Here is a 71,933-nt window from a genome sequence, read left to right on the forward strand (position 1 = left end):
GTCTAATTCATGCATTTTAAATTAAAATGTTTTTTTTTTTAAATCTTTTTAGCCACTTAAACATTATGGAACAATCAGTAGGACCTTTTATTTTTTATCGGAGCCTACTTCCCATATCATAGATTGATTCAGTGGGTCAGTGTTTTATACATTGTGTCTTATGTTGCCCCCTTAATAAAAAAAAGGGGGGGGGCTTTGATTAAAAGTGCAGGTGGCAAAGCTTTACTATGATATTGTATTTATACATTATTGTTTCAGACTGTTACATGAGTAGACTGTATAATTATCCAACTGTTGTCTTTGGATTGAGTGCGTTTTAACATGCTCCCGGTTGATTGTTGCCGCTTTTGCAAGGCAATGTCATTCTGAATCCTCGTGTTGAGTTTTTACAAGGCGCACACTTTAAGCCTAAACTGATAATGAATGTAAAAGGTTATGCATTGCAACAACAGCAACAAAAAATAACAAACTGTTTTTTGAAGATTTTTATAGCATGATGCTTGACTGAAAGCCTTTTTTAAAAAAAAACAAAAACAAACAAAAACCAAAAACAGTGTCCAGCATTGCAGCATGGCAATCCAGTCTGTAGGCTTGGGCTTTTTGAGAAGTCACTTTGAAAAGAAGTGCCCATTATAATGCCCGTTTGTGTTGAGTGATACCTGTTAAATATCAAAGGTGTAAATGTATGAAGTGAGCATCTAAAGTCACAGAACAGACTCTCCTTTTTCTTTCTTGTTTTTAGTATCGCTGTGACTAAACGTGTCGTCACTTCTCAGAGTCGGACTGCTTTTCTCTGAATGCCTCCTGGTTGATGATTTGTTGAAATCCAGTGTATGATTCTAAAGAGCAGAATACTCTTGATTGAAGCTCTGTACATCCAAGGATTAAATTAGCCTGCCACGGTCACCTGGCAGGAATAGCACACACGTTCTCTGTTGTAAATGTGCTCAAGAAGGAACAGAGAATGTCTAAAAACACAAGTTCCACATGTTTGTCTTGCTTGTAGTTGTTATTATGAGACAAGTGTCTCTATAGTTCACTGACTGGAGGCCACTTTGCCGTGTCCCTAGTTGTCTAATGCCTAAAGGCAAAGATTTTAATTGATTTATAGTTGTGTGGACAGAGATCTTTAGCACAGTTCACTCTTTAAAAAAACTCTTTGTACCTTCAGATGTGAGTTTGAGTTGCAGTTGGTTTTCTAGTGATCTTTTGGAGATCATCTTTAAAGCTCCTGTGCAGTGAATCACTGATGTCCCACAGGGGGACCGATGGTCTGACAAAGATCATTCATCCTCTGGACATATCAGCGGAAAAGCTTTTTTGCAGCCTTGCATTTCTTTTTTGTTTTCATTAGTTCTAGGTGATGTGTACTGTTGATCAATAGTGCCTAGATGAAAAAGGATTTTCTCTTAGGGATCCATAGTTTCCCAGTAATATCTGAGCGTGCGCGTGTTCTATTTAAATTGTGAATAGCTGTAAATCAAATAGGGAAAATGTTTTCTAACAGTACTTAGCAGTCTCTTTTTAAAATACTGACGGTACATGTGAGACTTGCAAAAATAGTATTTAGCAATAGTATCCACACGTTCTTTTTCCTTATTCTAGTTTACGCTGGTTGACAGGAAATGAAATGAACTGGAATGACATTTACCTCTTTATGACTCATCCGTGAGCTGTGCTGGGCAGAGGCCCTCGATTGTACAAACACAGCAGTTTGAAATGCCTTTGGTTTAAGTGCAAACTTAAATCATCTGGTTGTATTTTATAGCCCCAGTGTGTGTCTCGCATGTTACTGAACTAAACATCAGCGTTTTATATTGATTTTTATCTCATCTGGACAGAGGACCGGTGAGCTTACGCCCCGGCGAGGCATCTGTCGTCCATTTGTCGGTCCACAGTTCACAAGAATCACTACTCCTCCTAGGGTATTGGTCAGACTGGAGCCTGTCCCAGCTGTCATAGGACAAGAGGCAGAGCACACTCTGAACAGGCTGTCAGTCTCACATTCACACCTACGGCCAATGATTTTTGGACTGTGGGAGCAAGCTGGAGAGAACCCACACAAGCACAGGGAGAACATGCAAACTCCACAGAGAACGACCCTCAGCCTGGATTTGAACCCAGGACTTTCTTGCTGTGAGGCGCTGCCAGTTAAGAAAATATTAATAAAAACACAAAGTTAATGTGTGGGTTATTCTGACAATATTCTGTCTAATCAAAAATTTTTAACATAGATGTTTAGTTTAGTCATTTGGGAGGGGCTCAGAGTGGAGCCGCTTCTCCTCCACATTGAAAGGAGCCAGTTGAGGTGGTTCAGGCATCTAATTAGGATGGCTCCTGGGCAGGGTGTTTTGGGCATGTCCCACTGGATTGAGTCTTTGGGGTAGGACCAGCCCACGCTGGAGAGATTATATCTCTTGACTGGCCTGGGAATACCTCAGTGTTCCCTCAGGTGAGCTGGAGGAGGTGGCTGTGGGAGAGGGAGATCAGGGTTTCGCTGCTTAGGCTGCTGCCCCCGCGACCCAGACACATGGTAGAAAATGGATGTTTAATTCTGACTGCAATTGATCAAAATGGTAAAACATAAGAGGCACACACTAGGGCTTATTGTATCTCGACTCCTCCTTTCATGTGGCTTCAGTGTAAATAGAACCAGTTTGATTTGTTTCACCTTGTAAGCAGCCAATATGTATGGAGGAAAAAGGCCCAGATTTTACCTTCAGTACTACTTTTTGGCCAAGGCCTGATATAAGACTGTTACCTCGCTCGAGTTTTGACTGTAAAGGACTGTTCACTTCTCCTTTTGAAGATAGTTTCAACTCTATATTTGTACTGATTTTATTTTATAATGCCAAAAGTTAAAGAATTGAATTAAAAAAAAATCTTACATTGGTACAGCTGTTGGACCACTTTGCCAGGAAAAAAAAAACAAATGAACCATCTGATCCTTTTGATTCAGGATAATTCAAGACTGTCTCCTTTTACTCCTGCAGCTATGAGACAGCAGAATATATAGCAGTATGTATATGTGACTGTACATGGATTAGTTAAGATTAATATTACTACAACACGTGGTGTACTTTGAAGGTATCTTTGTGCAAGTCTACCTGCAGCTTTTCAGCGTGTCGTACATATGTGTGAGAGAGTAATCGTGACGTTTTCTTGTTAAAAATCATTGTCGCTTATTGTGAGGATAATGTTGAGTATAATGTTAACATGATAATTGTTGATATAAATGCCAAAACTTTTTTGTGTCATGAATATGGAGCTGATTTTGTATCTTAGTGTATAACGGATTCTGAGATTTCTGATGCATACTCAACGAGATGCTCTCAAGTTTGTTGTCTGTTTGGTTGCACACATTTGTTTTCTTTTTTGTTGCACAAGGTGGGGTTGTGTTTAGGTTTCTTCCATTTCACTGGTCGTCATTGGGATTCTTCATATTGGACACAGACATCTGCTTAACTCCTATTCAACAGAAAACTGTGGATTTTGTGTCAAAATAAATGTGCTACCAAATACATCTGTGTACTTTTGCTCACATTACACGCGCCTGTAGTTCTCAGATATTCTGCTATGAAATACACCCAGTGCCTAACTTGTCTCCTACTCGTGAGTATCTGTCACGGCCAATGACTAAGAATGAATCATGCCGCTGGCACCGACTCTGAGAGCTTCATCTTTCAGAAGTTTGATGAGTTTGAAATGAGTGTCCTTGCTTTGCTAACAGCACGACAGTGACAATCACAACACAAAATATGAGAACACTGACGTTTGAAGTGTATTCATGTTTGTTTGCCAACTTCTGCCACATACATGCACTGGACACTTTATTAGGTACACCTTTCTAGTACTTCATTAGACATCCTTTTTCCTACGGATCAGCCTCAATTCTTCCTGGCACAGATTCAACAAGTTGCTGGAAACATTCCTCACAGATACTGGCAGTTGCTGCGGATTTGTCGGCTGCACATCCATGATGTGAATGTCCAGTTCCACCACATCCCAAAGGTGTTGATTTGAGATCTGGTGACTGTGGAGGCCATTTGCGTGCGCTGAATTCATCGTCATGATCAAGAAGCAAGTTTGAGATGATTTGAGTTTTGTGGATGGACATGATCAGGGTGTGGTGTTTAAAAGTATTCCACATACCACCACCAGCTTAAACTTTTGATACAAGGAAGGATGGATTTGTATTTTCATGTTGTTTATGGCAAATTCTGACCTTACCATCTGAATTTCGCAGTAGAAATCAAAATTCTCTAGACCAGGCAACGTCTTTCCAATCTTATATTGTCAAGTTTTGGTGAGTCTGAATATTGTAACCTCAGTTTCCTGTTCTTAAGTGACAGGAGTTGCTACTGCAGTCCAAACAAGGTCCATACAAGGTTTGACATGTTGTGCATTCAGAGATGCTATCCCGCATACATTGGTTATAATGAGTAGTTATTTGAGTTATTTTCTTTACTATCAGCTCGAAGCAGTCTGGCCATCCTCCTCTGGCATTGGAAAGGCATTTTTACCCAGAGAACTGCTGCTCACTGGATATTTTCTCTTTCTCAGACCATTCTCTATAAACCCTAGAGATGGTTGTGTGGGGAAAATCCCAGTAGATTCTGAAATATTCAGACCAGCCCATCTTGCACCAAGAACCATGCCATTTTCAAAGTCACTTAAATCACCTTTCTTACCCATTCTGATGGTCTTATTTGGAATTCAGCAGGTCATCTTGACCATGTTATTGGCATCCATCTATTTTCTTTGGCTTATCCAATACAGGGATTCTACTAACAGTTCTACTATTAACAAGTAGTTGAATATTTGTACCTAATCAAGTGGCCAGTGTGTGTACTTTCAACATTATTTCAGTTTTTAGCTTACATGTTACCTTTAAAAGGGGGACACGTCTCCAGTGCTGAGCTTCAGTTCACTACCCTGACTCAAAACAAAGTAATTTTCCTATTTCACAAACCCACACAGACACTCCTGAGAGCTTCAGCAGTAACCAAATTATTCAAATCCGCTGTCACAAACAGTAGGGTTACACATCATACATTTCTAAGTTAACATGATGTTATTCAAAAGCAAATGAAAGATGAGCCACAGAAAGAAAGTGTAGAAAATGTGCACAGTGAGCCAGCATTTGGGTGAGTAAGCAAACATGCAGGCATTACAGTGAAAGAATAGCAAGACAGCGACAAATACCAAGAGCTCATTATATCAAACAGAGGCTTTAGTACCATCTGGCGGCAAGAATTCAGATGACATATATAAAGTACTTAAACCCTCTTAAAATAATGGCCAGTCATTTTTTTAACAAAAGTTTTATTTTTGCCTAAATTGTATTTTCAATTTTTGGTTCAGTTTTTTTTTTTTTTTTTTTTTTTGCCAGTTTTTCTGAAAAATCTGAAAACAATGACTTAGGCCATTATTTTAAGAGGGTGACGATCTGGATTATCAGGTTTTTCCTATTTATAGCAAGTTAGTCAGTGTAGAATAAGGAGACACAGAGCAACTTACATCCAGGGACACATAAGAAACATATTTATTATGAAACCACCAATGATGCCCGCTGCTTTTGCAGTAATGTACTTTTAAAGTAACGCTTTAGGCACTCACATCAGGGATAGAGACAGACACTCTGTCTAGCTATATAAATCTTTATTGGTCTTGAATAATTAAATAAGTGTGCAACAACAAGAGAGTTATAACTTGGAACAAAATAGATATGAGGGCCTAAATATAAAAGGATCATTTATAGTACATCAAAGTTACAGAACACAAACAAAATACCCCCCCCCCCCCCAAAAAAAAAGAGCTGAATAATTAATACACGGAAGAAAATGACAGAAATAACCCATTCCTCTCCTCCCAGTATGACGAAGCTCAGCTCGGTAGGTAATCCTGAGTCTTTAAAACTCAAACATTGAGGTATTTTCCGCCCAAGACGTGCAGACTGCTCTGTGATTGGCCAGAGCGGATCAGCACCCGCCCCCTGCGCTGACCACTCCCCATCCGCGCTTTATCGCACGTGACTCCGCTCGCGTCGTTCCTGCAAAGTTAAAAACAGACTTTGTTTATCTTGCAGGCCGTTTGGTGAAATGCTCTCAAACTAGTTCACCCGCTTCCCTTTCCACCTCCCCCCGCTTCTGTCGCCTTCGTCGTTTTTTTTTTTAACTTGACACCCCAGCCGTGCACGCGGAGAAGAGGGATAAACTCCTCCATCTCGCGCCTTCACACATTTTTCTAGCTCCTTTGACATTTTCATCATTTCCCCCCCGCTTTAAGCTAAAGCACGAAAAAGAGGCACAGAGACTGCAGCGTTTTGCCCTCCATCTCGTCGTAAAGCTTGCAATAATTTGTCCTGTAGGATTTTATTTTATGTTTTTATTTTAGGAAGAGGGGAGGATCTTTTGCAGCTAAAGGCAGCTCGACGGGACGAGTGCACCGAGAGGGCTTTTTAATCGAGCAGTTGGAAAGAGGGAGGGCGCCATGGCGACCGACATGGAAACCGCTCCTCAGGCCGACGGTGAGTGCATGAATCCGTCCTCGTTGCTGCGCAGCGAGCGTCGGTGTGAAGCCCCGGAGAGGTAGCTACATAGAAGGGCCTATGTTAGGAGTGCTTTGCCCGATCTATTGTCCCCCTACTTTTGCATGGGGTGGGCTGCAGCGCCAGCCATGCTCTACACACCACCATGTGCTCCGTTTAAAAACCAGACACGCACTCAGAGGTGGTGGGTGTAAAAAAAAAAACAAACAAAACTTAATAAAAATCTCTGCACACGGGCGCAGATTTGCGCTTTCGACGCTGCCGCTTGCACCAACCTCCATTTGTATTTGTATTGGGGTTTTTCCTTTCTTAAAGAAGCTTGTTGGTCTGCTTTTACTTTAACCCTTTAACGATTTTGATTGGACGGGATCACGGCGCTTACTTCCGCTTTTGCAAGTCGTTGTTGAGACTTTTCTTTGCAGTCCATTTTTCGATGCAAAGGAAGCCGGAAAAAGAGAGAGAGAGAAGACTTTGTGTTTGAGCTTACCTTTAAAAGAATAGATTCCGCAGTCCTTGCGTGCGAATATGGCACAGTTTCTGTCACCTTGGGTGTTTAAGCCGTCCGGGACGCTGTACAGATGGCATTAAACCTCAATATCCTGCACCAAATCGCATATTAAGGCTTAGAAGGTATCACCCTTTTTCATCACCAAAACAAACAAAACCGGGATGATATATTTATTCTTTTGCGTTCTTAGGTTATGTGAGCGATTATTTTGATCACTGCGCCTGTATTTGTTGTTTTTGAATGACACCGTGGCCCACATGGCTTCCACGGTGATGTGGAAATGTGCAGCCCACTACAAAATAAGAGCCAACGGGGAAGCCTTACATAAGCTCTGCGTTGCAGTGCATTTAAATGTTACATAAGAAATGTATTGTTAGCTCCACAGTTTATGGATCACACACATAACATATCATAATCTCCCTCGATTTGTTTGCCTGAAAACGCCCCACAGCTGACTGTCCTAAGGGTGGGTGGTTTTTTGTGTGTGTGTGTGTGTGTGTGTGTGTGTGTGTGTGTGTGTGTGTGTGTGTGTGTGTGTGTGTGTGTATGACACATGATGTTATTGGTATTAAGTCATAGCAATGTAAGTGGGTATTCACAGATGGACTTTTATGCGCAAGTTTCCTGGAGGTCAAGCCATGCTTGATGGACCATCCAGGGTTGATGAGGTGGTGACGGACACCGTCACAGGTTCTATTGTCTGGGCTGGAAAACAAGGAGCTGTCTCCTTGTCAGATTGTGGGTCAGTCTGGACTCTGAGCTCACACAGCAGTGGGTGTAAAGTCTTATTAATCCGCCCAAATGATCAGACTTCTAAGCCATTTCTGTTGTCTCTCAGTTCAGCAACAAGTCACTGCTGTTAAATGTTAATTAAGATGTTTTAAGATGAGCTATTAGAGGCTAAAGTGACAGCTTTGCATTGCCAGCCTGATGGGCTGCCAAAACGCTCCATAAAACCAAGGCCGACCTCTTCTTGCTCTGAGTCAGCATCAAGTGTAAAAGTGTTTGACCTTGGAAATCATTTATTGGAGCTTCTTTATGCCACATCTTGTGTTTTCTTTTTAGCTTTTGTTTTTATTACATCAACACAGTCAACTAATACAGCATGACATTCATATTTATTCTCCTTTTTAATCTCATGGATTAAAAGATGTGGATTAAAAGATGATTCTGCTTTTACTTAGTTGACTACTGTAAGAATCTACTTCTGAAAATCAGACACACTTTAACATGCTGCTCCCTTGTGAGCAGGATGTTTCACCACAGTGTGGTCTGTGTGGGTTTTTAGGGAGCAGGTCTGTGCTCTCTTAAACTGTCCCTCTTAAAAGGGGGCAGCTTTAGGCCTGGTTAGAGCCCCCACATGTGGGAACATTTGCATAACTCCTTGTGTTGAGGGCATCATAGAAGAAACCCGCTGCCATAAACGTCAAGCTGGATCATTTCGTGGCCTGCCAAGTACACGCTGTTATGGTCTTAGCCACTCTTCTTTTGTTAAGCCTCAACTCCCATTCGTGAAAACATGTTTGCGCACACAGTCCACTGGCATTAAGGCCCTTTGGTTTGTACACTGAACAAACTGCCCGTCCACAGATGTGCTTTACAATGCACGGGTGGAGGCGATTGGCTGCTGATTGCAAAACGAGCCATCAGCCTCTCAACTGTTTATCAGAGTAGCTCTAATCTTTTGTGCTTTATCTGCAGTGGTGTTATTCTGCAGTCAGCAAAGGGGAAAAAAAAAAAGAGAGACAAAACAGTGTTTCCCATTTGGTAAACCATGCACCTTTTATATTGTGGTGCATGTGTGGCCAGTTTGTGAGCCTGTTACAGTTGTATATTTAAGCACAAATCACCATGTAAGTTTAGGCTAAGTGCCTGGAACATGTTTTTAAGGAAAATTTAGCCGGAGTCTCCTTTCATTAAACCAGATGACAGTTAAACCTCAAAGACTTCCACGCCCTTTACTTGTGTCAAAAGATAATCACCACAGGACCAAATATGGAAAGGCTGTTTTCCCATTTTCCCCCTTTATCATGGTGCAGATGCTTATTTGGCCTCAGAGGACATCCCACACATTTTTTGCTTGGGTTAACCGAGAAAGATGTCTTTTCATATTTACTCAGTGATGCTTGATTTTAAACCTGTTGAAACTGAGAGCAGTATTTTGTGCAGTATTTACCTTTTGTGCAGCCCTCATATGATGTATTACCCACCACCTTTATTTAACTTTAAACTGGTTACAGAGGAGTGTCATTAAAAGTCTCCCTGCACCCTTGGGGTTTTATAGTATTTGTTTAAGGTAGGGTGTGTCAGCTGAAGCTTTTGAGGGTAGACATGTTAAATATATCTCTCATCTGCTTTATCGGTACATAACTGGCTTTGAATGCATCATAAGATGTGCAGATGTTGTGCTTTGAATTAAAAGAAAAATACTTAAAAGAACTTAATATACATGCATGTGTCTAACTTAATACTTACGCAGTGCTTATGCTATATTTACAGCTTTGAAAAGCTGTAAATATAGCACAAGCTAAAGGTGCATCCCTTTGGAGTAATGTGAAAGCTCTGCTCCACTGACCTCCTTCTCATTCATGAGCACTGCAGCCGTATGGAGACCTAAAACCGAGCCCCGCTGATCAGGTTCTCTGGCTGTTAATAGCTCCCACACGGCATGCAGGGCAGAGGTCCTGTGCTGGCCTGCATCTGCCTGTATCTGTATGTGTGCTAACTGCTTAACCGGGGGGGGGGGGGCATTTCCATTGAGCACTCTAGTAGGCATGCTGTGTTAAAGACCAGAGTGCAAGTTTGTCACTGCAACTGTATGGGACTGTGACAGTGACACGCAGACCTGCTGTTTTGTAGAGTAAAAACCTTAAGAGGAGAGTCACGTGGTCTGCATAGAGTTAAAAGTTAGTAGGCTTGGTTGGATTTTCTCACACTTGCTTATGCAACTCTTGGCAAACAACTTTTTATTTTTTATTTTTTTGTCCTTGTGCCTTCTCATTTTTCTGCTCTTTTCTAGTTGGTCAGTTGTGTGTTTGGCACACTGCCATTGGGTAGTTCCTAATTTACTGCCCTAACAGGCCCTGAATCCTTCACTGGGGGAAGGAGGAGGAACCAAAGGAGGAGGTGACACATGGTCGGTTGTTTACTGATTTCTGAAGGCCAGGGTGTGGTGCTGTTTTTATTTCAACAGGTTAAATCAGGGAGGTATCCTCCTTTTTTGCTTCCTTATTAACTTTACTCTGCTGGATGAATTCTGCAGATGTTTGAGATCTTTTGAGGTTATTAGAAAGTTATTGTTTTGTAGTAATTAACTGTGTGCTGGGACTCTGTGTGTGTTCTACTTGTCCCATAATCTATAGGGCTGTTACTCCACAAACTTCCTTTTAGAACCATGCATGGGGGTTCTGGGTATTAATTTCACCCTCAGGCATTCCTCCTGCTGCTTTCCCCCACTCCTGTCATGTGATCACCCATGGACCCAGCCACGCCATATGTAGTCAGGTCCACTCTAGCTGTGGCCCACAGATCGCGAGAAGACAGGAGTTTAAAAAAAAAAAAAAAAACTAGCGTCAGCATTTCTGCAACATGAGTTCTCCTTTGCTCCCTCCTCCCTCCCATGCCTGCATCAGAACTCCAGTCCCACTTGTTGTTTCTTTCTCCACATTTGCAAGACGCTAACTTGAGTTTAGTTTACTGAAACACAGCATTTTTTATTTTTTTTAATATACTCAGAGAAGAGAAACGTATTAAATACTGATTTGGTCCACCTTATGTCTGCTGATAGAGCTGGTGAGTTTCACAAACCCGTGCGTGTGCGTGTTTGCACTGCAGACTTCCTGAGTAATGATTTGGCTGTTATGTGACCTTTGGCTTGCTATGAAAAACTTTGCCCCGACACATGCAGGTGGTCAGAAAGTAAGTGTTTTCATGCTCTGAGCTGGTGTGTTAGCTGAAGTTTGCTTGTGCTGTTTGCTGAGTGCACACTGAATGTTTGCAAATGCAGGGAGAATTGGACTGTAAGCTGGCACGTAAACCTTAAAATATGTAATGTTTCACTATAGTCTTGAGCTGTTTTGATGCCTAAAAAGTCATGGGGCTTAGCTATCTTGCACAACACCGATGGGTTAAATGTTACCATGTCTTCTTGCCAGAATGAGTCTTGGCATTGTATCCCCAGGAAATACAGTCACCATTAACTGCTCAGGCTTGCAGCCCAGCCTCAGCTTTAGTAGCAGAGCTGCTACCTTTTTAAACTTTTTTTTTTTTTTTTTAAATGCCATTTTATTCACATTGTAAAATCCTTGTGAAAGTTGCCTACCTCTGAAATCAATTCCTTAGTGTAAATTATTTGAGTCGTCTCTGTTATTGTTCAGATTACTAGTGTTGGATTCTTTTTGGACTTGTGTGTTGTAACTAAATATTTGTTTAGCATTTACTTACTGTGACTTCTGTTCTTGTTTTTAGCAGTCATCTCACAGAGGAACAGTTAATCACACACACCACATGGCTAGAGTTATGAACACTAGAAGCATGTTGATGTGTATGAAAGGCTGGGCAGTTTGGTCAACAAGAAGAGTTTTAGCTTAATTAAACATCATTTAAGTGATTTTTTTTTTTTTAAGTTCACAGAAGTACACTGAAAAAGTATTTCTAAAGTTTAGGAATAATCTTGTTAATTTAGGTATTGACCAGAATAAAGGTGATTGTGAGTTTTGCCTTAACAGTTTGTGATGGCAAAACATAATCTTAGTGCCTTCTCTACAACAAAGAGACAAAACCATTTTTTTTATGGATCTGCACTGAAACATTAATATTTTGAAAATGGAAAGACCTTTCTCCATCCTGATGCTGTGGTCGAGTGAATCAGCTACAAGTCAGAAGGTCGGTGGATTGATCCCCTGACTCCACTCCACTTGCCGAAGTATCCTTGGGCAAGATAATGAACCCCGATCCATCCATCAAAGCAATGTGTGAATATTAGAAAGCACTTTAGGCATAGATATAAGTGCTGTATGAATGTGTGTGTGTGTGTGTGTGTGAAGGGGTGAATGAGACTTGCAGTAGAAAGTGCTTTTAGTGTTTAACTGAGAAGAAAGGTGCTATACAAGTAGCAGTCTACTTGCCTTTTTACCAAATGTAAAACTATATATTTATTGTCCATATACTTATGGCCACGTTGTAACAAAAGTGTTAATCACAGTGCAAACCAGTTCATTAACAGACAACTCCTCTCTTCTCTGATCACAGGGATGTTTGCTCCCAATGAAACTCTGGCAGAGGCTAACCATCCGTACAGCGACGACGAAGACTTGCTGAACGGGGCCGAGGTGAACGGCAACTGGACGCCCCAGGAAAAGGCACTCCACGAGGCTCGGCTGAAAGCTAAAGCCAAGCGTCGCCTGCGCAAATCCTCGTCCCGCAACTCCGCCAGCGAGTCTTTGTCCGAATCGGGAGATTTGGCGGGAAGTGACCCGCACAGCCCGAAGGGCAAAGTCAACACTAATGACCGCAAATCCAGGACGGGCAAAGGCAGAGGCCTGCCAAAAAAAGGTATCATTGGCAGTCATGTGGTGTAATATCAGACAGTTTATCAGCAGTGAGAAATAGGCCCTGGTCATACAATTTTGAGAATTTCTGGCATCTGTGATTTGTATGGACACAGTGCATGCTAACTGTTGACAGTGGAAACTGATTTGATTGGCCTGTTTCATGTTCATTAGCTGCAAAGACTAGACTGGCTCCGTCAGCTAGGGCACTTATCGGTCCCATGGATGACGGTTTATGGAATCATTCATTGTAAAGGAAAAGATCTGCTGTTTTTATGAATCTGTTTAAAGTGGCATTGCTGCTCAGTATCAAATTTACTTTGTATGGTTGAGATGTGGTGCTTTCACCGTCCTAATTGAACAGCGACTGACACACCTTTTGAATAGAGTGTAGTCACCACCCACTCAGTGCAAAGCAAGCATAGGCCATCATAGTAACAGTGGAGCCATGTTTGGAGCAGTGCATCCTCCATGAGTTAAACTGCTAACCCTGGACTATTCTTGCTGACTCTTTGTGTTCAGGTGGGGCAGGTGGTAAAGGAGTTTGGGGAGCTGCTGGGATGGTTTACGAAGATGAGGAGCCTGACATACACGACCCCAACTATGATGAATCTGCCCAGGTGAGTCTGGTTTTTTTTGTGGGGGGAGGCATAACATGTTAGACAATCTGTTATGTCTAATAATATTGGCATCACATGAGTGTCAGTGGTCAGTTTTTCCTAGTGGCAAATGAGCATCAATGCTAGGGGTTCGAGATTCATAGTGGCCCGCAGAATTGCAGTGAATTTGATGGCACCCTTTATCTCTGTCCATGTGCTGATATTGAACTGCTGATGAAATGCACTGTAATCTATGTCCATGCTGAGGAAAAACACTGAAAATTTTACAATACGATTTCCTGGCAAATGCAAGACTGTTTTCATATCAAAATGCTAACAAGGTTTGGTTGAACCTTGTTAAAAAATCTGTCTACTAGCATGATTCTTAAATCCAGATGGCTCCGTCCCATTGCAGTCAACACTGTTTGCAATCTTTAACCCTGTTATCATGCAAATGCTCAGTGTGACGCCGAAGGCCAAGTTTGTTTGTGTCCTGCTGCGCCTGTAACTGAATGCAGACTGGGAACGGCGCTTCTGTCGGTAAAATGCTGATAACAGTTTGAAAATTGCTCCAAAAATCCGGTGTGATTTTGGCCTTGACTGGAACACAGGTGGTGGAAAGATGTCAAATATTAAAAGGGAATTGGGACAGAGGAGTACAGAAAAATAGATATGTGCAGACTGTGGCCTTTGGATCAGAATGCACAGATCACCTGATCAAGGAGTTGCCCAGAAATGGGAACTGTAACACACACGAATGCCTCCCTTTGCTCTTTTTTGACTAATTCTTTGTTTTAAAATATGATCTCCCATGAAAGTAACACAAAGAACACTCCCAAATTTATAATATGGGTGTCTTATTTATTTTAACCAGTGCTTCAGATAGTCTCCGGGTTGCACAAAACTACAATTGAAAGTTACTTTTTAAAATTTTTACTGATATGCTTGAAATTCATAAATGCAACTGCTGAAGCAGAAGTAGTTTAGGTTTCATTAAAGTTCACCAGCAGCCTGTTTTTGGTCAGGGTTAGGTTTACACCCCTTTTCTGGAATTTTTGCCATACCCAAAAAGGGAAAGCTTGTAATAGAACTGAAAGGTCAAAATGGATATGGGACTTAATTTCAAAAGTAACAGCTTCCAGTTTCATTGGGTAAAACACACTCACGACAAAGCCTACACAATTCTCTGGGAATCTGGTGGATGTTCAGGGGTTTAATAAAAGAAAAACACATTGAAAATTACCCTGTATACTTTTAAATATCGGATACATGATGCAGTGATACTAAGTTGGCACATACGGTACTGTGCAAAAGCCTTGAATCACCCCTCATTTCTTCATATTTTGCTTCCAAGGAGCCAGACTTTCTTTTTTAAGTGGTCTTGAGCAATAATTCTTCAGGCTTTCTGAAGGTCTTTTTTTGCCATTGACTGCTTTTTCACCCTTTTTTAGTCCAGTTCTTCTACCTGACCATTTTCAAAGTAATGTTTGGTTTGTATAGCCACTTAACACTGACATGGGGTGGGGGGGACCGATACAGCATAATATCGCAATATTGTATCGTTACAGGGACACCAAATATCGATATTTGGTATCTTATTAAATAAATTAAAATACTCTAAGAATACTGTGAACAGGAAGGTTCATCTTATGCACCACCATCCTGAGAGAAAGTTAGCTAAGCAAACTCACATTAAATCTGCTTAACCGAAAATCCATCCAACACAGGATACATTTAGTTTGACAAAGCTGTCTCCTACTTCACAGTAAGCTAATGGCTCAGTCACACGAGTAAAAATAGCACAGCAACCTCCTCGTATGTACAAAAAACATCGGTAGCTGCCTGGTGGTTGTATTGAATTTTTTTTTATTTATTTATTTTTTTTCCTTCCATATTCTGTGACCAATTGCAACTTGTGATTAAATGGTTGCTCAAAGCTTGAGGATATTCCACTTTTGACCCCAAGGTAATTGCACAGGTCGCCTGATAGGAGGCAGTCTGACTTGGACTGACTGCAATCACTCTTGTTGATCTAGAGAGATTGTTGATCTAATTTGCAAATGCAGACACACTGCCAGCATGTTGCCATCAGTCTGAATGAGTCTTTGTCAATGAACACAACTTGACTCAACTGGCTACCAGCTGGTTGTATTCTGGTCATATTCCTGTGGAACAGGAAGGTTGCTGAGCACAAATGTAATAGTCAAAGGAGTTGCATGTGAATTTCAGTTAAATGTGAATTTAGTTAAATGTGAATTTCTGTCTATGTAGACAGCAGCAAATTTGATTTTTCAAAGATTTATCAGTTACTTGCTGTGTTATCAGAAACAGATTACATATAACTGACCCCATCCAATTGCAGACTGATAGTAGACTGATCCTGTATTATGGCAAGATTTATGGCAGGTTTTAGTGACGGTGTTGTATTCTTGACAATCTCATTTTACAGCAAAAATATAACTGAAATAAGATAAAGCTCTCTTATTGGATAAAATAGATATTGACAAAGGTTAACTTTGATGGCATAATTTGCAGTTAGTGATAAATGTTGCAGTACTCAGCATACTCAGCAAAATATATCCTATGGGTATGAGATGTCTGGTGATTCTCACCTGTATTGATCTATGAATCATAAACATTAAAAAAGGTACCTCAAGGGATGAACCAGAGTTGTGTCTATACATAATGGACAACTTAGGAATCATTCACAATTATCAACATTTCCCAAAGCATACAAATCATACACCGGGCAGAGGGGGTTAACACCCAACATACGCTTTTCGAATAGTTAGAAAATGACGGTCAGAACTATGTAAATTGAGCACTGCCGCCTGACCGCTAATGCCCGAGGCATCTACTCTCATTCACTTGTACACCACTGCACTATTGCAGGGTCTGCAGCAATATGGCCTCCGATCTGGTGGATCAATTCAAAGACCTCGTTGAATTCTCTAAAATAGGCCATCATCGATTCACGAAATGACTCTGTTGTGGCAGACTTAAGACGTAATTTCAAAGCCACTCACCGGTATTAGCAGCAGGCAAGAATGATGGGCTTGACTCGTTTGCACCGTTCTTACTTCTTACTCCAGTCAAAAAAGAATCAGGTCGTAGTTTTGAGCGTTTATTTCCACCATCTTGTTCATCCAGGTCACATTTCCATCCACATACATCCGAGCTTCTCTCAGATCAGACACACATGAAAATATCCCTACAATGATCCACGTTTTAGATGGTAGCTAAATAATAACAGCATCAATCTTTACCTACAGTTGCAGCACGGTCAAAAAACCTTTTTACACCGTACTTGGCTCTGCCGCTGATCCACACTTCTATTCTAACCTCTGTGTCCTAGTGAGCATGCGCAGAGCTTAGTTCAATAGCTAACTAAAAGAACAGAACAAATGGGTTTTACAGTTAAATCTAATGCCATTTAAGGCCTTACATGAGCAGTAACAGCAACAACCAACAATAACAAATGAAGAACACACTATACACCTACAAACTAAAATTGCACCATCTTAAGTTCACATTGGCTCCTACATTTCCCGGCCCCTAATTGGGAGACAATATGGATGCCAATTACCAAAATAATAAACAAAGGAGCCCATAGTATACACATATGTACATTTTTACACCTTTGCACATATCAGTAGGTCTCATGAGAGTCCTTTAACGGTCCATTTCGCAGATAAGGCAGAGCTTTTCAACAGGTCTTTCCAGAGTGTTTGATTTTGTTTTGACTAACACTCTGCGAACAAGTCCTTTTGCATCTGGAATGGTCTGAATGACTCTACCTAGGACCCAAGAGTTTCTTGGAGCAGAGTCATCAATAATCATTACTACATCTCCTGAAGAGAGATTTTGCTTCACTTGAGTCCATTTCTGACGTTCCTGTAGAGCTGACAAGTATTCACGTACCCACCGCTTCCAGAATAGGTCGGCTAAGTACTGCACCTGCTTCCATCTTCTGTGCGAGTACAGATCCTCTTTTTTGAACAGTCCAGGTGGCAGCAAAGGCTGCCTTTTCAGTAACAGTAGGTGATTAGGGGTTAAAGCTTCAAGGTCATTCAGGTCCTCAGAAGATGTTGTTATTGGTCTGTCATTTATTATCGCTTCCACTTCACATAGAAGTGTTTGCAGGGATTCATCATCCATAGTCTGTTCTTTGAGTACAGCTTTCAGAATTTTTCTCACTGACCGTATTTGTCTTTCCCAACTCCCGCCAAAATGAGAACCTGTTGGAGGATTGAAAATCCATTCTACTTCCCTTTGCCGAAGTGTGTCTTGTATTTTGTTTTGATTCCAGTGTCGCATGGCGTCACGAAGTTCCCGTTCTGCAGCAACAAAATTTGTGCCGTTATCTGAACGAATGGTAGCAACTTGACCTCTCCTGCACATAAACCGCCTGATTGCATTTAGGCAGGAGTCTGTGTCCATTGTGTGAGCAATCTCTATATGCACAGCTCTTGTGGTCAGGCATGTGAAAAGTACTCCATACCTCTTCACTGTTGAGCGTCCTCTTTTAACCAAAAATGGCCCAAAGTAGTCTGTGCCAACATGTGTGAATGGTGGCTCATCTGGCTGAAGTCTATCTTTGGGCAGGTCGGCCATTTTTTGTTCTTGTCCTTTGGCTCTGACCTTTCTGCAGATGGTACATTTTGAGAGAAATTTCCTTGTGATAGAATTTGCAGTGGGGATCCAAAACTTTTGGCGTAGCTGAGACAACATATAGTTTCTTCCACAGTGTCCAATCCTTTCATGAATGTCTCTCAGTATCAGGGTGGCGATATGGGAGTCCTTTGGTATAATAACTGGGTGCATGGCCTCTGCTGGCATACAAGACCTACTGAGGCGACCTCCTACACGCAACAACCCATCTTGAAGCACTGGATCCAACTTATACAGGGGACTGCTTTTCTTTAGGTTATGGTTTCCCCTTTTCAAACTTGAGACTTCATCTTGAAAATGTTGGTTTTGACAGAACTTGATTATTTCGTGCTCAGCTCCTTTTACATCTTTGACGGTTAGACCTCCTTTACCTGTTGTTGTTATACAGCTTTGCATTTGGTCTACAGTCTGCTGTCTCTCTTGGTCAGTTTGAATGCAACCGTCTTTTGCAAGTAGTTCCTTTCTCCTTTTCCTGATTTGCATAAACATTTCCTTGAACCTTAACATCCATGCCACGGCCTTTTTTAGTTTATACCAGCTAGAGTAGTGGTGAATGAGTTTGTTCACAGAATCTGTGCTTTCAGTTGCATCGATGAGGTTTGTGATGACTGGCCTTTTCATCTCGATGTCATCCCCAGTGATCTCCAGATGTTGTGGTTTCTGTGGCCACAGACACTTTGGTTCTTGAAGAAACAATGGACCTTGAATCCAACAAAGGTTGCTCATTAATTTGGCTGCTGTTTGGCCTCTTGATGCATAGTCGGCTGGATTTTGTGTTGTGCTGACATAACTCCATTGTTTTGGCTTAGTCAGTTCCCGAATAGTGATAATCCTGTTGGCAACAAACGTCTTGAATCGGCGAGTGTTGTTTTCAATGTACTTCAAGACGGTTGTACTGTCTGTCCAGTATGCCGACTCCTGTAGTTCCATTTGAACCTCTTTCTTCAGCACTTTGTCAATGGTCACAGCTACCACTGCCGCTGTCAACTCCATTCGTGGGATTGTCATTTGTTTTAAGGGAGCAACCCTCGACTTTCCCAACATGAATGCGCAGTGCACTCTTCCTTCGTTATTTGTCAATCTGAGGTATGAGACAGTCCCATATCCGCTTTCACTTGCATCTGCAAAATGATGGAGTTGGGCTGTTGCAACATCCCCGAATCCTGCTGGTTTTAAACATCTGTTTACAGTGAAAGTAGACAGCTGTTTCAGGTCATTTAACCACGCAAACCACTTCTGGGCGAACATGTCTGGAACAGGCTCATCCCAGTTGAGTTTTTCTTTGATCAACTGTTGCAGCAATGTTTTTGCGGGAAGCGTGAAGGGAGACAGGAATCCTAAAGGGTCATAAATGGAACTTATGGTAGACAGAATCCCTCGTCTAGTACTTGGTTTACTTTGTACCATGATCCTGAACCTGAATGAGTCGGATTCTATGCACCACAGAACTCCAAGCGCTCTTTCAATTGGAAGCTCATCTTTACTCAAGTCGACAGCTCTTACTTCCTTAGCTCGCTCGTCTTCTGGTAGAGAAGCCAAAAACTCTCTACTGTTGCTCATCCATTTGGTTAGGTTGAATCCTCCTGAGGCACACAACGCTTTGAGGTCTTTGTACAAGGAAATGGCTTGAGCTGCATGCTTAACAGATGTCAAACAATCATCAATGTAGAAATTGTTGAGAATTGTATCCACAGCCTCAGACGATGCCTTGATACTGTTGTCCTGGGCCGTCTTCCTTAGAGCATAATTTGCACAAGTCGGGGAGGATTTAGCACCGAATAAGTGCACAGTCATTTTATATTCCACCATGTCCTGCTCGATATCTCCCTCAGGCCACCAAAGGAAGCGCATGAGGTTGGTGTCACTTTCAGGGACCTTTACTTGGTAGTACATTGCTTCAATGTCGGCTATGATCGCAATTTCCTCTTTCCTGAAGCGTGTTAGCACTCCAACCAGGGAGTTTGCAAGATCTGGACCCTGCAAGAGTTCACCATTTAGTGACGTACCTTGAAAGCTCGCGCTGCAATCAAAGACCACTCGTAACTTTCCTTTTTGCGGATGGTAGACACCATGATGTGGGACGTACCAAACTTTACCATCCTGGCAGTTTAGCTGGGTTTCTGGGATTTTGACAGCATAACCTTTTGCGATCATATCCTTCATGAAGTCACTGTATTCCCGACGGAAGACAGAATTCTTTTTGAATTTCCTTTTCAGTGTTAGAGCTCTTTGCACTGTGACACTGTGGTTATTGGGCATTGTGACAGCAGCTTTCCTTGTTGGTAGCCCAATGACATAACGACCATCGGCATGATATGTAGAGCTTCTCACGCAGTTCATGAACTGCTGATCCTCCTGAGACATTTCCGCCTTATCACACAGACGCTCTGGAAAATCCAGATTATATTGCTTTAGCAAAAGTTGCTCTAAATTCTCCACTGAAATACGATTTACTGTAGCTTGTGAATGTCCACAGTGTTCTGAGTCCGTGTATGTGTGATCTCTAAGTGGACCATTGACTGTCCATCCAAGAGCAGTTTTGACTGCATATGGCCCATCACTTCTACTGTTAATCACTTGCCATGGTTCTAATGCTTTGTGCACATTGCTTCCAATGAGAAGCCCAACATCTGCATTAATGCTGGGTATTCTGACTTCGCTGAGGTACGGCCATTTTTCTATATCCTCTTGTGATGGAATGTTTCCTGGTGACACAGGGATGCTTTTCTGTGTGTATACTTTAGGCAAATCGATGAAGTCATTGCTATTAATCCCACTTACTTCCAAGTCTGTGAGCAAATAGCTTTCCACATGATGCTTGGGACCCATGGTTTTCAACTCCAGCATCGTCCGTCTGCCCTGCAGGTTCAACTGTAGGGCAAGTGCATCGGTGCAAAATGTTGCAGAGCTACCTGGGTCCATAAAGGCATAAGTCTCCACTACCTTGTTGCCTTTCTTTGATTTCACCTGCACTGGTACGATAGAGAGGATGCAGCCATCTCCCGCCCCAGTATATGCACTTGTTTCAATGTTTGCAGCTACTGACCCACTTGTAGTTGCTGGATGTATGGCAGCACCTTCCTGCACCTTTTCCTCAGTCTCTTTGTCACTAGTTGAGCTACTTTGTTTAGCAAAGTGTAGCATGCTAGGATGTTTAAGAGCACAAATGTTACATGTCATTCTTTTTTTACAGTCTTTGCTTACATGGCCTTTAATTAAGCAGCTAAAGCACAGACCTGCTTTCTTGAGGAACTCGATTTTCTCCTTGTGTGGACTTTCACCCATCTTTCGACACTCTTCTAAAGTATGATTTCTTTCACAGAACACACATGGTTTGCTGAAAGCACTGCTAAGATGTGTCGTTTCACCTTTTGATTTTTGCATGGTAAGTCCTTCATTCTTAACTGGAGTAGCATTAGTTGCGAAGCTGGTACCTTTCTTTCCTTCTGGTTTTGACCGTAGCCTAATGTCAAGCTTCGCTTTGTCTTTCCTTTCAGCAGCTGTACTCTCTAGCAAGTTGCCGAATAGCGGATCCATCATGACTTTAGCTTGCTTATCCACAAATTTGACAAGATCAGGAAACTTGGCTCTGCTTCCTCGCAGCTCTTGTATCTCGTATGCGGGACCCCTCCACTTCTCCATGAGTTTGTATGGCAACTTTGACACTACCACTCTCATATTGGTGGGATTGTCCAGCTCATCCATAAATTCAACATCCTCCATGGTGTTGCGACAGCTCAGGAGAAACAGTGAGAAGGCACTGAGAGCTTTTCCATCTTCTGGCTTGATTTTAGGCCATTTAAAAGCCTTTTCCATTAAAGCTGAAGCAATTTTAACTTCATTTCCATAGTGATCACTAAGGAGTTTCCGTGCCTCATGATAGCCACGATGTGCTGGCATATGTTGGCAGCTTTTAACTAAATCCCTTGGATCACCCCTAGTATATTGCTCCAGAAAATACAACTTATCTGCCTCACTGTCAGCTCTGGCGTCAATAGCATGATCAAATGCCTTTAGAAAGGACTGGAATTCCAGTGGATCTCCACAGAACAAGGGAATGTCTCTTTGAGGCAGGCGGGACAGCTGCTGGTTTCTCACAAGCAACTCTGTAATGTCATTTTGACGTTTCATCACTTTGAACAACTCACTTGTGTCTCTATTATGTTGAAGCGGCTCAGCTGCAGGTAATGAGTTTGACCTTTGCTCCACAGATGACTTTGGTCTAACTGCCGGGGTGTTAGTTGAATGCATTGGCCGGTCTTGGTATCCCCGTCTGGGTGGTGATGCCTCATACCTGTGCTGACCTTCATCTTCGTCCAGTTGACTTGACTGTAATACTGCGGCTGCGGCACCAAGCTGTAATTGAGGTGATTCATGCTCAGAATATATTTTAAGCCGTGCGGCAGAAGCCGCCAGTTCTGTTTGAATCGCCAGTTGTTCTTTGTCTGCATTTAACTGGGCTTCTTTCAGTGCAAGTGCCTTCTTTTCCTTTAATGCTGCTGCTTTTGCCATGAGCGCTGCTCTATTGGCCTCCTCTTTCAAACGTATTGCTGAAGAAGATGCATGTGAACTTGCTTGACTACTGCGACTGGAAGACTTGCCAGATTTTTGCTTTGCAGAAACATTCGAAACACTGTCCCTAGGAGTGACGTCCTTTTGACTTGTCTTTACCAAGACTCTATGCAGTTTTGCTTCCTCAATCCAAGTCTCTACTCTTTTCATGAAGTCTTGACAGTTGGATACTTTGGGCTCAAACCAGAATGTTTGGTCGGCCTCGCTTTCCTCTTCTTTCAAATAAAGTTTCACTGACTGGTTCAGTTCGGTGAATTCCTCATACAATTTTTTGTAACTCTTTATTTCCTTTTGCTCAATATGTATCAGATTATCTTCATCTTCCATAAGGCGCTCTATTTGGTTGGATTTTGCAGTCAACAGTCTTAGTTTAGATCGTCTTGCAGTGATAAACTGATGCAGTTTTTCCTCAAAGCTCTTTTCTGTGGGCACGACTGCCCTCTTCTGGTCATCGTCGGTAACTGCAACTTCCGCATCCTCGTTTTGCGGGTCCGCCATTGCGGTTACAATGTTTCAATAATGTCGTGACCGATTGCAGCGGTAGAAGCGATAAATTAACCACTTAGCTTTAACACAAGGAAACGATTTCCATGGTTATCCAGATTAATATTAAGCGAATCAAGGCTTTCTGTATTTTCACCGCGTCGTCCCACAAAGCGGTATAATCCGTTTGGGCTCTGTCTAATTCCTGATCGCTCATGTCCGCAACATGGTCGCACAAAGATGCCAGAGAAATGGTTTTTTGACTTAATGTTGTGGCAGACTTAAGACGTAATTTCAAAGCCACTCACCGGTATTAGCAGCAGGCAAGAATGATGGGCTTGACTCGTTTGCACCGTTCTTACTTCTTACTCCAGTCAAAAAAGAATCAGGTCGTAGTTTTGAGCGTTTATTTCCACCATCTTGTTCATCCAGGTCACATTTCCATCCACATACATCCGAGCTTCTCTCAGATCAGACACACATGAAAATATCCCTACAATGATCCACGTTTTAGATGGTAGCTAAATAATAACAGCATCAATCTTTACCTACAGTTGCAGCACGGTCAAAAAACCTTTTTACACCGTACTTGGCTCTGCCGCTGATCCACACTTCTATTCTAACCTCTGTGTCCTAGTGAGCATGCGCAGAGCTTAGTTCAATAGCTAACTAAAAGAACAGAACAAATGGGTTTTACAGTTAAATCTAATGCCATTTAAGGCCTTACATGAGCAGTAACAGCAACAACCAACAATAACAAATGAAGAACACACTATACACCTACAAACTAAAATTGCACCATCTTAAGTTCACATTGGCTCCTACAGACTCTATTGATGATATTAGACAGCAACAAGCTGTGAGTGTGGCGCAGCAGGTGTGGAAAGCAGCCAAAGCCGCTGGAGATAAATTTAACAAGGAAGTGGAACTATTGTTCCAAAAAGCCGAATCAAAAATGGAAACCGTATGCAGTAAACCACAGAAAACGACGATGAATTTTATTCAGAAGGTATGTACATTAATTCTGAATGTTCCTGGCATGTTTTCATTAATGCTGGCTCATATATTTGTGCATAATCTGGTGATTGGCGACCGGTGTTGTGCCAAAAAGTGATCGTCTGCCATAAAGTGATTTCCAATGTTTCTGTGTGCTTTTATGTGTAATATCTTTGATTATATTAGTAAATAGAGTGCAGTCAACAGGATTTATGAAGAGCTTATATATGAAATGAAGAAATTACCTGTTTTGCAAGTATCTTTGTGACTCTGTGTGCCTGCATTAGTACCTACATTATAATCAATCCAGTCCTTTTTTTTTTTTGTTTTTTTTGTTTTGTTTTTTTTTTTTTTTGGCCACTTAAAATATCCTTATAGAACTGTGATATTATATTTGTTGTGATTTCTGCAGCCCTCTTGGCCAGATTTTCTCCTTAAAAAGACTTTTTAATGTCAATGACAGTTTTTACCCTCATTAATAAAGAATATATAAAAGTTACTTTGCCAAAAACTGAGTGCACCTTCTACCTTGTGACAGAAATGTTGTTTCTTGCTTAAAATAATGTAATATCATTCATGAGAGACATATTTGACATATGTTTATAGGTCAGCGAGTCATTTACAGCAGTTTAAATGAGGGCAATCACCCTCTATTGCAAATACTGGAAATCACTTTTTGGCAGACTATCACTTTTTGGTACAACGCTGGCCTGTCTCCAAAAGTCGCTTACGTCACCGGAAAAAGTCACTAGTCGGTTTTTGGAGGAAAAAATGTCACTAGAGGGGTCTGAAAAGTCTCTAAATCTAGCAACAAAGTTGCTAAGTTGGCAACACTGGCAGCTGGTGTTGCCAAAAACTGATTGCAGCTTCTACTATGAGACAGGAATGTTCTTTGACTCAAAATGAACTGATGTAATTCCTGAGAGATAATGTTTGAGATATGACAGATTATAGGTCAATAAGTCATTTACAACAGTATAAATACCAGCAATATTTTTTTTTGGCAAACACCGGAAATCACTTTTTTCGCACAAGACCGGCTATTCAGGTGACAAATTGCTCCCCTTCCACTGTTTACAGTATGGCAGCATGTACATGTTGCATACATGCAGTGCAGTACACATTCACATTCAAAGCAGTTTATTGCACCCTATAAATTCTAACATATAGGTGTGTCTGTTTATTAGTGCAACAGTACAATGTTTTAATAGATAGGAAAGTGTATATTTGATACCAGTATTTCCAGCATTTTTCAACACCAGGATGTGTTTTTAATACTTCCAATTACATTAAAATACCAAAGAACCAGGTGAAATTAAATGTCATGAAAAAAAGAACATTTTCTTTTGTACACTTTTGGGGAGGAGGGGGTCTGAGAAGAGTACGCTTTGTACACTTTGGAAAATGTTGATAATTGTGAATGACACTTTAGCAAAGAACTTTAAACTGTATCTTTAGGCACTTTGTTACTGGCAGCCTGTCACAAAAACACATCATTAGTTCCCATTTCTTTAGTTGAATCTATGAAAAGATAAAACTGTTTGACAGGCAAACTGACAGGTATAAAATTATATTTTTGCATCAAAAAGCTCATTCCCAAAGACCTATTAGCCGAAAACTTGGCATAGTATCCCAGCATTGTGTGTAGCATGTCCTTAAAACATATGAGGAAACTAAACAAGTGGAGGACAAAAGACATTTCAGCCCTTTAAAAACAAAAAAAGCAGAGGAAGTGGAAGGATGGCCATCATTCTTAAGGAAGGGAAATGGGGGGTCCCAAATTGTTAAAATTGATGGAATTATGAATGCAGAGAAGTACCATCAGGTTTTGATTCACCATGCAATACCATCTGAACAGACCAAAAGGCAACCAACATCCAAAGAAGAGCTTTGAATGTCCTTCAAGAAGCCTGGGGTATTCCTGACTACTTCAAAGAAATTACAACATAGCTTACCTAAGAAGAATAAAGATAATCATACTAATTATTGATTCAAAGTCATTAGAATTATAAAAAATGTTTTTAACTGTATTTCCATGTATGTTTTCATGTTTCAATAAATCACTGCACCTATTTCCCATTTTCCTAGCAAAGTATAAAGAAATGAGGGGTGGCTCAAGACTTTTACACAGTACTGTTAGTTGAATTGACTGTGTATATTATAGATTTGTTGTTGCAATGATTACCCTCTAAATACTTTGTATAATCCTGAAACAAAGGCAAGAAATTCAATAATGAATGTGCATGCACTTTGCTGTGCATCTTTGTTGCTGACTGATATTTTGTGTGTGTGTTTGTGTGTGTTTTCACAGGGGGACACGGTCTATGAGACGGTTGTGCCTGAGATAGATGAGAAGGAACTAGAGAAAATGGTCAACCCGATAGTACAGGAGTACTTTGAGCATGGAGACACAAAAGAGGTTCAGGTAAATAAATTATAATAAAGCTTTTGAACTTAGTGCATGCTGACCAGGAATTAACAGGTTTAAAGAAAAGATGGATGAATAAAATAATGTGGAGCTTTTAACCACAGGTTAATTGGGGTATACCCTCTCTAGGCATGGTTGCCTTGTATTCTTTCCAAGCACGATAGTTCCCCCTTCTTCTGTGGACTACACTCGCACTGTCCTTTGATTGTCCAGGTCTGATTACACTTCGGTTTATCTCTCTTGCATTTGAAAAGCGCTCTCGCAAAGCACAGTGAGTTTATGCGTTTTGGGGTCATTTTTGAAAGGACTTTGGGGCTCAAAGTTGCTTGGCTGCAGTACAGCCAAACATTAAACACAGTGTTTATTTTTACCCACTGTGCAAAATATCTTTCCAGTCTATATACTCTAAAACCACAAGGAGTTGGGCCATGAAATTTGGCATATGTGTTCTTTACTCTTCAAATATGTGCAACACGATATTCATATTCCTGGATGTTTAGAGCCCTTTGTACACTTTTTCTGTATTTAACTGAAGTGGAGAGTAAACAACATCAAGGCTGCTAATGCTATGATAATATATGCTATGCAGCCTTTTTCTCATGCCTGATTGGCTTAGCCATCATTTGATCATATTGTGCTGTGTGATTGGCTATACCTACTTGACCATCATTTACTGAAATGGAGAAAGTGGGGATTCCCCATATCTAGCAACTGGCCTAAACAGCAGGCAGTAGCTAGATGGTGAGAATCTGGGGAGTCCCAAATTTCTAGTTAAAGAGCCAGTCTGTTTATAGTAACATCAGTTTTAGGCTGCCGCCTTATTGGTTAGTCTGTGATGCCAATTTCTGATTGGCTGAGCATTGTCTGTCATGTTGGTCAGAGATGACTCATGGCCATACATAGTATAGACTATGACTCATCATTGAGTGAAATTAAAGCCATACCTACTGCTCAGCAGTATTGCTCAAATGTAAACAACACAGTTGCATTATGTTTTGTACATGGTTGCCTTATGATTATAGTGATGTTATGATTGATATCAGATAATGTAGTATATGTTCATCATGTACACGCATGAGTATAATATGGTGTGAATACCTTGTAAGTATGCATTATGTCTGGATTATTGTTATTGACTATATAAATAGAAATACATTATGTAGATAATCACAGAACATCAATTTCTTGCAGCATATTTAAAATTGTTTTAGTAATGAAAACATATTTTTTGCTTGAACATGTATTATATCTTTACCAACTCGAGGGTGACTAAAAGTATTTGGATAAAAGTTTAGGGCAAGGCCTCCAAATTAGGGCAAAATAGTTTTGCAAAAGGTAATAAGATGTCTTCTGAAGGATTTTCTATTATGAAATGGGGCTGTAATGTTATCCTGACTTCTACACTTATTTAATATTTTCATTAATTGTGGGAGGATATCTGGTGATGAATCTTGTTTTTTTTTTTTTTTTTTTTTTTTTTTTTTTTTTTTCTTCCTCCTAACCCTGTCAGATGCTGTTGAAGGGACTCAACTTGGGCCCAAACAAGTATGAGTTCTCCTCTCTGGCTGTATCCCTGTCCCTTGAAGGCAAAGCGAGCCACAGAGAACTGACCTCCCGCCTGCTGTCTGATCTGTCGGGAAAGATGCTGTCGCAAAGTGACATGGCGCGAGCATTTGACAAGATGCTTAAAGAGCTCCCGGACCTCATTCTGGACACACCAGAGGCTCCACAGGTAAAACTGATGCAGGAAAGAAAGGGGCAGTCACTTCGCTTCAGAGCTTAGCATGATTTAAAGTTCAACTATGGTTAAGTGTAAACCCCTTTCAAATATTACACATGCCAGCATTTCATACCTTTCTGCTCTTATTAGGCAGCATAATGCTAAATCACCATCTTTGTGCACTGCAGTGGCCTAATTATGTGAATCAGTGTGAAAGCCTAAATTGGCTTAAGTGCTAAAATTACTGTCACAAAGAAAAGATGCCCTATTAGTTAGGTATGTTTGTTACACTGGTGTCACGTTGGGGTTAAACGTGATGTGGGGGACTCTATTTTCACCTGTTTCTTGCAGATGTTAGGCCAGTTTATAGCCAGAGCCATCGCAGATCATGTCCTCCCCATGTCTTTCCTGGACTGTTACAAGGGTAAAGTGGACTGTGACCATGCCAGGTGAAAGCTGTAGCTCAACACCGTTTTAAGAAAGTCAGATTGAAATTGTATTGTGTGCTCTCCCGTCCTAACTGTGGTCTTTTTCTTTAGAGTGGCTTTAGACCGCGCTGCAGTGCTGCTGTCCATGAAGAGGGAGATGGTTCGTCTGGACAACGTGTGGGGTGTTGGTGGGGGTCTGAGACCTGTGAAACATCTCATTAAAGAGGTAAGCTTTCTTAAAAAATGGACAAATAAGTCACTCGCTAGTCTCAGTAATCAAAATGATAGAATAATGAATCCCTAGTGTCTGAATTTGAAGCATTTGTATTGGCATGTTGTTTGTGTTTGACATTATGTAATGCAAACAGAAGGGGGAAAAATGCATGCTGGGTAGAGAGCCACAGTTTAGCCCTCCGCTGTGCTGCTGTGTCAGCAAAGCATTTTTCTCCCCTGGGAAGCGAGAACTGTTAAAAAAAAAAAAAAAAAAAAGACAGAGGGCGCAAGAGAGGCTGACACATACACACTACACAGCCTTCAGCTGAAAGAGTCTCTCCCTGCCAGATTAATACAGCAAATTGTGTTACATACACAATTTGTATATATATATATATATATATATATATATATATATATATATATATATATAATATACAAATTGTGTGTGTGTGTGTGTGTGTGTGTGTATATATATATATATATATATATATATATATATAATATAATATAATTTTAAAAAATCACATTTTATAATTCTCAGCATACGCATAGATTTAACAAACAAAACATATATTGCAATAAAAATGAGTAAATTATCAAATTTAAGGTGTTCTAACAATGCACTACAACCTCAATGCTTCCTTTTCTCTACTAGTCCTTCATTCCTTTCCTTAGCTGCTCTCCTTGCCTTGCCTCTCACCTAAGGCAAGAAAAATGACCTTAGGAGAGAGGATTCGATGCAACAGGCCTCGGTCTCGGGGTCGTCATTTTCAAGCAGCATTGATTAAAGACATTTGTCATGACAGCATCATAAATAGTTTTGTTATAGCCCAGCTACATCTGGATTTTATGAATTCAGATGCAACTTCTTAGAACATGGGTCACTTTTAATGAAATTCACAACATGGCACAGTGTGGCAAAATATACACACAGAAGACAGTGCATAGCAGACAGATTGAACATATTAAATGAGAAGGATGAACTGTTTAAGAGTCTTCCTCCCTCCAAACCTCCTGGTTTCTACATTCCATACATGCGCCTCTATTACACATTAAAGGTAAAAACACTCAGCCCAGCAAAGGATCTACCGGTGAATTCTCGATTACAGCTCCTCCTGCAAGCCTCCTCTCTCCTCTGACCATATGATGCATGTTAGGAAATGAGACGTCCTTTAACACACTGAGATTAATTTTTGGGTCACTGGCAGAAGGATGGTGGACAGAGGATTAATGAAATGAGAAAAGTCCAAAGTGTTACATACTGTGCAACTGTATGCACAGTTAGGTCCATAAGTTTTTGGACAGACATTTTTGTAGTTTTTGCTCCAGTATAATCAAACAGTTAATGCACTGCTTTTTTTTAAACCCCTTGAGTTAGAGCTGAAAGTCTGCACATCAGTGTAATAAATATTCCTTGGGTCTCTATATATAATATATAGACCTAAAATAATAATAATTATATAAATAATCCAAGGTCTATGCACTTGTATTGACAAGCTCTGCAGCTTGGTCTTTGTTTTTGTTTACAATTCTGCAGTAATCTGTGATTTTGTTGCTGCGTGAAGGTGGGTGTGGACAGTGTGGGATTTTCAAGTACACCACTTGTTGCACAACTTACAGTTTTACATTTAAAGAGTGTGAGTGAGTGAGTGCTATGTCAGCCTCAGTACCCTTCAGACCTGCAGATTCTCCTGCCCAGTTTTGATTTCCTGCCTGGTTGTGTGCAGCCTGAGGGAGGGAATGGAACATTCACTTACAGTTCTCTGTATGTTCTCTCTACAGTTGCTCTTTAGTTGCAGCCACTTTTACGTCTTTTAATTTGTTTACCCTCTTCTTCTTCTTATATACTCTACTGTTGGGTTTTTTTTTTTTTTTGGAGCCAAAGTTGACTCAGAAGCGTTGGTTATACTCAGTGTTTTGAGCATCTTGCATCAATCGTGCTCTCAAATAGAATGACTAATTGTTCCATAAATAGGTTTAAGTAAAGCAGCGTTTGCTGATGTACGTGCAGATTTGCAGTGAGCGTGACAAAACCGAGCCTCCTAATAAATGAAACTGAGACTGAAAGATTCGAGCAAAACTCCAAAAAATGAGAAATGTTTATCTTTCTGTCAGAGATGTTAAACATTTGTGGTAGCTTTTATTTCCCAAAAGGAGGTAGGGTTATTGCTGGAGTAATAGCTAGATGAAAAATTTCAGAGCCAAGTACTTCAAAATGTTTACTTCTGTCCAGATGCTGTAATTTCACAATATCTGAGGTCTTTTGAAAAGAACAAAGGAATACATAAAGGATGAATTTGATACAAGGCAGAGCTCCTCGTGCAGCTCTCCCATCTCTCCTCTCTGTTCTGATCTCCTCCCACTGTGATGTACCATGATGTGCTTCGAATGTGTGATTTCTGGCTCCACACTGGATTTTAACTTCACGCTCCCATGTCGGACTCCCTAAACTGGAAGAAACCTTCCAGTCTGAGCTTTTTTTTCTTTTTTTTTTTTTTTGCTTCTTTATAATCCCTTTAATTGTTCACCTGAGCTAGACCTGTGATTGGCCAGAGTCTACATCAACTGTCTCCCAAGTTAATATATAATAATAGTGGGTCTGTGGTGTAGAGGTTTACACATTTGACTAACAACTAAAAGATTCACAGTTTGATCCTGGGAGGAATTGAATATCCCTTTGGGGTAAATGGACATTTTATACTGTACATTAGCACTCACCGCACTTGAAACAGCATGTCACATTCATACAAGCACTTTCTACATCTAAGTGCTTTCTGTCTAACTCAGGGTTCAGCATCTTGCCCAAGGATACGTTGACATGCAGGCTGAGCAGCCAGGGATTGAACCACCAAGTTTCCAATTAGTAGATGACCTGCTCTACTTCCTGCATCAGGAAGGGCATCCTGCACTGTCCTGCTGGCAGCAGTACATCAGTTTGGTTTCCAGCTGTGTTTGATGCCCTTGCCATACACTGCTAACCTGGTTTGTTTGTGTGTTCATCTCAGATGAATCTTCTGCTCAAGGAGTACCTGATATCAGGTGACGTATCTGAGGCAGAGCACTGTCTGCGGGACCTGGAAGTGCCTCATTTCCACCATGAGCTGGTCTACGAGGTATCGAGAGCTTTTTATTTATATAAACCACACGAGGTTGAACAAACTAGACTGTTTATGTTTTATTTCTATTAGGTCTTCACACATAACAGGATTGGAGTTAAAATCGGTAAACTGAAGCTTTTTATTTTTTATTTTTTTTAAAGTGTTTTCATTCTCTGGTGTCTAGTCAAGTAAACTGAAGAGCAAAGCTAGAAAAAAAATCTCTTCAGTGACAGTCATTTCTGCTTTCTGCCAAGGACACTGTGTGTTTGGCAGTGACTGTCTCTTATTTGCAGTACATGTATTTGCTAAGCTCACTTCGAATCAATCAAATCAAAATGTGTCCTTGTGTAAGCATAAACAGATAACTGGTTACCAAATTTCAAATGCACACACGGTTGACAAGCTCAGTTTTGACAGATTTTTTTTTTTTTTTTTTTTTCTGTTCCATATTAGACTGAGGACAAACACGTTGTTGACTAGAAGTCAAGAACAGATTCAGTTTTTTCCATCGAGAACACATACGCTTAGCACCGGTGATAAATCTGTATGCTGGATTCTTGCTTCTGTGGTGCATGTTATGCAGCTAAGTGCAGCCAGTTTTACTTTTTCTGGCATGCAGACTTCAAACACATTTTTCACAAAGTCCAACACCATAACCTCTAATCAGGTCTGCGCAGAGCAGGACTTACTCGTGTTTGAACTCTTGCTGATGAGAGCAGAGTCGTGCTGCTAGTCTTAGCTCGCCTTGTGCTGTCTCGCGCCATGAAAAAGTCTGATAGCGGCCTCCGGTGTAGGCTGAAACACTGTGTCCTAAAATGTTCAGCTTACAGATTGTTGATGTTTACCGAGCCTAAGTTTGTTTGTTTTTTTTTCTTTTTCTTTCTTTCATATTTCACTTGTTGATTAGATGATGACACTTGGTGCATGTTTCTCAGTATTGCACATCATGTTGTGCGAACGCTGTTTTTCAGGCTGTAGTGATGGTCCTGGAGTCCAAAGGTGATGCTGCCAGTCATATGATGATGAAGCTCCTGCAGTCCTTCTGGAAAACGGGCCTCATCACTGTGGATCAGATGAACAGGGTTAGCCCTCCCTTTTTTAATTTCTTAGCTTAAGCATTACATCACTTTAGTAGTGCTACTTTAATATTAATCATGTTTATATGCTTTTTTTTTTTTTTTTTTTTCCCCCTGAAGGGTTTCCAGCGCGTCTATGATGAGCTCCCTGAAATCAGTCTAGATGTGCCACATGCCCACTCTATCATGGAGGCCTTTGTGGACCTCTGCTACCAGGAGTCTGTCATCACCAAACAGCTGAGAGATGCCTGTCCCTCCAGGTGAGTTGGGGGTTCATAAAATCTCAGTTTTGAGGCAAGTGATTGAAGTGGTTGTAAACGAGAGTGCAGGATAAACTGTATAATGACCTCGTAGTACATGCATGGCCTGGGTAAAAAAAACAAGTTACTGTATTTACATTTAGTTTCTCTGGTTCTTTTGGACCCACTAAAGAGGGCGGGCTGTTGGTTGGTGGACCAACTCCAACTTCCAAAGAAGACGTATCACACATTTTGACGCTCTTTTAAAGATTTTCCACACGGGGTGGGGAGAGTCTCACTGACTGCAGCGTTTCCTAAATTTGACCATTTATTTTGCGTGACAAATGATGCATTCAGGGGGAGTAGGTTTATAAGTTTACTTAGTGTTTTCTGACTTCCCAATCTTGTCAGCGCTACAAGCCCTTGCTCCTGGTTAGATGCAAATCTTTAAAAATGGGTCACACATATACTGTTCCATTTTCAATAAAGGCTCAGTGATTTCTTAACTGCACTGTTGCCCATTGTCATACTTTCTGGACATCAGTGTATTTATGCCTCAGATGATTTGTTGTTGATTTGTTCTTAATAAGAAAATGTGAAATATACCAGGTCTTAATCTGTAATACTGTGAGCTGCATACCAACACTAAAACATTTCTCTAACTTGACTTTCTCCACTAGAGGGCGAAAGCGTTTTGTAAGTGAAGGAGATGGAGGGATGATCAAGAACTAATCTGCAGGAGGAAGAGGGGCAGCAGCAGCAGCAGGAGGGGGAGGAGGAAGGGGTGTCTACTGGTTCTTACACCCTGTTTCTGCTCCAGCATGTTTCCCTGAAACCGGACATGCCTGCAGTCTAATGTTTCCTTGTTCCTCTCCTGGTAATGTTTATAATGTCATCAAACCAGCGTTGACGTTTGGTGGAAGTAAACTGAAAAGAGCGGCCTGGGTTCAGTTCCCTTCATCTTGTTCATCACTCTTTTTTTTTTTTTTTTTTTTGACCATTTTTGAAGAATATTCTGTATCTTTAGGGGTTCATGCGGCACTTTTGCCTCAGTCTTTGTACCTGTTTGTCAAGAATAACACAAATCAGAAGGGCAGGGGGACAGGCAGGGTTTTGTGGGAGATTAATTCGGTTTTATTTGTCTCTTGCTTTATTTCACCTGTTGCTGTGTCTTTTTGTTCATGTAATGTGCTATAAATGGAAAACAAATGCACTCAAAGGACAGGAGCGTACCTTATTTTCAGTGAGCATTTAGTGATTTAGCAGAGCAACAAGGATTTAACTCTTTATCTTCTATTCTTATTTTGAGGATACTGTGTTTCATACCTCTTGTTCAAGTGGTTCATTGATGGTTTATGAAAGATTTTTTTTTTTTTTTTTTTGGTTGAATTTTGGTCTTTGAAGCCAAATGTTTACTTTTGTAAAGCACCACTCACAGCAAGAGGTGTTTGGGCACTATTTGGGTGTTTATCTGAAGCTTGCGTCAGGGCAAATACACTTCAGAAGCCATTTCTGAAAATGAGGAGACATTGGGCGTTAATGTGATTTAAAATTAAATAAATGAGCAATATTTTGAGCACTCTGCTTGCAGTTAACTCATATTTACAGCCACGTGGTCAGCAGGTGATTCTGGGCAGGTAGCCTTTATGTGCAAAGCTGCTCTAGTAATTGTCTTTAATGGAATATGATTAATGCATGTGTAAAGACAACCCCAGCTTTTCTTGGAAGACGGTCATTGAGACTTTTCTGCCCCTGTCTTACAGTTTTACATGTTGACCAAAGTTATAATAAATATATTTCATTCATTAAAAAAATGCAACAAATTTAAGTTTCTGTATTTTGTTCTCACGGGCAGTGTGGGTGGGTGAGGTTGGGCAACCACAAATATGCAGTCATGAAAAATAAATTACACCCTCCAAAGTTTTTTTTTTTTTTTTTTTTTTTTTTTTTTTAAAGCATATCCGAGTCCCTTACTGTTAACATAAGAGTTAACAGTGTGGGTGCTGCTAATCAAATAAACTTGATTAATTGATCATCAGTAAGTGTGAGCACCTTTTATAAAAGCGGCTTTGACAGTTTGCTGGTCTGGAGCATTCAGGTGAGTGTTAACACAACCCCCCCCCCCCCCCCCCCCCCCCCCCCAAAAAAAAAAAAAAAAAAAAGTTTAGGTTTGCAAAGTTACTTCTGAACAAATCAAGGACTTCTTGAACAATGCCCTTCGGACAAATGAGACCGAAGTGGAGATGTTTGGTGAAAACCGAACAGCATATCGACACAGATATCTCACTGTGAAGTACGGTGGTGGTGGTGGTAGTGGGGTGATGATTTGGGCTTGTTTTGCAGCCACAGGACCTGGGCAGCTTGCAGTCAATGAGCTGATCATGAACTCCTCTGTATACCAAAGTTTTCTATAGTCAAATCTGAGGCCATCTATCTGACAGCGAATGCTTGGGACAGGGAAATTATCCCAAGCACAGCAGCAAATCTACAACAGAATGACTGAAAAAGAAAATCATCGCAATGGCCCAGTCCAGACCTCAACCTCAGTGAAATGTGCAAACCTCAATAAACTGAAACAATGTAAAGAAGAGAGGGTCAAAATTCATCCACAATGATGTGAGAGACTGATAAAGTTTCTGCATTTTGGCCTAGTTTTTGTTAGATAAATAATAAAAAGGCATAATATCTAATGTGTTGTTCATGTGAGGTTGTAATTACCCAGTTCAGATGACTATTATGTCCTGACACGTAAAACCTTATAAGTGACAGGAGGGTGTACTTTCTTTTTTACAACTGTACATCATTCACTTTGTTAGGTGATCCTAAGTGTATATTCTCAACCTTTTGGTTCTTTTGTATTTGCAGCTTCTCTGTCAGTTTTCTCCACTGATTTAAGCAGCTTTTACTAAAACTTGTAACCAGGAAGCAGTGTGAGGCTTAAGCTTGGACTGGTTTTGTCTGAAGACTGCCCCTTTAAGAAATGTAGCTCTGCTTTAATCTAGCATAGTTTTTAATTATTCCTACGGTTAAATTAAATATGTTGAAGTAAATGTATTTTAAATGAATTGTTCAAGATTATTTTATATGCTTAAATAAACTAAAAATAGCCTCCTAAATGTAAGTTTTAAAATCTATTTAATTTTGAGGAGTAAACGATAAATCAGTCGACGACATCATCGGCGTGCGGTAGGCAGCGCATGGATACGTCAGTCAAAGCGAGTAGTAACCAGGAAGTAGCTAGTAAGCTTAGCCAGTAACGGATAATGAGCAGCTGAGACTCTGGTGTTCGGACAGGTCGGTAACCGTTTGTTCAATGAACATGTAGCTAGAACTAGGAAATCTACCCAAATTTTATTAGCTACAAGGTAATTAAAGCCAAAATATACCGCTACAAATGACTGTTATTCTTACAACTGATGTTAGCATCGAGGCAACTAGCGAGTGGCGTGGAGCCTGTAGGCAACGTTGCATTACCGGGGTGTAGAGGCGAGGAACTATTTCACCCTGTTAAACAGGTGTCGGGAAATTTCTGCTGAAATTGAGACCACTGCGCGTAAGATGAGATTAAATTTATAAAATGCTTTTTAATAAAGACACGACTTTTCCTGCTATTTTAGGCAATGCAAGGTTAACATTAGCAAGACCGCGTTTTTAAGCTCGAGGCGACGTAAACTTACACGGCTCCTTCATGATTCACAAGAATAACAAGGATGGATTTTATTAGTTGAATGTTATCCCGGTTGTTATCGCCAGGTTATATGTTGCTAAAACCCCATCTTGAGTCCTGACTCCTTGGTCTACCTTCCTCGATGTTAGAGCTAGACCCGCTTATTGGGTGATTTCAGGTGTACAGGTATAAACTCAGACATCCTCATGCAGTACTGTGACCATACGTTTGTCACAACAAGTTGCCCACAACAACGATGGTATCGCTGCACAAACATTTTGCGATACTTCATACATTGCAAAGCATCCATCAGCCTTCTCTGTGTTTTTTCTCCTCCTTCCCAGGGTGCTCCATGTTCAATATCCTTTGTCCAATATATCCACTATCCATCCTTTGCACTGTCCCTCTCTACCTTTGTCTTCAAAGCAGTCGACCTGATGCTCCTGGCCTTGCTTTCCTTCCACCAAAGTCTTCTGCACGCACAATATATCTGATTTCCTTCTCTCCATCATATGACATCTCTCTCATTTTACCAGTCAGTCACTCTCTTACCTCCACACTCCTGCCTTCCCCCTCTCCTCTTCCTTTGTCTTTGGCCAGCAGTAGTACAGTTTTCGCCAACACCTTGATAGCCAGCAGCACTGGAGGTGGTCGTGATAACCTGATCCAATGTTGAATAATCATTCTTGATCGTCCATATGTTTGATTTGGCCAAGATTTTACACCATATGCCCTTCCTGATGCAGCCCTACCCATTCATCTGGGCTTGGGACCGGTGCTAGGAGTATACAGGCTTGTAGTCCTCTTACATGGCTGTGTTACTTCATACATTGCTAGACAGTTATCGGTAATATATCACAACATTTTTGTGACCTAAGAGGAAAAATAAAAGAAGCAAAAGTAGGAATTTTGCATTAATTCGACATATTAACTATATTTCAATATAGTTAATCAGCTCTGATTTGTTTTCTCAACTATGCCATTTTCCGCCTTTAAATTTATTCTTATTCACAGCATGCTGGATAACCTACACTTGATTCATTCATTTGTTAAGTACCTCCACTAGGAGTCATGAAGTAGTAATTCTTGTATTTGAAGGGGAATGTTTAGATCAGCTTCACGTTTTAGTAAAAATATCAATATTGGCACCATCCATAAATCTGTCCATCCAGTTTGTCCATGTGAGAGCATGTGCAAATGGATTTTTTTTTTTTAAACTGGGTATATGTCCTTTTGAATGTCATTCATCTTGTTCACAGATCTTTATCTGGACTTTTTGTGAATGGTGTGTGTTGTATCTTGTATGTAAAAAACGACTAATATTTTTCAGGGGTTGTGAACAGATTTTGGTGGAGAGTTTCTTTCATGTCATTCACTTTACATGCTGTGTGCTAATCAGAGCCCCACAAATTTATTGGTGGGGCGATATTGTTGGCAGACTTTAGCCATTTGCTGATTTATGGGTATCATGATTTATAATGACCAATAAATGAAAATTTTTAAATGTAAAGAAGAGACAGGCAATGCCTGTCTCTTTTTATTATGCTGTAGTTATATTTTCATCACGAAAATATTTTTCTCTCGTAGCAGTTGTCATTGCTTATCCACGTGTTTTGAATGAGCACAACAAGTAGCTTGTGTTTTGTGTAGCTATTGCTAGCTGTCAAAGCTGAGCATTAGTATTATTGCTACCACTGGATCCTTTCAGGGGAACGCTGGTGGTGGCAGGGTTAAGGATGTCACGTACCGCCTTTACGCAGCTGCTTGTGGGTTGATCATCTCGGGGAAAGACCCCCATACCCTCTGCATGAGGATGTTAACATGGATATCCTCAGGGATGATAATGAGGAGGATGCTATTCTCCCTCCTGCTCAGGCATTGCAGCCTGGCAGCTCCATCAGCGGGGAGAGTCAGCCCTCTCCATCTGGCTGCGAAGTTGATCTACAAGAGATATGTGGCGCGCGACAGCCAGGCTGTCCATTACCTGGCCTACAGCGCAGTATGTCCAGGAGGAGAGGGACCTGTACAACGGGAAAATATTGCCTGCTCGTCAGGCATCCCACAAGCAGCTCATGCCCACCATCCTGGTGTGTATGAAGGAGATGAAACATTAATGGGCTAAACCTTTTCGCCACTGGGTACCCGTCAAGGGTTATTGTGACCTGGAAATTGCAGACAGTGAGGTTTTGGGGCTCACTGATCCCCTGGTGGTGGAACAGTCAGTGGTGTTTCATCTCCACCCAAACCGATGTTTCACCCTCCCAGGTAAAATGGAGCATTTCACAGCTGCCATGTACCAAAAGGTGTATAAGTCGGTAGCTCAGTCTATAAAAAATCTTAACGTGGTCACCATGCTCTCAGCCTACCAGGCTGAGCTGTTTCAGGACATTGGCCACCTGATGGATAAAAGTACCCCCAGTCGGTTTGGGAGGAGATATGTATCCTTACGGATCTTATTCTCTGGATCACTTGGAGTGCAGTGCAGAGCCGCCACATCATGGGCTTGACCGTGGCAGGGGAAAGATCACTGTGGCTCAGTCTCACCAGCCTGCCTGATCAGGATAAGCACGTCATTACGGGTTCCCCATTCAAGCCGTCACGGGCTAGGGGATTGTTTGGAGAGCCAGTAACCACTATGCAGCAGGCTAGTGACCTGAAGAAAAAGTAGGGTGAGGCTTTTGACCTTTGCCTTCCCCGCAAGGTCATGCCACGCCAGCCCGCCCAGGCTTTGTAGCTATGGCGGAAAGAGGGTGTAATATAGGCTTTAAGGGTCCTACTTCCCAGCCACCCAAGCAGCAAAATGTTTCCTCAGGTTCCACTCTAAGCTGTGTAATGGCCAACAACATTCTCCCCATTCACAGTCACAGAGGAGCGCAAGTTCCCTCAGTGTTCCCCGATTTATTCACCTTCCCTCAATACCTTGTCAAAATCAGAATCAAAATCAATTTATTGTCATTACATGAAACATGTAATGAAAAAAAGTTCCAGAACACCCATCCAGAGATAAGTGTTCCGCAGCCTTGCTGCCATCACAGGCGCTACTGTTATGGGGTCAGTTCGGAGGGAGAGGGGTGTGTGTGCTTCCAAACAAGAAAACACTTCACATCGCAGCCAGGCATAAAGCCAAGGGTGCAGTGTGTTCAAAAAAGAAAAAAACAAGAAAAATCAGAGAGGTCAGGTCAGACTACAGGTTGCAACGAAACTACACAGTTTCAATGGGGTGGGGTTTTCGGTGGCTACGGGGGGAAGCCACAAAGGCTTTAGAGAGCGAAATTTCCTCTCTCTTAAGTCGCAGTGCAAAAAGAGTTGTACTGGAAAGGGAAATAAATCTAGGCTTTTATTCCAGATATTTTCTTATCTCGAAAAAGGTGAGATTGTAAATCCAGTATGTGATGTAACATTCCCTCAATTCTACCCAAAATGCAAATTCAGAATGTTAACACAAAATGTGTTGTTCCGATTTATTCAACAGGGAGACTGGTTCACATCGATAGATCTACAGGATGCTTATTTCCACATAGGCATTTAACCAGCACACAGGAAAATTCCTCATGTTTGCCTTTCAGGGCGTAACCTATGAGTACCAAACTCTCCTGTTCGGAGACTTGCTTGCGTTTAACGGGGCTGATGTCTTCAGTAATCTGTCATCCCTCAGGGACTGTTGAGGATGTGGGTTTTTCAGCACTGGGTGTCCTTCCTACAGCTAGATGTGAGATGTAATCTCAGCTGTATGGTGAGAATTTCTGCCAAATTTCTGCTGGCTCTCCGTCACTGGAGGGACCCCAAGGTGCTCACAGTCAGTGTCCCCTTGGGTACAGTTATTGTGAGGAAAGCTCTGACAATGGATGCTTCGTTGACAGGGTGGGGGGCTGTTTTCGAGGGGAGGGTCATAAATGGCACCTGGCCACGAAGGCGCCGCTGCACGCCTATAAATTATCTGGAGCTGACAGAAGTTTATCTGGCTTTGAGGCATTTTTTGCCACTCCTGAAAAATTTCCATGTCTTGTTTAGAATGGACAATACAACAGCGGTGGCGTATATACACACCTCCTGCCATTATGTGTGATGCACATTCCCAGTGTGTTGACCACCATGGCGGATTTGCTCTCCAGAAAGAGTCTACTGTACTGAGAGTTGACTCAATCCTAAAATAGTCCTCCAGCTGTGGGACAGGTTCAGTCAGATGTCCATTGATCTGTTCGCATCGCACGAAAATGTGCAGTGCCCTCTTCTTTTTATTAAGGGAGGGTGCACCGTTAGGCGAGGACGCGTTAGTGCACCCATGGCCAAAAGTGCTGCTATATGCATTTCCTCCCCTCAGCCTCATACTGTCGGTGCTGATTTTGCTTCTTTCTGGCCCAGCAGACCATGGATAGCAGAGCTAGCCTGTCTGCTCCACAGCCAGCCTGGCCACTGCTTTTGCGCAGGGACCTGGTTTCACAGGCAGAAGGGCAGATTTTTCAACCACATCCAGAGCAGTTAGTTCTCTGGGCTGGGACGTGAGAGGCTGAATTTAAATGGGTCTGGTCTCCCTCTGAGCGTGATTGCGAAAATTCAGAATGCAAGAGCTCTTTCCAAAATGGCGTGTATGGTAAATGGCGTGCATTTCAAGGATGGTGCAGAGGTAGGAATATAATTCCTTATCATTGCTCTGTCCCAAATGTGTTATGCTTCGTTTAGGATTTTCTGGTTAAGGGAAGGGTAAGGATCAGTGAGTTGCATGCTTTATCTACACACACTTCCTTTCTTCAGTTTTACCCTATCTATAGTAAGGTGGTCTTGCGCCCTAACTCGGCCTTCTTGCCTAAGGTTAGGGAAACTACCTATAGCTGCTCCACACTGGAGCTATTAGCTTTCCACCCCCCACCATTTGTTGATAAGAGCCAGAGGCAGCTTAATTCACTTTGTCCTGTCAGAGCATGATGCATTTATGCATTTATCTAGACAGGACAAAAGGGTTTAGGAAAAGCAACCAGCTCTTTGTGTCCTGGGCCACCTCGCATACAGGAAAGTCTATGTCCTGCCAGCGATTGTCACATTGGGTGGTAGAAGCTATAGTGATGGCATATGAGTGCCAGGGACTGCAGCCTCCTCCACATTCCACCAGAGGAATGGCTACCTAATGGGCCATTTTTAGGGGCGTTTCGGTGGGGGACATCTGTGCAGCTGCTAGTTGGGCATCCCCACATATATTTGTAAGGTTTTATTGCTTGTGTATGTGTGTATTACCTCTGTCCATTTGGAAAAAAAAATATTCAGGCCTAATATTAAAGATTATGTAATTTAAACCCCCCCCCCCCCCGTGTCCTTGAAGTGATTGGTCTTTCTAGGACTGACGTGGTAGTGGAGCTTCTGTGATTGGTCACGACAGAGGGCACTTCCCATAGTGACAAATCACACTCAGTTTTCAGAGAACTGGGGTTACGTCAGTAACCAAACATTACCAGTGTTGATGTTGCGTAGTTTGTCCACCAGAGGGGACTCTGTAACTTTAATGTTGGCAGCAAGAATCAGCTGATCTGAGCAGAGTCAGAGTATAAACAAGTAAATAAATAACTACATCTACCAGGTGTTATGGAAATCTCTTTGTTTCGTGTGTCTGAAAGAAAAGGAATTTTGGCCGACATATCAAAATATATATCCTATATATTATAACATATTTATATATCATAGGTTTCACTGGCTAGCTATACCATGTCTCAACTGAACGTACACAGACACATATATACACACACACACACACAGCTATATATACATACACACACAAACACACAAATGCCTAATTGTATACAGTTCTAGTTTAGTCAAAAAGTAATATTAGCACTTTACACTTTACTTGATGTTAAACCATTATTTATCATTTATTTATCCTATAATATTTATCAGTTTATCAAAACTTTATCAGCAATGAGAATTAGCATGATAAATCTTAACTCTTTCTTATCTTCTTCCCAGTTCCCGTAGAGTAGGATGGGCAGGCAGAGGAAGAGGGTGGTGACAGGTGAAGCTGCTCCACCTCCAAGGAAAGATGAGAAGCCCTCTGCATTTCACCGCAAGGACAAGAAAAAGAAAGTTCATATTGGGAAAATGTTTATCAACATCTCCATTGGTCTCTGCATATTCAGCCTCATCTGGTTCTTTTATGCCATCTACATGAGATCCAGCCTGGCTAAACGGGTGGTGACTTTGCACCCATCTCCTCCCGTCCTGGATGCCAATAGCACCAATGCCAGGGTTTCTCCAGAAAGGTTCTGGGGGTCATACAGGCCACAGGTCTACTTTGGCATGAAAACAAGGAGTCCCAGGTCTATTGTGACAGGTATGCTCTCTTACATTCGAGTCAGAACATTGTACTAATGTTCAAACAATTGAGACTGTGAATACTATAAATAGATACAATTTTTTTTTTTTAACCTTTCCAACCCCACTAAACTGCCAATGACTACAAAGTCAATCTCAATCTACTACATCTGATTCTTTGGAAGTTGCTTTATCCTCAGATCTGTTTTGGGGGAATTTTCCAATCTTAAACCTCCATATGGAGAAATTAGTGTTACATTTAAACTAAAGAACTAAAATCACAGTGATAAGCTTTATTGCTGTAACTAAAATGAAAACAAGTGTCTAATCGTACACTCACTGCGCACTGCGTCCACTAGGGTTTAATCCCGGGACTCGGGATTCCTGGGAAATGCGATCAGAACCATTTCCCGGGAAACGTTAAGACGGGAAACCGGGAAAAAAGTCGCGCAAAAGAAAAGAAAAGAAAGCTTCAGAATTTTAAATTTAAGGAAATATTGAGAGAAGGGTTCGTTTAATGCGAAAAGCATTACTCTTCATTTCAGGCACGTTCAGCCTCCGTTTAAGGCTTCAGCCTTCATCTCAAGTGTTTTAATAGATGTATTACACAGTTGAAGTTTTTTCCACTTTAATTTGTTGAAATCGTAGGCAATGTGTTTAGCCTAAAGTATTTTGTATTATATAATTTTATATTATTATATATTGTTATATTGCATTATATAGCCTATAAAATATGCCTGCCCTGAACAATAAAGAAATATCTGTTTAACTTCGAGTGTTTCTTTTCCTCGTTTGCAGCCGCTTACTAACAATCATGAATTAGGATGCAGGCCTAATGTGTGAAGAAAGTATCATGAAATAGATTACTTTAACATATTTCGCTTTTAAAATGGAGTTGAGTACAATGTATATTTTTTAGGCTATAAGGATTGACCAGTTTTTCAAAAGACGATTCACAACGAACCTACTTTAACCCTCAGACACGGTGTTATAAATTTGCTGTTGCCAGAATGGCAATGACCAAGTCGTAGTGCATTACTCAAGGCCCTGTGCTATGTCATATTATAGTGTAGTACGGTAGTTAACTTTTCAATGACTATTACAGCGTTCCACTGGTGGAACGGTGTGCATTGTGGACAGCGCAAGTGGCTGAGCCTTTATCAATGCTGTGTGGAGATGAACCGCATTGTTTTGCACCAGCAATTGTAAAATAGCTTGGTATAATTCCATGTACAATGCAGGAATATTCGAATTATATTTGTTAAGAGAGTGTTGAGGAACGATACAACACTGCATAGCTCAAGCACTCGAATGCCGAGATGTAGGTTTTATTGCATTAATCAAGCCAACGTTGCCCCCTACTGGGCATAACAGGACATAGCTGGAAAGCTACCTCTACAATATCAAAATAGGTTAAGCCCGACACAGGCTACAGAAGGCCTAATTAAAAAAAAAAAAAAACTTTTGGCTCGTCTTTTCCCGGGATTTGATTCATGTAATTTTCGGGAAAAATATTAAACCCTAGGTCCACCTCTTCAACATCTTGTTACCACAAATATCTAATCAGCCAGTCACATGGCAGCAATTCAGTGCATTTAGGTGTGTAGACATGGTCAAGTTGACCTGTTGAGGTTCAAACTGAGAATGGGGAAGAAAGCTAGCAACAGAAAGGCAACAGTATCTCAACCACTTGTTACAAGCAAAGTATGCAGAAGAATCATATCTGAATGTACAACACATTGAACCATGAGTCAGATGGGCTACAGCAGTTCCAGTGTCCCTCCTGTCAGCTAAGAACAGGGTATAACTGAGGGTATAGTTCCCACAGGCTCACCAAAATTGGACAATAGAAGATTGGAAAAACGTCACCTAGTCTCATGAGTCTCGATTTCTGCTGCGACATTCTGATGGTGGGGTCAGAATTTGGTGTAAACGACATGAAAGCATGGCTCCATCCTGCCTTGTGTTAACAGTTCAGGCTGCTGGTGGTGTAATGATGTAAGGGATATTTTCTTGGCACACTTTGGACTCCTTAGTACCAACTGAGCATTGTTTAAGCACCACAGCCTAGCTGAGTATTGTAGATGACCATGTCCATCCTTTTATGGCCACAGTGTACCCATCTTCAATGAGTGCACTGTACTCAGATGAGCTCCACAGTCACCAGATCTCAATCAATAGAGCACCTTTGGGATGTGGTGGAACAGGAGATACACATCATGGATATGCAGCTGACAAATCTGCAGCAACTGTGTGATGCTGCCATGTCAATTTGGACCAAAATCTCTGAGGAATGTTTCCAGAACCTTGTTGAATCTAATGCCATGATGAATTAAGGCAGTTCTGATGGCAAAAGGGGGTCCGACCCAGTACTACCAAGATGTACCTAATAACGTGTCCGGTGAACTTAAATCACAACATGAATGCCATCCTTATATGATGCTGGACTACACTGGTTTAGAGCAGCAATGTTATTTATATCCGGAACCTTGAGCTGTCTCTTGAAGCTCCATTTGTCTACTCAGGGTCCTTAGTTGAAAGGATACATAAATATAAAACACAGAAAAAATTATTTGACTATAACATTTTATTTCAAAAACCACAGACTCAAGAATAATCAGTTTTTTGTAGACACCTTATTTACTCTGACAAGAGCAAGTCAGTGGAATAACAAAAAATTCTGTTTAAGGGTGGATAATAAATATGTAATTATCATTATATTTGTGTTTGTATTAATCTTTAATATTCCTGAGTATTTGGATCAAATCCTGGGTACTTGGCAAAATTAAGAACACTTTGGCCACATTTTAATTAATATTACTGGTAATTAGTTGATAGGACTACTTGCGATACATGTTTTAGTACTACGTAAGCACCAGCAAGTGTGTGCTGCTGTGCTAGTAGAGACAAGAAATTTTTGCTGCATAATCGTGAACATAATTTTTACATCTTTAAACTGCATTTCTTTTCTTTTATTTCTGTGTGTCTTCAGGCATGATGTGGATGCGTCAGTTTTCTGATTTGGACATGAATCTCAGGCACACTTGCGAACAGGGGGATCATCTTCAAGGCTACGGATGGCTCATGCATGATGGGCTCACCTTTGGCGTCCAAGAAATCAGAGACAATGATTTCACACTGACCACAGAGTTTGTTAAGCGGATGGGGGGGGATCATGGAGGAGACTGGACGTGGAGGGTCACAGCCAAGCAGCATGTGAGCAGTAACTGTTCTGATTTACTGCATGTACAGCTGTTCTCTCACATGATCAAATACAGCTGAAGGTTTTGTGTGATCTAAGTTGATATTTTTTAAATGTATCTGTGGTTATCCACTACTGATTTTATTTTGGTCTTCAACCACCAGAGCTCTGCCCCCCAGGCACCAGTCATCTCCCTGATGTTTTACGCAGCGGCAGACGGACAGGGCTCACTACAGGCTCATGTAGAGGAGAGGAATCGCCTTGCCTCGATCACTGGTTTCTCAGAAGAGCTTGGAAACTTTAAGATCACCTTCCGAAAGCCCGTCACTGGGGAGTTATCCAGTGCTAAATATGCCACGTAAGTGCCACGAGTCCAAGAGTGAATGGAAAAATTGGTAGACCAAATACAAAGACAAGGAAGTTGGAGGGAACATGCTGTACAGTGGCTGCTCAGTACTATCAGGGTTAAAGATATCCATCAGACAACAGTTGTCTAAGCTTTAATAAATGGGGTATAGCTGAAAAAAAATCAGTCATCACTTGGTGAGGTAAGGTAAATCTTGAGAGAAAGGTGAAAGCATGTTGTTGTGTAAATTCAGTGTAGTAGACAGGAGTCTTAAGTCACTAAAAACCAAATAATTTCTAGTAGAGAATCATTACTTGAATGAGCCTTACAATTCTGATTATGTTGCACAACATTGAATGGTAATATTGTTATAAGATATAGAGTGATGCTATATTATTACTAGAGTGCAAAAAAAAATCCAACCACTAGATGTCAGCAGATGAAGATTTTCAGACTTATGTTTAATGATGAAAGTTTTCTCAACATTGAGATATTTATTTTAGCCAAATATGTACAAAACATTTTAAAACCAGAACAAAGAGGCCTTTGTACTTCTGAAACATCACAGAAGTGCAGTGAAGGTGTCATTCATATTATGAAAGAACTGTCATTACTTTTTATTGAGTGGATCAGGACTATGCCAGTTTTCGGCTAGCAGCATTTACAGGGAGCAGCAGTATTTTGTACTTTGAAGAGGGCCAGAGAAGACCAGTGTAGCAAAACAGAAAAGTACAGTATGCACTGATAGAAACAATAAGAATTATTCCAATGAATAATTGTGGGAAGGTGCATGATATAATGTAAAATGGAACTTAAAGTTTCATTTTTATTGTGACCAGTTGCTCAAACTCTGATTCATCAGTACAGCAGGAGATATCAAAGTTAATCTACTGTGTGCTAAGGCTACCAAAGTTCAGTTAAGCTTGCTTAAATAGTAGTAGCTCAGTACAAACTACACTTTAAGGTTTTGTGTTTATTTCATTGATTTGGCTCTACGGGGCAGTTAATGCTTGCATCCTATGTTTTTCAGTTACAACTACCTTCAGACAGTGTCTCCTGGGTTGGAGAAGCTGACTGACATTGTGAAGTTCAGTCTGAACCGCAGGTTTGTGTACAGCCCTCCTTCTGGTGAGAAGAGGCATTACATTGGTGTAGACACCTACAAGCCCCCCCACCACCAAAACCAACAGAAACCTGCTGACCCGAGGAAGGAAAGCGACTTTGTGGTTTACCAGGTGACTGTTCAAACACCTTTCCAGATCGAGGTTCTGTTTGAGTCTGGAAACTTCCACAATCGCCCCAACCAACTGGTGGGCTCCACCATGACTCAAGAGCTGGAGAAAAGAAAAGCTGACTTTGATGCAAAGTTTGAGAAAACTTTTGGCCTTGAGAAGAAAGGGTTTAGCCAGGCATATATTAAATTTGGCAAGGCAGCGCTCAGCAACATGCTGGGTGGAATGGGCTACTTCTATGGCCAATCGGTGGTACAGTCAGTCTACAATGAATACCCACTCCTTTATCCTGAAGGTGCTTTATTCACCGCTGTTCCATCACGCTCTTTCTTTCCCAGAGGATTCCTTTGGGATGAGGGCTTTCACCAGCTACTGCTGAGCAAGTGGGATCCCCAGGTGACGAGGGAGGCTATTGCCCACTGGATAGACTTGATGAATATGGAGGGCTGGATCCCCCGTGAGCAGATTCTTGGAGATGAGGCTCGCAGCAAAGTCCCAGCTGAATTTATTGTTCAGCGAAATGAGAACGCCAACCCCCCTACACTTTTCTTAGCTCTTCAGGAACTTATTGACCAACTGTCATCCAACCCAGACAAGGCAGCATCCCAACCAACCTTGCCTTTGCTTCGACGGCTGTTCCCCAGGCTTAAAACCTGGTTTGAATGGTATAACACCACACAGACAGGGCTCCTACCCAATTCTTACCGCTGGCGTGGACGTGACAAGGACACCAATCTGTTCCTCAATCCCAAGACCTTGACTTCTGGGCTGGATGACTACCCACGGGCCTCACACCCCTCAGCAGATGAGCGTCACATTGACTTGCACTGCTGGATGGCTTTGTCCTCAGGCATCATGGCTAGAATAGCTCACCTACTAGGGGAGCCCCACGAGGACTACAAGCTCTCGCATGAAGTGCTCAGTGACAACAACCTGCTCAGTGAGCTTCACTGGGCAGAACAACTCCGTGCTTTCAGTGACTTTGGCAACCACACAGAGGATGTATCCTTGCAGAAGGAGAAGGTATACGTACCTCCAGGACAGCCTCGTCATCAGTTCCCGGTAGCACGTCTTGTTCGCTCTGTCCGCAGGGCCCCCAAAGCACAATATGTTAATGCTTTGGGTTATGTTAGCTTGTTCCCCTTCTTACTGAAAATTCTCCAGCCCAACTCACCCAAACTGGAGCACATTTTCCGAGACATGAGAGACTCCAATAAGCTGTGGACACCCTATGGCCTGCGATCACTCTCCAAGTCCGATCCCCTGTACATGAAGCGAAATACAGAACACGATGCGCCCTACTGGAGGGGACCCATTTGGATTAACATCAACTACTTGGCAGTTGGAGCCCTCCACTACTACAGCCACACAGAAGGGCCATACCAAGAGAAGGCAGCTGTACTTTATGAGGAACTCAGGACTAACATCATCAATAATGTTTATAGACAGTATGTTGAAACAGGGTATATTTGGGAGCAGTACAATGACAGCACCGGCAGGGGACAGGGAAGCCATCCTTTCACTGGCTGGTCAGCTCTGACCCTATTAATGATGGCTGAACAGTATTGATGCTGTTGATTTTTATCTCAGATCTTTTAAGATATTGGCCTTCATTTCTCTGGATGTGATTGAATCAACATTGTGCAGTAAAGTGTAGCGATACAGACTGGTTGACTATGCTAATGAGATCCAAAATTAGAAATTGGCATTTGTGATCACATTTTCTTATTTAACCTTTAATCAAAATAAAGTGTTTTACACAAGTATTTTTGAAGTAGTTTTAAACAAGTCTAAGTGCAGCTACATTGTCTTTGCCAAGTATTTGGAGCCAAAGTCTGTTTAGTGCTTCAGATGCATTTAACTTAATTGTCTGCACCTTCACTGGTTCAGCCTTTAATATGGAAAAAGAAGACATCCATTTTTCTAGAGGGGAGGACCATTTTTAAACAGACAACTGTCTGTCCTTGAAAAGTTGTACAAGTTGTGCTTTCACTTGACAAATAAGGGCCATTATCTGTAACTGTGCCATTTTCTCTTTAATCTATCACATGTCTTTGATTTTCTGTCTTAATGATTGATTATTTTGACGTTTAATTGTTTAATCAGTCTTTCAAAAAAAGTTTAATTCAGTCTATTTGAACATTTTTTTGTTGCCTGTGGTTTGACTGGCAGGGAATACAGAACTGACTGTGACATTGGTTTTGTCAAAAAATTAAATGGTTTAAATATTTTTTGCCAGAGTGTACTTTATTTTGGAAATACTGGTGTGTTAGCAATATTGGAAGCATTTTTTTTTTAATTTGCTAAGCCTTTAACTGCAATCTGCCTGACTTCCAAAAGAAAGAAAATGACCATCTGTCTCTCACAGATGAAACAAACTCAGCAGTCTTTATTTTCCTTTATTAATGTATAACAGTTGTAAAAAATTAGTATAATGTATAATGAACAAATTCTGGCCTACACTTGGAATATAATTTAATGATGATTTATGCTTTATTCATCACAAAAGCTGGGCCATTCCTGTGTTACAGCAGGCAAAACATTAAACAATCTATCAAAAAAAGATTAAGTAGAATAGCTTTAAAAACTCAATAAGGTAAATATTACACAGAATGAGGGGCACAGTTAAATAGCAAATAGAAAAACAAAGAAAGCTCACCTAATAACAATCTATAAGACAATAAGGCGATTCAAAGAAAAAACTACAATATTGCAGGTATTGTTATATGACATGAGGTTATTGGTCCTTGTGGCTGCAGACCTGAGACAGGTGTTGGAGAAAGTGCTTCACCGGCTGTTCAGTAAATGACGAGGAGGGCGGTGAGGATCTGTTATCCATTGGCCATAGCCAGGGCCACCTGGATAACCTCTGACAGCTACTGCATATGCACAAGTGGGCCAAAAATATTAAAACCACTGACTGCTAATTTTGATCATCTTATTACAATGAGATGTTCTGCTGGGAAACAATGGGTCCTGGTATTCTTGTGGATGTTACTTTAACTACTGACCTATATGATATTGTAGATAAAGCATACCCCGGCATGTCAGCAGCCTCCCCCGATGAGACAGTGTGCCCCACCACCCCACAAAAACTGCACACAGAAGAGCCCAAGTCACTGACCCGGACTGTGCATACCTCAGAGCTCAGTACAATTAAGCATCCATAAGTTGGGCCTGAACTATCCCGATCCACAGTGGCCCCTTCCAACAATCTGCAGGACCCAAACTATCCACTGCCAGTGTCTCAGTGCCTGATAACACAAGACACTGGCAGATTAGACCCTGTTTGGGTGGTTCAAGGACCTACAAAATATTATGCATTATGTAGGTCCTTCTTTAATATTGTGGCTGAATTTTTAAGTGTCCATTTTTAATTTACACATTATCTTAAATTAGTAAAGTTGTTCTTATTGGCAGTAGATGAAATCCCACCACGGACCCTTTATCTTCTAAGCTCCAAATCTTTGTAATATCTTTGAGAGCATATCACCCACCCTAGGAGCAGATATTATCCCCAAAACACGATTAAGCCTGAGCTTTAAGTGTTAATATTTAATGAATATTACACAGTACCATGGAGAGGCAAAGTTTGGTTTTCATTCTCAATGTACAGCTTTAATAGAAGATTATCTGCTATTCCAGTTATTGACATAAACTGTGCATATTTTGCAGGTAATTCCTATCATTGTCAGTCAAAGCCGACAGTAGCTTCAACACACTGCGACCTTATACAGCAGCCGGTCCTCTTTCTTTTGTCAGATGGCACATTCAAAGGCCTCTAGCTGACGTCAATTTTTTCCCTTTTTTTTAAACATTTTTTGCATGGTTTCCATGGAGCACAGTTGTTGTGAGGGCTTGGTGCTTAATTAGCCAAGATCAAAGGCATAGAGAATACATAGATGGCAGATTCTTTTCACTCCTTGACATATGCTGCCATACATTCATGCACGGGGGCAAAGAGTGGCAATGTTCTTATTAATACTTTGACACCAGATATAAAACGCTGGTACTGAGAGCACTGATATTGGCTCTCAGTATGTGTGCAGTGACCACTGGGTTGCAGCCTCTACACTTTTATGAATCCTTTGAATGGACTAGATGTGTGGTTGTATAGTTGAAGGCTTAGCATGGTGCTTTAAGGTTGCAGGGCTAAAAATAGTACCTGTATCAGTTAGCAGAACAGCAGATAGACTGTGAAGCTGCACATTGGTTGTCCTGCTGAATGTATTAAAAGCTACAGTGTTAGTATCTCGTTTTCCTCGATACTGTCATTAACAGTAAGTTTAAGCCTGTGTGCATCTCCAAAAAGGTTTAAAATTCATATTTTAGAATTTTCACACCTTGAAACGATAGCTTGGCTGAACCGTTGTGAGTATAGATCATGAAAAGCTGGCGTATGATTTATCAATGTGAAATAATTGGCTTCGGGTTCAGTCACAGAAGACGCAAGCTCGTGGTTTGACCCCTTGACCTGCTAACGCAAAGCAGAGTATCAAGGGATTTTGGACACAGATGAGCCACATCATCTGCCTTTTTGCTGCTTCTCTCAGAGGAAATGGATTCCACATCCCCTCAATGCAACTACAGTCGAAAATGCATTTATTTCTTTGAAGAGTGCGGACAATCTGTGTGACTAAAGCACTCACTGCGCAATCCATCCCCCTCACCCAGGACCCTTTTTTCACAGTGAGATGGGATAATAGCCAAACAGCATCAGAGCTAACTAATGTGACTGCATAATAAACAGATGAGTCAGGGAGTATTCATTTGCATATCATCCCAACCTTATCAGAGCTTCTATATAGTGAATATTTTGTGATTGCCTGCTACCACTGATTCGACTGGTGAGTGCCATGAATACAGTGTCCAGAAAGCAGCAGCTCAGTGTGGAAATAGTTTTTTTTTTTTTTTTTCATGATGGAGATCATTATACATGTACAGAGTAATTATAAAGTTGTCTAAAAGCACCCCCTCCCACCACCCCAACACACGCACACACATACACACACATACATGTGCACACACACAGCAGTAACTCCTGTATTGAATGTAATTACTGGGAAGGTATGCTAGAGGGAGCTAATTAATAAGGCATTTGTGAGTGGAAAAGTGGCTTTTTGAATACAGCTTAGCTATCATTTTACTTACAATGGAGAGCTACTTAGAATTAAAGCAGTATAAGTGGATAATTATGCTAATGGATCAATTTGGATTTAAGATATGGTGGCAGGGTGTATTTCTAGATGATCACTGTTCATGCATTACAGCACTACAGTGGCTCTAACACACAGGTTCTGTGCTCATGTGGGCTTGCATGTTCATATTATTTCACTGCAGATATCAGATATTTTGTCCTGAGGCCACATAATGCTCTGTTTGTGTGTGTGAGTGTGTTCTCCTCTGACACAACTTTTTTTTTTTTTTTTTTGCCTTTCGTACAAACAAACAAAGCTCCTGGCCTAACTGGCTATGAATTTGTGCTTCTTGGGAAATATGTGTATTCCTCAAGCCTCTTGGCTGTGAACGGTTTAATGGGTCACTTCTCATTAGCGCACTGCATGTTAATGTTGTGGAAGTCCAGCTTTGACATCACTGACCACACAGGACAGCGTAACAACGTTTGTTCTCCCTGACATCAAAACAGCAAGCCTTCCGCTCATTATTTGATTCACTCGCCACGAGCAGAGCCATCCTAATTGCTGTTTATACTAAATGGCTTTCAATGAAATTTGCTCTAGGATCCATCATAATCACTTCTACAAACACTCACTTTGCCCCTCCCCCCACTCAGAAGCTTGCTGTTTAGTACCAAACTTGCCTCAGCCAACATAGGTCTATGTATGTTATGTAAGGCCCACTATAAATAGGTTCACCCGGGATCTTTTGTCTTTACCTGATTCGCTCTTAGCCCAACAGTTTTTATTTCTGGAGAGAGCTGTGGAAGCTAGTGCAATGTAGAGCTGGCCGTTTCCATAGTTACTTTTGTTAGCTGCAAGCTCTTAACATTCTTCATCTGTTTCCTCACATGTCTGCTGTTAGCTATTTGTTTGAATGTGTTTGCATTGCAGGTCTCTGTAACGACCAGTAAACGTGCATCAGTGAAGCACTGATAGAAATAATGCTTTCTAATAATTAACGGTCATACAATTTTGTACACTTTGTGGAGTCACTTGATAAGAGAAAGAGTAACAAATAGAAATCAGTGTGGGTGCAGATGAGTCAGAGACTAGAATATGTCAACCTATTAACTTAAGTTGGTCAAAAGTACATGCAATTAGTCCCATGTTGCGTGATAATGATTTAGTGTAGTGGATGTTATTGAGCTTCAGTCTAAGGGGATTGCTGATTTATCTGTTAAATCAAATATCATAGGTTTATTATTTGCATTGTTTTATCCTACTCTTCTGTTAGCTAACAGTATGCGTTATCTGTGAGTGAAGGAATGCCTCAGTTTGAATCAAACCTGTGGAGATGTTGTAATTGTCACAGAAAAAAAACATTAATATTGTAGCGTTTGTTTCTTTTTTTTTTTTTTCTCTTTTTTTTTTTATTTCTTTTGAAAATGTGCAGGCAGTTAGGTAACACCAGGTGCAGTAGCTGGATCGGGCCCAAGAATTGGACTGTCAGAGAGCTGTGAGCATGGATCCAACAGAGAAGAGGGCAAGGTGGGAGCCATGCAAGTGCAGCGTGTGTGGAGGAGTCTGGGGGCATAGTTAAAGAAACACTGGGGCATTCCGCAATCACGATTGGAGAGCTGAATATGATTCTCACCCATCCCTGTTGTAGAACCAAAGAGTACAGGCGGCTGGGGACCAAAGTGGGCGAGTGTGAAAGTATTTTTGGATCGCACGGGAAACCTGCCACACCAACAGCAGCAGCAGCATCGGGGCCTGGTACCGGGCTTCCCTAACCCACTCCCACTCTCAGAGGAAGAGCAGGAGAGAGATGTTCCTTCAAAGATGAACCACGCTTCCGCTGCTTTCATTTTTCTTATTTGTGCTATTTCTCTTTCAATTGCCCAGTGTTTGGATGATGATGTAGTATATATAACTATGCAGAGCCCCACATGACAGAGAAAGAGAGAGAGAAAAAAGAGAGAGAGAGAGAGAGAGAGAGAGAGAGAATAACGAACTTGGCAGCTGAGGCGAGTATCTTGTATTTATAGAAAGTCGTGTTTCCGGCAGAGGTTTCTGTGGTTTTAGCACTCCCAATCCATTTTTGCGGTGTCTTACGGGCCCCATTGTAGTCAGGTTTAGATTGAAGATGTTCCCTCATTGAACGCCTTGGGGGGGAGATTTGACTGTGAGACGTGTCAGAATGTGATTTGGGGGTGGCAGATGGATTTCTCCTAGTACCGTTTAACCCTGACTTTCGTAGGATTTCTCCATAAATGTATTTTGCAGTCAGAAACAGAAGACATTAGTAAAAAGTACAGCTCATGCGGCTGAATGTAAATGTATTTATGTATGTATGTATGTATGTATGTATATATATATATATATATATATATATATATAAAAAAATCTCAGATTTTTGTATTTGTCTTGTAGATCCAGTGCAGTAATTTCTGTATAAGCTCTCCAGGTCATGGTGGGTTTGAAGTGCTTTTTTATTTCAAACAGCAACGACAGCCTCTGCATCTCAGTGGATTTCCTGGTATGGATCAGGTTCGTCTATTATTTACTCTCAAACACTGTGGGCTGCAAAGCTGGTTGACAGGATGCCAAGGCATTGAGATTTTCAGGAGTTACTGTACACATCAGATTCATTTTAAAGTATCAATCATAAGTACAAAATGAATGTCTTCTTTTGACAAGAAGTAAGTGACACAGTCCATAAGTTAGTCTGGGTGTCAAATTGTTAAAGTCTGAGAAAATCAAGCAGCAGCGGAGCTGTATTGTCCGGCAAATTTAGAATTCCTATTGCAAATCCATGGATGAAAAGAAGCCAGCTACTGATTTTCAATAACAAGTGAAAGCCATCCACTTATCTGATTTGGCTTAAAACCAGAATTATAGTGTGCTCTGCAGGACAAAGGCAATAAATTATATCGATACGAACAGACAATTACAACAGCACCTTTGGGCTTTGGTTGGAACACGAGGTCGCATTTCTGGGGGGATTGAAAATTTGGAAATTAACACTTGCAGAACCCAAATACAATACGATCCATTGATGAGGCTTTTTGATGTGCAGTTTATTTCACCATCTTGACTGCGACACAGTTTTTCAGAATCAGCACACCACAGTGTATAAATTGCAAGCCACGGTATGTTTCAGCTGTGTCTGAAGGAGAACATATTATCAGGCGTTTCTTTGTGATTATGTTTCCTAAAGGCTCAAACCATCAAGAGACAGCTGAGTTCTGTCTATATTACTGATTTAGCTTCTCAGCAGAGCAGTGCCTAGATGTTCTATTTCTTACAAAAGAAGTCAGAATAAACAAATATACAACAGGCATTACTGTCCACCCTAACCTTCATCTCACAGGCAATGATCTCAGAGGACAGTCACTCCTTTCTGCCTCTTCAACTCATGTCAGGCACCCACCTGCAAGAAAAACTCCCACTGCCTGTCCAGGACTGAACCTGAAAATAACTCAGCCAGAGGGGGGTTGCATATACAGTATAAAGACAAGTATTTACCTTTGTTTGTGGCACAAATACTTCACTTGACCTAAACATCCAATAAAGCAGGTGCAACATAACAAATGCCTCAGCCAACATGTTTCTGTTTTTGTTTAAAAGAGAGAGTAGGCCTGAAGTTGTCAGGACACTACTGTTTTTTTCACATATAGAGACTAAACTCTATAAAATATGGGGTATATTTCACGGAAAGTTAACTTTAAGCACAATAGTAAAATCAATTGGCCTACCACTGTGTTCTAGACTGAAAATATCAAAACCTTTTATTTTATACTCTTCTTTGATGATCCTTTGACTGATGATTTAAAGCCACCATCAGGTTTGTATTTTTACCTTTTACTAAAGGATCTTCACATATAATGGAAAACTTGCAGTGAAAATTTCTATAAATATTCATGATTGTCCAGTGACACATCTTAATGGCTTTGATTATCCTCTGACTTTTCTTCCAGTCTAACAGTGAGGTTGACATTTCTGGTCTGTGGATAGATTATCAAGAAATTTGCTACACATGTTAAAGCCCCCATGAAGTGGTGATCCACTTCACATAGCAGGACCCAATTTGAATGTCTCACTCTTCATGACAAAATAAGTGCAAAACTAATAATAGGCTTTGTGTTAATTGCTCGTTAGCAGATGTTTGCATTCTAACGAGCTGAACCAAAGTCCTCCTAAGTAGCAAATCTCGCAACTCCACGACCATCTCGAAACATCTGCAGGCAATTATTTGGACAGATATTTCGGGCATTATCCAAATTTAATTTTAGTAGTCACAGGGACATAAAAATGCACGACTATCACCATTCAAATCTGACTAGTTTTGAAAAGTTTTTTTTTTTTTTTTTTTGTGGAAGTAATACCATTATCTTTGCTGTTGCAGAATCCTCTCATAGAATTAAATTCAGGATTTTTTGAGCACCATGCCTCTGTTATAGCTCTTATATCCTCTTATCTCTGGCTAACTAAAATGTTGAACAGGATTTCACGTAATATTACTGCCATTTTCAGTGTGTCAACATCTAGTCCAAAGCCTCACAGTCTCACTAGCAGGGCTGTGGACTCCATGAAGGCAAGAGCTGAAGTTGAGGTAGACGCTCAGTGTTTGTTTGTCTGTTTGTTCATTCGTCTGTCTGTTTTCAGGTGGATTACACAAAAACCACCAGGCTGATTTCCTGAACCATGGTGGGGTGAAGGGATACGGGCAAAGAATCCATTAAATTTTGGGGCAGGTCTGTAACACTTTTTTAGGACAACAAAATAGGGCACTTGTCTTGGCAGAGGATGTGCTCTGTGAGTGCCCTTCTAGTTTATATGCCAAATTCATAGTTGTGCAGTGTGTTCATGAGCATTTTATCTGGAAGTTTATTAGCACGTTGATGGCACTTGATTAATAAAATAACTAAGCAATGATGATAGACCTTAGGTTAGAAGACAAATTAATACATTAGCTAAATTAGAACTTGAGCTTGTTATAGGTCAGCACTATATTAAAGTATGTTCCACTTGTGCTTTACTGAAACTATCCATTTAGTGGAAGTGCCAAGACATCCTTTCATTAAAGCAATGTTTCATCTTCTTTCCATTGCCAGCACTTTGAACCTCTTTTGAAGTCAATATCTTATTAAAACACGGAGGGAAGTTGGCATTGCTTTACATTCTCCCTCTACCTACCAAGCTGTTCCCTCAGAAACAGGAGCATTTTGTCTCACAGTGCTCAGATGGAAGGGAATAAAACAAAGGCTTTCATTTAACTTTCACAGGTATAGAGTTACCCCTGCGCTATAATGTCAGTAAGTGCTAACATTACGTAAATCCATTACTTAGTCCCTGTGCTGTGGCATTTTATGGAGGAGAGAGGTTAGCCACACTGCAGTTATCATAACAGCATCCCGTGATCTGAACTCTGTGTGATCAGATTGGTTTTAATAGACTCTGGATTACTTGGAGGCAGTTCCTCAAAGCTAAACATCTCAGGGCCTAGAATTAGAGTGCATAGCTGAGGTGAAAACGATTTGTTCCGGAGAATGTCACTGCTGCAATGAAAGAGCTTATATGCTATTATCATACCCTACCTTAAAAAGATGACAGGGTAGCGACTTAGAGATCCTTTGATACATTTTCCAGTGCTCAGTATTGATGGAGATAACATAAAATTTGAGCAGTCTAGCGTGAGCGGGCTGTTTATTATGTCTAATAGTCTTTTTGCATTTGTGCTGCAGTAGACACAGTAACTTTTATTCCATATAGCCCACTATCTTTCTTACCTTCAGTTAATCTCAGCTATAACCAAACACACTTAGAGACTGGTGGAGTGGAGTGTCTGTTGTATGTGAGGGAAGCAGCCTTCTGATTTTCTTTCTCCTACCTTGTTAGATTTTTGCTTGCTTACAGCCATGTGCATTTGTGACCTCTTGTTACGGGTTTTATGGCTATTGTGAAAGTCCAATTTAAGAGTGATTTCTCTTTCTAAGACTGCTTCATTTGAATACGTTTTAGCCCTAAAAATTATACCGTGTGATAGATAGAAGTTTGAGAAGTCTGCATAATTGTAGGAGGGGTCCTTGTCCTTTCCTCTCTCCCAGACATTTTCCCTGTTTTGTCTGTCCGCTTTTATAAAAGCTAAAATACCAACAGGCGCTCAGTGCCCACTTCATTACCGGTCAGTCTGTGGTATTTAATGCACTCCAGTACACAATACCATTTATGTATATCTTTGTAGCATTAAGGTTATACAGCATTTAGTGATTGGGCTTTTTAATAAAAGTAGTTTCTAATATTCTGACCCCTCATCTCCAGTATGTGAATGAAGGGACAAAATATAAGAAACACTTTTTATTCTAATATAGACCAACAACAGCACCAACACCATAATGGAAGATAATAAAAGTGTTATGAATAGCATTTGGTGTCTAAAAAAATAATCTTCTGACCCCTGAAATATATTTGATGACATTTTTAAAACCTTTGTATAAAGCCCTGTTGTTCTTTCAATATACTGGCATGCAGATTATTTTCTAAACTGGTAATTAGTTCTATATATAAATTAAGTGCAATATTAGTGCAGAAATGTAGTTGAGTGGAAGTGTAAATTCCTATGTGAAGTACCATTATACCTAAGGGATAAGTAAAGCAACAGTGGAATAAGGTATCTTACCTGAAAGACCCAAATCTAATTAGCTTAGAGTGTTGCTTATGTAGTTTAATACTGTACATCTCAGAGCACAGGGCCCTCTGCTCATGTAAAAGAAATTTTATCTGTAGAGATGAAAGCTCCATAGAGTTAACGAAAGTGAATTATTTCAGTATAAATTCCTCTGTGGACTATAGGATTGATTTTAAGTGAAATAATGCAATTCACCTAAATAAATACAGACACGAAGCATTCAGAGTGAAGTAAAAAAGTAATGACTTTTTGCTGGTTCATGTGTGATTACACGGCTGAACGCTGCACCGTCGCTATCCGTGGTCCTGAACCTCCAGCCGGAGCCAGAGGTCTGCTGCAGACTGCAGCGTCCTATGAAAGAGTATCGACTTTTTGTAATAGGAAGTGTGACCACGGAGTGCACCCAGCAACAGATGCGAAAGTGAAAAAAAAAATGCTTTGGGAGTTGAAATGTCATGTGAACAGTTGGGTTCAACCACTGAACACCTCAGGGGTGTTATCGACTCCCTTCAATGCTTTTAAAGGCCAAGGGTTCGCTCAGACTGGGCTTTGCTGTTATTCGCCTGATAGAGTGAGCGACCACAATTTCCAGCGGCACCTCGAGAGGAAGTGAATTTGTGAAAGTAAATCTAAGCAGTGGACCGTCTGGAAGGAGAGTTCAGTGCACTACTAGAAACATCCAGATCATACAGTCTGCACCAGACACGAGGCTCACAGAAAGGACAGTATCAGCAGAGAAAAAGTACCTGAATAGGTGTGCATAGTCTTCTAGTATTTAAAGTATTTAGTGATATTTATACTCTGTCACAGCAGCCATGTTGATATGAAATAGGCGTTGCTAATCACATTAATTAAGGCTTCAAATAGAACAAAGTCTTAATTAATGTGATTGTTGCACCTATGTTGTCGTTATTTCTTTCTTTCTTTCTTTCTTACAGCTCTCTTTAATATGCTACTTTTTACTTTTTTTACGTCCCTTTATTATATCTGCTACGCTACGTTTGCATAATTACCTAACAAACGTGCTTATTTATGTGCAATTAATCATCTTTATGGCCTGCTTGGTCATATAACTTATCGTGTTTTGTAGTATTTTGACTGTGTTACACTAATATTCCTCTGTAGTTACTGTAATAATTAGGTTGTCAGCCGGCTAAAATATGTTTTTAGTTTTACTATAGTGCTCTGTTTTCATGGCTGGCCTGTAATAAATGACTTAAAATGAGACATTTTCGTCGTTTAAGCTCATAGCCCCAAGTTGGAGTAACTATTTTTGTAGGCCTACAACCTCTTATACCTCCTTATCTGCGTCCCTCTCAGCTCCTAAACCAGAGGAATAATACTCTTTTGCGTGATCAAATCAGCTAAGCAGGCTGTTGTCCACTATTATGAAGACGTACAGGCAAAACTAATGGGCGGATGGATGGTGGCGTCTTTTGCCATAGTTTATCTTCAGTGGGACATTTTCAAAGGTGTATGATGATGCAACCAAGATTAGAGACTTCATGGTTTAAGACTAGCTTCACTAGCTAATTAATATTTTAATTGAAATGACAAATCGTTTATGTAGAAAGAAAAGGCATCATTATTAAGGAACACTGGTCGCCACTTGTTGCAACGTCAGAGTCCCATCTCTCCGGTATGGGAGGAGGGAGGATTGAGGGGGGTGGGGACACCGTCACATCCTCTGTCCATATATGGGCATGAAGTTTACACGCAGCGGGGAATCCTCTCACTGGAGCTGATGAATGGGGAGGAGGGCCGAGGGAGCTGCCAAAGTGTATATAAGGAGAGAGAGGGGAAGTCGCTGATGTGAAATCCACAGCAGGCAAATACCTACCGAGGAGCAGAGACGAAAAGGAATACCGTTAATTGCTTTTTTTTCCCTTTTGACACAGACCACTTTGGATGATTTGTTGAAAACCATCAAAAGGGGGGTTGAAAGAAAACAGGCGTCTGCATTATTTGTTTACCCCTTTTACCTTTTTTTTCCTTCCCTGGGAGAGACGGACTTTTAAGTGCATCATTATGTTGAACAATATGGATTTGAATGCGAAAGATTCTTTCTACCCTCAGTTTGAGAATTGCAACAGTTCTTCCTTGGGAATGGAAAACAGCGTGCGGAAAGATAACCAGGAGGTGTATGTCGATGCAGAGCGGGGGGTACCTGCCCAGTTTGGCCACGGTGAGTTCGCATGTTTGCACTGTCGAAAAATCTCCATGCATGACCATTTAAAATGTAGAAGATGAGTATTACCGGAGAGTAATAGCACTTTTCTCGTCAGTCAGGTATAAGGCTCTTTGTCAGGGCACATATGTGCCAAAATACGCACGAATGTTTATGTAACGCAGATTTTTTTCCCCCATCGCTTAAATTCCACTCTTTTAATCCAAATATAAAACACCCGGGGTTACAAAGTTTTCTCTCTTTCTAATTCTACAGAAGGAACCCCTGCAACTCTCAAAACCGAAGCTTCCAACTCAGAATTTGCTTTTAACCCCTGCGAGTGCCCAAAAGACACATACACCCCCTCCTCGCTCGCCTACTCCGGCAGTTTCTATGTCGAGGCATCTCAGGGAGCGCCGTGCAGCACCGAAACACTCCTCAATATGATCACTGAGATTGTGGGCATATCTACGCTGCCGCTTTCAGAAGTGCAACAGAGCGGCAACAGTCGGGGAACTTATCCGTCGCCTGCGCCGCTGGACAGCAGCAATGGCAATTTTGGAGACCCCGGCTCCAAGAGGCAATCCTACACGTGCTCTGGACCTACTCCTCCTGTATACTCTCCAGATCAGACGTGCGCGAGGTATCCTGATGATCAGGCCGGCAGCCAGGTTCAAGACCCGTCATCTTCCCAGCTCAGCTTCAGCTCGTCCCGAGCTCCAAACCAGAAGAAAGCTGAACCAAAGTCAGAGGCTGCTTCTTTCCCCGTCGTCGTAAAGAATGAGTTTGAAAGCAGCTGCTATGAGTGGGGGACTCTTAGTAAGTCTGACTGTTTGGAGACCAGTTTCCAGACGGAAACCTTCCCGATGTCGAGTGATTTCCCCCCTGACCAGCAAATGGATGTAAAGGAACTTTTAGACACGTTCCCCCCAATTTGTCCCAACCCAGAAATGGAGTTTAAAGTGGAGGAAGGTATTAAACAGGAACCGTGTTTCTCTGACACCTGTTCTCAGAGCTACTCCAGTTCCATGTACAATAATTACCTCCCACCGCCGCCGATGGGCCTCTCCTCTAACCTGAAACCCTTCCCCGAACCTCCACAGCCATCTAATCAATGTGATTCCTTGTACACATCACCAGCTTTACCGAGCACCATAGACTCCATCCTGTATTCTTCCTTGTTGCCAGATTCATTTGCCCAAAGTTACACCACCCGTGCGACGAAGCCCCCTAGGGCCCGAAAGAGCCCCGCCGCCTCTCATGGCCCCGCCAAAGAGAAGCCCTTTACCTGCCCCATGGAGAGCTGCGACCGGCGCTTCTCTCGCTCGGACGAGCTCAACAGGCACATTCGTATCCACACAGGCCACAAACCTTTCCAGTGCCGCATTTGTTTGCGCAGTTTCAGCCGTAGCGATCACCTTACCACCCACACCAGGACTCACACCGGGGAGAAGCCGTTTTCCTGCGACGTGTGCGGCAAACGCTTTGCCCGCAGTGACGAGAGAAAACGGCATGGACGCGTACATCTGAAACAGAAGGAGAAAATGGAAATTAAGCCACAGGTGACCACCGGCGCATGGCCGTTCACTCTTCCCGAGGGAATCTGAAGACCAGGCCGTGTCTCCACACATATAAAATATTAGGATCTTTCCGTCTTGGAAGATAAACCAGCTGACTACAAGTTGATGTCTGAGTTGGTCTGACTGGCAAGCCAATACCTAACGTAAGAGGTTTTGCGAATATTAGAGTTTTTGAGGAGCAGAGAAGGGGAAAGAAGACTGCTTCGGCCTTTTTACAGGCTGCTGATGCTGCTGACATTATGCAAAGATGCATAAGTTTTAAAAGTCGGTAAACAGATCAACAATAACTTGTTGCTGTTACTGTCAGTAAAGCCAAACCTCTCTGCCCTGCATTGCATGACTGCTGTTCAGCACCTCTTCACCTGGACAGCTCCAACCTCCATTCGCCTCTGACATTGAATGGATTGCACTTACAGATTATTAATATCTCCATTTAAAATTCTTATTTTCTGCTTTTAGCATTCTTAGAGCAATTGTTTGGACTATGTTTCTTAAAATGCATGTTTATGTCAGTGTTCTTTTTTTCCTTTAACCGGAATATCAACCACTGTCAAGGTACTCCTTCACTTCACAGTGAGGGTTATTGACATGAATGTAGACTAACATATTTATGGCTTTGACCATAAAGCTGCCCATCTTTGATCAGATTTAGTGTTTGTTTATCTTCTTATCATTATGCTGTCAGTGTTTTTTGTCATTGGTCTTTGTGTTGTGTTACAATTGTTTGGATTATTACAGTTGTGAAAGATATATCATAAATGGGAAATAAATATATTTGTATTACTGTACTTCTTTGTATTTTTATAGCTAACTGTATATTTTACAAGTATATTTGAGCGTCCTTTTTAAGGTGAAATGTATTCTAAATCATAAATAATGTCTTGGTTTTTGAGGGCTATTGTTTAGTAACACAATATTTTAAATGTTACAATTTGATATCAAACCTTTTCGCACTTCATCCCATTGTTGGTACGATGAGAGTTATTTCATTGAATTGTTGATCTAGATTTAAAAGGGAATGTACTCTAGTTGTGGTACGGCTTTTCAATTCAAATGATTTTACAGTATGTACAGAGGTATGTTTAATCAAGCTAGAAAAAACTAGCAAATCATATAAAAAAAAACCCCATTGCTTTTAAGTAATCAGGTAGCACACATTGCTGCGAGTTTCTGTAGACTTTACCTTGGCGATGAAAGGGTTTTGACTCCTAGTATCTTTTGCTGGAGATACTGTATGCTGAAAATGTTCACACTTTAGCAGAAAAACAAAAAAAAAAAAAAACTAAAACAAAAAAAACAAAAAAATGTTCAGAGTTTGGTGAAACTGTCACCAACAGGGTACTGCAAAAAGTAATTTAACTCGCCTTAAGTTATATTAACTGTTCAAGTAAAGATTTTGTACATACACAGTTTCTACAATACTTTAAATTAATATTGATGTTGTTATTTTTATGAAAAGTTTATGAACAAAATAAAATTTTCTGGAAACAGCAAGTTTCTCGTGTGTGGTTTGGAATGATCTCACTTTGCTCAATCGTATCATACGCCGCTGAGACCCCCCATTGGAGCATTCAGATGAGTGTGTCTCTTCCCAAAATAAACATTATAACAGGCCCCCTGTGGCACCGCACTGTAGCCCTAACATTAGACATCACAGTTCTGCCCTGTGACTCATGAGGCTCAAACACATTACAGTGAATGCCTTACCCTGAATCCCGTTGACTTCAAAGATTTTCTCTTGATGTGAATGTGGAGATGAACACCATGTGTGCCATGATAATCTTGTTAAACAGGACATTTTCTTGCCATGTCAATGAGATGATCTCAAGCCCTGCGTTCATTCACTCCTTTGTTCATTCAACCATCCATTTTTTCCTATAAAAGGATATTAATTTCAACTCAGCTGCTGAACATGATTATGGTCTATTATCGTGATTTTGTTTCTTTCGAATAATGTTGGAACTTTAGCCTCCTCTTGTCAAAACTTCACATTGCATTCTTGTAAATGCAGGTAATAGTCTTTGTGCCTTCAAACCCTTCTACAAGAAAAAAAAAGTGACACAAAGCTGTGGTGAAAGCCATTTCTTCTTTTTGTAATCTTTAAAGTGTTTTTTTTTTCAAAGCAGCACTCTATAAACAAGAGAGCATTGTACATGTAATGCTTAAGATAAAAGCAAATATGACACGGTTTTGTTGTAGTCTGTACATGCGTATGATTTTTGAGCACGACTTTCAACATGTCAAAATCTTACAATCTGTCACTGCAAGCCGTGCAGCCATGTATGAGGGTCTCCACGGTGGTACACTGCCCATGACGCAGTTGGCTGGCAGATCACTACTTTGCATGCCCACGGCAGTGCGTAAGTGCCTGCGTTGTCTGTGGCTGACAAACATACTGTAGCAGTGTGGAAATGCAAGCTGCCACATGGAGCACTGTGAATAGTATGTACCCATCCTCTCGTGTCTATCACTCATCATTGCTTACAATAGCGCATGGCCCAAGCGGCATCAACATGCACTCGCTTATCTGTGTTGTTTTAGTGGCAAACATTGTCCAGTGATGGATAGTTGAGGTTTTGAATTGCAGCGATGTGCAGTCACAGTGACCATTATCCAGACACTTGAAGACTGAAGAGTTATTGAACTGTGGCCAGTGGTGGAATCTCTGCAATTGTGCATTTGTAAGCTCAAATTCACATTTGCATACTGTAAATGGTCCTCGATGTATCTGTAGCATGTGAGCACGGTTTCAGCAGTGTTGCCTTTATTAAATACATTCAGCATGTTATAAATCTTCCTAACAAAAGACATAAATCAGTTCCTTTCCGCTGACTGACGTTTGTGTGTTTTTTTCCATTCTTTTTTTTTTTACTCCTGTAGATATGCATAATTGCTGAAGCCATTAAGTAATTGTGCAGGGAGGGCACATGACCGCCACAGAGTACCATGCTTTCTAAGAACGTGGACCACTGTGAATTGTAGCACATCAAGTCCATTAAATCCTTGCCAGGGCATTATTAATGCAAACATGTTAACAAAAACTGTTGCACTGGTGGTGGTGAGGTGGGTATCCAAGGCAGCATGTCTGTGTGACTAACATATTCCATGTGTGACCAAGGAGAAAACCATGAACAGATGAGATTTTACTCTCTTATTGTCTCATCCAATTAATCGCTTGATGTAGGATTGCTTTTGGATAAGTCAATGCTACTATTTATCTGCTGCACCAAATGAGTACTTTGGCTCAGGATTAAATAAAAAAAAAAAAATCCTTAAAAATGACAGGGAAGGATTAGATGGGCCCAAATTCTGAGGATAAGTGTCACTACAGGATGATTTGTACTTACATGTTCATTACTTGTAATCACAAGCATCCCTTTTTCCCCCAATTTGGCACACAGCAGTTTTGTTTTTACACATAATTTATTTTTCATTTTCTTTTTCATCACACAACAGCACACTGACCTCTATTAGTTCTATATGATGATATAGGCTAATAAGCATACCACCATCCTCCTAAGTCTGAAGCCCCTTTGAATCTGTGCTGCCATTAAATGTCTGAAGTCTGTCTTAAGAGGGATAAGTACAGCTCCAGTTGTCTCTGAAGAGTCCAACATCCCTTTTATCCATGCTTGAACTCCAAACAATTCTGCCTCTACAACAATAATCCAATAATGACTTTCAAAATGTATGAAAAGGAATTTATTTGCGTATATGAAGGTTCAGAAGCAATTTCATTGGTTCAAGCTCCAGGTATCAGGTCACCTCAAGTACCTATTAATAATCACAGTCCTACTTGAGACGGTCTATATGGCCACACAGTCTCATTCGCTTGTGGATTGATCCATTGTGGGGTAATCACCACATAATTTTATGCGCACCTTTAAAATGTGCACCAGGGCACGTCACGGTCCTTGGGGTGGGCTCGGTAATCAAGGTGCATAATCGCATGGCGGTAATGGCAATCAGGCTTAGCAGATTAATTCCTCGGATCGTACATCAGCCAGTCAGTCCTGTATCTGATCATGAAGAAGGGTGTAGGTGGTCTGGAGAGTGCAGGTGATTAAAAAGAAGAGAACCTTTGCAGTGAGAAGGTGCTTGTTATGCAAACATTTTAAAGTGCCCAATTCTTTCCTTTGCTCTGGCTCCTAAATTCTTCATTTGTATTACTGATCAGGCGAAGCACCAAAGTGAAAGAAAAAAAAAAGAAAAGAAAAAACTTTTTTTCCTCCTTGTTCCTTCATAACTGGCAAGTCAACTCTGGGTCAAGGAGTGCAGTCTACTTTTATCCAGTGCGCAACACATCTGCATCAAAGGCATATGCTGCACCTGAGGTGAATGGAAAGCGGGGAACATACCCAGGCTAGATGAATGACTTTATAGTAATTTAGTTACTTGGGAAAATTTACAGGTGCCCTTGGAACATTGCAGGTTTAGGTCTTAGAATGCTGCTGCAGCACGGCCGTGCGTTTACTGTGACAACCTCCAGGAAACTGGAAAATCAGTGTAAATAATGTTTTCAGTGCATTCAAAAATATTCAAAACCATACACCAGTGTCTTTTTAATCTTGTGGTTCGGATGTTTGATGCTTCAGCAGAGGAACAAGGGTGCTGTTTCAATGAAACATAAATAATAATCCATTTAGAAACACTTTAGATTTTTTTTTTTTAATAACAAACGGTACTGTGTTTGTAGTGTGTTTGTCTATAAGTCAGTGGAACATTTTAGCATCTTTCAGCTCACTGTTTTGGTTTGTGGTCACAGCTGTTTTGTCCGCTATCACCACGCTCACAGCAACAGCATCCAGCTGTTTTATGCAATAAAGCTCCGAAAGTCTGCTGTACCTTCCCAGCTTGGCATAAAAAAGCACACAGCTAAATAGCAGCGGACTGATGAACATAAGTGGAGTACTAAACTGTTAAGGAGAGGCATTTACTTCAAGAGCAGGTGGGGACCAAAAGCAGTGCCAAAAGGAGAATGATTATAGAACTTAAATTCATCAGATGGCCAGAGATATGATTACCTATAAATGCTAATATTGAGCCATACCTGCTGAATATGTGAAAAAAGTCAGTTGTATGCTTGGACTTTAAAATGATTTAACCCTGAGTGTGTAGGGGTTACAATAAGACTGATTGTCTAGCATTTTTATAAAGTGCATTTCTAACAGTTTTATGAAAATGTGTTCTGTAAGATTTATGAATTACAGATATTTCTTTGTGTTTTTGTCATGTCATAATGCTTAACCACTATGTAATATTACTAATATGAAAGGATACTGTAGCAACTGCTGTAACTAAACCTCTGGTAATTAATTCTGTGACACTGAGCACCCAACCTGGCACATATAAAGCAGCTCTGTCAAAATAAAATATTTAATCACACCAAAAGTGAATGGTTTTTTTAAAAGAAAATATGCTGTGAAAATTTCAAAAGACATAGTTTGAGTCATCTAATGTAAGTTGAGAGCTCATGGTAAAGCAGCAAACCTATCTGGGTGTGAAAGAAAGAGGAACATTTCTCAGACATATGAAAACAACAGCTGGAAGCAGCCATGTTAAGGATCTGATTAAATATCAATAAAGACTACAAGGGATACACAAGCGAAACAATTTATGATCAAAAACACATTAACGTCAGCTTGTGAGAATGAAACTTATGACGTGATGGACGGGTTAAGTTAACTGATGATTCTAAATTGCCCATAGGTGTGAATGAGAGCATGAATGTGAGTGTGAATGGTTGTCTGTCTCTCTGTGTTGGCCCTGCGACAGGCTGGTGACCTGTCCAGGGTGCACCCTGCCTCTCGCCCTATGGCAGCTGGGATATGCTCCACCCCCCCGCAACCCAGAAAATGATAAGCGCAAAAAAATGGATGGATGGATGGATGGATGGATGGATGGATGGAAGACTAAACTGGAACTGTTTGGAGTCATGTACCCATAGGAGGACATTAAGGCAAGAAGAATCGCGTTTTGCTGCTGCAGTAAATTGAAAAATGTTGACCATGTGACTGGCATCTTGGATTTAAAATACCAAGGCCATATTGCAAAAGAATGTGATGCCCTCAGTGTATTAACAGAAAACTGGTAATCACTGGACTTTGTAGTAAGATAGCAACCCTGAAAATCCAACCAAAGCTTGGTTCAGGAAGCATTCCTCAAATGTCCTTGAGTGGCCTGGAACTGAGTCCTACTGAAAGTCATTAGTGGGATGTAAAGAAAGCTGTGGCAGTATGGAAAGCAAAGGAAGCTGGAAACACGAGGACCTGGCTAAAATCTCAGAAAGAGAGCTTGTGAGAAAGTACTGGAAACATTAATCACTGGTCATAAAAGTGAGAGAATATTTTTATTAAATATCGACTTTGGGTGGTGAGTAATTTGGCTTTTGGGCTTCTTTTTTTTGAGAAATATTCTTTATTTGTAGCAGTATTACTAAGCTTAACACTATGTTCTCCAAAATCCCTCTAATATGCACTTTGGAGCTTTCTTTGGCTGTTTACCAGATTGAAGTTGATATGCTTTGATTACCTTTTATTCACATCACTATAATATCTCATCAGTTAAAGGAGGTTCACATTTCTGATTGCAACTGTATAAAGTGATGATTTGGCAATGTTGTGTCAGCAACTTTGATTCTGCTCCTTAAAAGTCCCTGAAATCAGTTGTTTCAGATTTCAGACGAACTGCATTGGCTAACTGCATGTTTTCCATCATGATTAGCTTTTCACTCCTCCCTCCATCACCATTAATCTAATCACCCGGTGGCAGCTTAAATTAGCTGTGCTCCAACCAAGGGTGATGAGCACCTAAAGGACATCCCAGCAAAGCTGGGAATAGGAACTACCCAGCACAAATACTTACTGTGGCTATGTGTGGAAGAAATCAACTTAGAGTGCATATATAAAGTAGCTGAAAGCATCCCTGGATTGGCAGTAATAACTCTGAAGGAAGTTTGTGCTCACATAAAAAAAAAAAATGTCTACCATGCTATTATGTGTTGCAAATATCCAGAAATCTGCTGTCACATTAGCATGAAGGCATGTGGGAAATTACCTCAAACGAAAAAGATCTGTAAAATCTCTGCAACATCAGCGTATACACACACCCCACACACCTGTTAACCCTTCTTCCCTTAAAATAATTTACTGTATGTCCATGTGTCCAGTTGAGCTGTGAGCGATTACTTTAGTGCTTTGACATTTGCAGCAGCCGTAATGAGGCATGTCCCTGACAGCCGTGTCACTACCAGCAGCCGATGTCTCAGCTGTTCAGTTCAACGTTGGGAAGAAGGCACACTGTGGCCAAACACTGGCACTCTTTCTGGATAATGATGGCTCACCCATAGAGAAGCAGAGGGAACGTGTCGAAGTCTGAGGAAACTGTGCGCATGTGTGGTTCAGTAAGAGAAAGAAGTGAGTGGGGAAGGCCGATTGAGTTTGAAGTGTGTGTTTGTGTGTGTGTGTGTGTGTGTGTGTGTGTGTGTGTGTGTGTGTGTGTGTGTGTGTGTGTGTGTGTGTGTGTGTGTGTGTGTGTGTGTGGTGTGTATGTATACATGTCTGTCATTGCCAAGATGGAATCAGAGACTGGGAGAGAGGAGGCTGGGCTGGGACATGAAGACTAGTAGTGTAAAAATGAGTGGGCTGAACATGCTCATACAGTGCACCCTCCCGTCAAGCAGGGCGACAATTTGCATGTGCACACCAGCCGCAACACCAACTACAGTACATATTCTGCATCTAAATTAACCAGCGAAATCAAGCGTGGCTCTCAGGAGCTCCATGAAATGTATGCAAAATGTAGCTACTTCAGCATTAGCAGCTTGCTTTCTCTGCCACCGCCGTTGTTTTAATACCTGGTGAATTCTGACAGTTGTGGATTGGAGCCATTAGGGAAGAATAACTGAGAACAGAAAGGCCCATTACTTTTTGTCAGCTACATAAGTGGCCTAAATCATACAGAGGTGTTTTTACCATGCAGATGAATAGTATGAAATATAGAAACATTTATTATGGAACAACTTGATATCAAGGAGAAGAGAGATGAGCCCATGTTACAGCAAGTATGGTCATCCAGTTCTGAAGTTTATCCATCTGCACCGTTTTCTTTATACCCTCCCGTCAGATAAGGGAACTCACTGAGTGTCGGCACTGTCAACAAGCAGCCAGGCTGTCCTTGAGGCCCTTTGCAGAGGCGAAACAGACAGCAGCAAACAGAAAGGAGGCAGGTTATCATTCTCCGAAAGACCTCCAATCTTCCTGAACATCTCAGGCCTCCCCAGATAGAGGGTAGAATGAAAACAAATACTCACAAGAGGGAATCATGCAGTATTTGTTTGGAAAATTTAAGATTTTAGAATTAAATCTGTTGTGGTTACAAGTAGCCTAACCTTCAATCAATCAACTGTCATGCTTAAATGTGCTTTTTAAAAAACACTTGATTTTATAAAAGTTGACATTGTTAAACCAGTTTTTACCCAGTCTCTCTGTGTTTTG

At 41.0% G+C, this 71,933-nt stretch overlaps 3 protein-coding genes across 4 annotated transcripts; all 3 read left to right on the forward strand.

Annotated features, from left to right (window-relative positions):
- The first annotated feature begins 6,032 nt into the window (after window positions 1-6,032).
- On the forward strand, window positions 6,033-34,956 carry pdcd4a (programmed cell death 4a). Of its 2 annotated transcripts, none has more exons than XM_030734946.1 (11): window positions 6,033-6,529; window positions 12,309-12,611; window positions 13,130-13,227; window positions 26,240-26,353; window positions 27,867-28,088; window positions 28,428-28,525; window positions 28,616-28,730; window positions 31,726-31,833; window positions 32,790-32,900; window positions 33,015-33,154; window positions 33,814-34,956. In XM_030734946.1, exons 1-11 carry the CDS (start codon window positions 6,493-6,495, stop codon window positions 33,863-33,865), a joined length of 1,398 nt encoding a protein of 465 aa, XP_030590806.1. In that variant the 5' UTR covers window positions 6,033-6,492; the 3' UTR covers window positions 33,866-34,956. The 2 variants fall into 2 exon arrangements, with proteins under 2 accessions (XP_030590806.1, XP_030590815.1); XM_030734955.1 differs by lacking the exon at window positions 6,033-6,529 and adding an exon at window positions 10,702-10,850.
- A 1,353-nt stretch (window positions 34,957-36,309) lies between these two features.
- On the forward strand, window positions 36,310-50,110 carry mogs (mannosyl-oligosaccharide glucosidase). The gene is made up of 5 exons (XM_030743506.1): window positions 36,310-36,427; window positions 42,756-43,119; window positions 46,093-46,316; window positions 46,467-46,660; window positions 47,679-50,110. The coding sequence occupies exons 2-5, from the start codon at window positions 42,771-42,773 to the stop codon at window positions 49,447-49,449; spliced, it is 2,538 nt and encodes an 845-aa protein (XP_030599366.1). The 5' UTR covers window positions 36,310-36,427; window positions 42,756-42,770; the 3' UTR covers window positions 49,450-50,110.
- Window positions 50,111-61,719: 11,609 nt separating this feature from the next.
- Window positions 61,720-63,465, forward strand: LOC115785374 (early growth response protein 1-B). The gene is made up of 2 exons (XM_030740725.1): window positions 61,720-61,876; window positions 62,135-63,465. The coding sequence occupies exons 1-2, from the start codon at window positions 61,720-61,722 to the stop codon at window positions 63,463-63,465; spliced, it is 1,488 nt and encodes a 495-aa protein (XP_030596585.1).
- Window positions 63,466-71,933: the final 8,468 nt, after the last annotated feature.

The sequence above is a fragment of the Archocentrus centrarchus genome, chromosome 1 (genome assembly GCF_007364275.1).
Source record: "Archocentrus centrarchus isolate MPI-CPG fArcCen1 chromosome 1, fArcCen1, whole genome shotgun sequence".
NCBI classification, from domain to species: domain Eukaryota; kingdom Metazoa; phylum Chordata; class Actinopteri; order Cichliformes; family Cichlidae; genus Archocentrus; species Archocentrus centrarchus.

Excerpts from the sequence above, each read along its gene's own strand:
- mogs (XM_030743506.1), top strand. The coding sequence starts at position 42,771 with ATGGGCAGGCAGAGGAAGAGGGTGGTGACAGGTGAAGCTGCTCCACCT. Across the intron at positions 43,120-46,092 it reads TCCCAGGTCTATTGTGACAG|GCATGATGTGGATGCGTCAG; the intron begins GTATGCTCTCTT and ends GTGTGTCTTCAG. Across the intron at positions 46,661-47,678 it reads TCCAGTGCTAAATATGCCAC|TTACAACTACCTTCAGACAG; the intron begins GTAAGTGCCACG and ends TATGTTTTTCAG.
- pdcd4a (XM_030734946.1), top strand. The coding sequence starts at position 6,493 with ATGGCGACCGACATGGAAACCGCTCCTCAGGCCGACG. Across the intron at positions 28,526-28,615 it reads GTGGACTGTGACCATGCCAG|AGTGGCTTTAGACCGCGCTG; the intron begins GTGAAAGCTGTA and ends CTTTTTCTTTAG. Across the intron at positions 32,901-33,014 it reads CTGTGGATCAGATGAACAGG|GGTTTCCAGCGCGTCTATGA; the intron begins GTTAGCCCTCCC and ends TTCCCCCTGAAG.
- LOC115785374 (XM_030740725.1), top strand. The coding sequence starts at position 61,720 with ATGTTGAACAATATGGATTTGAATGCGAAAGATTCTTTCTACCCTCAG. Across the intron at positions 61,877-62,134 it reads ACCTGCCCAGTTTGGCCACG|AAGGAACCCCTGCAACTCTC; the intron begins GTGAGTTCGCAT and ends CTAATTCTACAG.